At 45.4% G+C, this 72,089-nt stretch overlaps 1 protein-coding gene and 1 long non-coding RNA gene across 3 annotated transcripts; both read left to right on the forward strand.

Moving 5' to 3' along the window:
* Positions 1–29,878: 29,878 nt before the first annotated feature.
* LOC123427490 (probable serine/threonine-protein kinase PBL7) lies at positions 29,879–41,602 on the forward strand. Of its 2 annotated transcripts, none has more exons than XM_045111557.1 (5): positions 29,879–30,494; positions 31,049–31,184; positions 40,201–40,471; positions 40,672–40,804; positions 41,170–41,602. In XM_045111557.1, the coding sequence occupies exons 1-5, from the start codon at positions 30,018–30,020 to the stop codon at positions 41,410–41,412; spliced, it is 1,260 nt and encodes a 419-aa protein (XP_044967492.1). In that variant the 5' UTR covers positions 29,879–30,017; the 3' UTR covers positions 41,413–41,602. The 2 variants fall into 2 exon arrangements, with proteins under 2 accessions (XP_044967492.1, XP_044967500.1); XM_045111565.1 differs by having other exon boundaries at positions 40,213–40,471.
* A 1,813-nt stretch (positions 41,603–43,415) lies between these two features.
* Positions 43,416–44,518, forward strand: LOC123408278. The gene is made up of 2 exons (XR_006612723.1): positions 43,416–44,138; positions 44,289–44,518. It is a non-coding gene; the product is annotated as an uncharacterized LOC123408278 (long non-coding RNA).
* Positions 44,519–72,089: the final 27,571 nt, after the last annotated feature.

Here is a 72,089-nt window from a genome sequence, read left to right on the forward strand (position 1 = left end):
TCCTCAAATTCTCCTGAATTGTGTCTCTTCGTTCATATCTCAATTATTCCGGTGCCGTGTTCTAGTTTTTTCTCTCAGGTGGCTCATGATCTGTTCATTCTCATATGTCTCCATTCATTCTCGTTATCCCCATTCATTCCAATTCTTATTGGTGTCTCCTTCAAGACTTCTTCAGTTGTGCTCCATCTTTCTACTCAATCTTTCTCAAGAAGAATAAGTGGTATGCTAAATCCATTGATTGTCATCAATTTAACTTGATGAAGCATAAGCATAACATAATTCTTATTCTTGTTTCATAGTGATTTCAATTCTTCTTTCTGGAGTGGCTCATGATATCAATTCTTTTCTCAAGTGCTCATATTTTCTTTTCCGGAGCTCCAATTTTTCTTAAGTATCTCTTCGTGAAGCTTCATCTAAGTCATGGAGGGGCTGAGTCTTATTCTTTTCATCCTTCATGTCTTTGCATCATTCTCTTGTACACGGAGGTTTGTCTTGCTGGTTCTTCAAGATTTCATTCATTCTCAATGTGTTCTTCAAGTTTCTTGTTGGAGAACCTCAAGTATTCTTTGTCTTGCATTTCAAAGTGCAATTCATCCTCCTTTATCCTTTGAGGTGGTGTTATAACATTCTTGTTAGTGGAGGAGCCTTGGAAAGAAGTTGTTTCAGGAATTAATTATGTAAACCCACCAAACCCTTTGATCATGAGATATTTTGACCGATGGTTTATTCATTGAGCTATCTTAGATTAGATTACACCTAAATTTTTTTCTGAGGATTGCGGCTATTATGGTGATTATCATTGATCCAAATTCTCAATGTATCCTCTTGGTATAAGAAATTGTGCATATCTTGTTGATCTCAATCAATCCTTGTTTTTGTTAGTGGCTGGTTGTCACCTCATAATTGTTGAGATGATTTTCACAATTCCACTACAAGCTTGTTCTTTTCGTTGTTGTTTTTCCAACAACTACGTTCAATTCTTCTTGTCCGGAGGATCTTCAGTTCAATTGTGATAGTAATTGTCATTTTCTTCTTCATTCTATTCTTCTCAAAGATCTAGTTTCTATTCTCTTGTTCCGGAGTTGTGGTGATGTTGCTCTCTTCAATCTATCATCCTGTTCTATCAAGATCATGTTCTTTCCTTGCTTATCAATTTAGTTAGTTTGTTGTGATTCTTCTCAATATCTTTCCATCTTATCGAATTTATGTCCCTTTTTCCTATCAAAGTGTTGCCGAAATTTTGTGTGAATTCTTGCTTGTTTCTCATATCATCCTTCATCTTGTTGCAACCTTAAAGGATCGTTGGTTTCACTCATTTGTCAAAGAAGCGACTAAGTTTTACCTCTTTCTCTTTCTCTTCCTCCCCCCTTTAATTCTTGGATCTCGGGTCGAGATATCTTCTTAGTGTAGGAGAGTTGTGACAGCCCGTGATCGACGCTCCAGAAGATTCCCCTTTTATTCCGTTGCCGTCGTGTGATTATTGTTTGCCGCACTCATCATTGCATCATTCGCATCATCAGCATTGCATCGGCATTCTGTTGCCGCCAGTTTTCAAAACATGCATCCGTTAGTAGTTGTCGGTTATCTCCGTTTCGGTTGTTGACCATTTTGAGATCAACCACACACGCCCGCGCCCGCGACATTGCTAATATTTTGTTTTTGAAAGTGTGTATAAAATGTTCTCGGATTGGGTCGAAACTTGGTGTGCGGTCTTAATATAGTGTAGGTAGGCAACTTGCCAAAGTTCGTCCCAATCGGAGTTCGTTTGATACCTGAACGGTCGACCGTAGCGGTACCTTCCTAGGGTTATCGTCGGACGTTTTCGGTGTTTTAAAATTCTGTCGTCGGGTGCCTGTTTTCCCTCTCTTCCCCGCCTAGCCTCTCTAACACACCCACCTAACCCTCGGGCGTAACCGGTGTCGTCCGATCGAAACCGGAGGGTCCGAAAACGCCCCAAAACTACAAACCCTAGCTACCCAGGTTATAAAAGGAAGGCTCTCCCCTACCATTTTAGTCTCTCCCTCCGTGCCTCGAAATCCGTGCCGCCCTCAAACCCTAGCACAGCCTCTCCTCCTCCCCGTCGCCAGGCCCGCCGAGGCCTGGATTAGGTCCTCCCGGGCCCATCTGTCGCGCCACCATCCGACTCCTCCCCGACCTCGTGCGCCCGAGGAACCCGCAACTCCTGCCCTCGTGGTGCCTCACCGCCGGCGCAGGCCATCGCCACCGGCCAGCCAGCACCCCCAACCGTGGCACCGCCGCCCGATACGTCTCCAAGGTATCTATAATTTTTGATGGTTTCGTGCTATTATCTTGTCAACTTTGGATGTTTTGTATGCATTTTTTATCTTTTTTGGGACTAACCTATTAACTCACTGCCAAGTGCCAGTTCCTGTTTTTTCCGTGTTTTTGACCCTCTTCATAGAAGAATATTAAACGGAGTCCAAATGGAATAAAACATTCGGAAAGATTTTTTTCCGTAACAGAAGATACGCAGGGAACTTGAGAACCAAGGCAAAGGACTCCGGGGGAGGCCACAAGCCCCCTACCCGCGGCCTAGGGGGCGCCTAGCAGGCTTGTGGCCCCCCTGGCTCCTTTGCCCTACTTCTTCCGCCTATAAATTCCTTAAAAATCTGAAACCACGGGAGAGAGCCACGAAATACTTTTCCGCCGCCGCAAGCTTCTGTCTTCGCAAGATCCCATCTAGGGCACGTTCTGGTGCCCTGTCGGAGGGGGATTCGGACATGGAGGGCTTCTTCATCAACACCATTGCCTGTCCGATGATGCGTGAGTAGTTCACCATAGACCTTCGGGTCCATAGCTAGTAGCTAGATGGCTTCTTCTCTCTCTTGGATCTTCAATACAAAGTTCTCCATGATCTTCATGGAGATCTATCCGATGTAATCTTCTTTTGCGGTGTGTTTGTCGAGATCCGATGAATTGTGGATTTATGATTAGATTATCTATGAATATTATTTGAGTCTCCTCTGATCTCTTATATGCATGATTTCATATCCTTGTAATTCTCTTCGAGTTGTGGGTTTCGTTTGGCCAACTTGATCTATAATTCTTGCAATGGGAGAAGTGCTTGGTTTTGGGTTCATACCGTGCGCTGTCCTCACCCAGTGACAGAAGGGGTAGCGAGGCACGCATCATGTTGTTGCCATCAAGGGTAAAAAGATGGGGTTTATATCTATTGCATGAATTTATCCCTCTACATCATGTCATCTTGCTTAAGGCGTTACTCTGTTTGTTATGAACTCAATACACTAGATGCATGCTGGATAGCGGTCGATGTGTGGAGTAATAGTAGTAAATGCAAAAAGTATCGGTCTACTTGTCTCGGACGTGATGCCTATATGTATGATCATTGCCTTAGATATCATCATGACTTTGCGTGCTTCTATCAATTGCTCGACAGTAATTCGTTCACCCACCTAATACTTGCTATCAGGAGAGAAGCCTCTAGTGAACACTATGGCCCTCGGGTCTACTTCACATCATATTTTCAGCTCTACACTTTTACTTTGTTGCACTTTCCGCCTTCAGATCTCACCTTGCAGTTAACCGTGAAGGGATTGACAACCCCTTTGTAGCGTTGGGTGCACGTTTGCTTGTTTTTGCGCATGTACTTTGGAGACTTGCCTTGATACTCCTACTAGATTGATACCTTGGTTCTCAAACTGAGGGAAATACTTACTGCTACTGTGCTGCATCACTCTTTCCTCTTCGAGAAAAAAACCAACGCAAGCTCAAGCGGTAGCACCGCCCCGACCGCCTCTCCTCCGTGCGACAGCAACCCCGTGTTGTCTCTCTACCGCAGGTCCCCACCATGGCCATGCAACTCCGCCGCTCGCCGTCGTTCTTCGCTAGATCCGGCCGCAAGACCTCCGCCCGCCACCGGGAATAGATAGATCTAGAGCACCCCGTCGCGAATCCGCCCTTCCCTGCCTTCCTCGACGAGCCCCCCCCCCCCCCCCGTGCGTCGCCGCTCGCCTTGCGTTGACCTGCACCGCCATGGACTCCCGCTCGGGAGAGAGACGAGGACGAGATCAGCTTCCTCCCTCGCATGGGTTGGCCAGCACCAGTCACCAGCCGACCCAACCGAGCCAGGCCCAGCCAGCCTCCCGAGCCACATCACCCCAGCGCGGCCTCCTCCGCCTCCAAGGCCCAGCGTGGCCCAACTTCCTTGCCCGACCACCTCATCACCTGGGCCCGAGGCCCACTCAGGTGAGTTGTTCCCCCAAGCCTCTATTTTGCGTCCGAGCGTATTTTTATTATCTTGCGCCACCATATTGAGCCCAATAGTAAGCAAATTCGGCCGTTAGTTTTCTTTAGGTTTCGGTGAATTTATTTAATTTCAGAAAAAACCGCATATTTTCAAATGCGCGTATCTATTAATCCGTGTGTCGGATTGCGACAAGTTATATATGTAACTTGGTAAGAATTTGGCATAGATTAGTATTTTCCAACTCTCATGCATATTTTAACCTCTTTAGTGTGCTGTTTGCATTGGTTTGCGTGTCGACGTGATAGAAACGGTTTAGGTCATATTTATTTAACTGTATTTCTGTTGGAGATGAGCCATATATGTGAATGGGCCAGAATGACATGTAATTTCACGTAAACAATTTGTTTTGCTGTTTAACAAACATAAAATGTGATTAGGATAAATCTAGACAGATTTAGAATTTAACGAGTGGGGTTAGTTCGGAGATGCTATATGTCGTTTCCAGCCTCATTTAAAATGCCTAGATAGGTAGTTTAATTTGTGCTTCACCTCTTGCCAGGTTTAACAACATGTTAATATTGCCGTGTTAATAAATGGGAGTGAACTAAATATTTAAATGTGGAGTTCCGTCAATATGCAACTCGTTGCATATTGAGCTTCACTTAATATGTAGTGTTTGACTGTTGTGAATTGCCATGACATGCCTTGCATATTTGAAACTGATCATGCATCATATGTGAAGTGCATCGTGTCGTGCATGTGCCGTGGTGAATACCGTGTGTTGATTCTTGTTTCCGATTTGCTTCGTCTCGAAAGAGTTCCGCAAGCGTGTCGGAATGTGAGGACCCGTTCGACTACGTCGGTTAGTCTGCTTCACGGAGTCATTCTTTTTCCAAGCTGGATCTCATGCAAGATGATCATTTCCCTATATACCATTACTATCATTGCCATGCTAGTTACATTGTTTCTATCGTTATGTCTCGATGCCTACCACCTGTTTAATATGCCTCTCAACATTGCCATGAAAACCTTCAACCTGGCTACAACCTAGCAAACCACTGATTGGCTATGTTACCGCTTGCTTAACCATTGGACAACGTTGCTAGTTGTAGGTGCAGTAGCTTCCATGTGAAAACATGGGTTCCTTGTTATATCACCCTATTAAATGCTATTTAATTTAATGCACCTATATACTTGGTAAAAGGTGGAAGGCTCGGCCTTTCTAGCCTGGTGTTTTGTTCCACCTTTGCTACCTTAGTTTCGGCTACCGGTGTTATGTTCCATAAATGAGCGCTCCTAACATGCTTGGGGTTGTTATGGGGACCCCCTAGATTCTCGTTTTGGGATAAAGCTCGTCTGACAAGGCCCAACATTGGTACTATATTTACCCAACATAATAATTATGTTAATACTGAAAAACATAGGGCGTCATGAACCCGAGGAGTAATTCAACATAATACAGGGGGGTAGTGTTGATGGTGTTAGTCCCAAAAGGGAAGACTACGGGGCCACCATGAGGAAACACGAGGTTTGGTTTTACTCGTAGCCTTTCCAATCCGGTCGTGTCCTCAGAACGAGATACACGGGTCCTATCGGGTTCGTCTACATGTCGGACGGCCTTGCTGGGATTGTTTTACCTTTCTCGAGCGTCTTGTGCGAGGGATTCCGAGGATGCTTTGGGTTATCTCGAGGTTGAGGTTTTCCAATAGGAACCCGAGGAGATCACGGGTTTCCCTGATCGAGGCCATTCCGTCGCAGCGTTTGGTAGTTTGTGATGGACTAGTTGAAGCACTCCTGCAGCGCTAAATCTTTCGGAAAGCCATGCCCACGGTTATGTGGCAACATGCAAACTTTGTTTAACATCCGGTTCTAGATAACTTGAAGTAAGATTAACTAAAATATGCCAACTGAGTGCGTAACCGTGACTGTCTCTTTCGTGAGCTCCTTCTCCGATTGAGCACATGTCTGACGTAAGTAGGTGTTCAGGATCATTCGTTTGATCATCAGTAGTTCACGTCCGCTATGCGTAGATCATCCCCATCCTTATTCTTGTACTCGTAAGATAGCCACCTCAAATAAATGCTTAGTCGCTTGCTGCAGCCTCATCACTTAACCATACCTCACCCATTAAGCTTTGCTAGTCTTGATACCTTTGGAAATGAGATTGCTGAGTCCCCTGTGGCTCATAGATTACTACAACACCAGTTGCAGGTACATGTAAAGGATTACTTTGATGTGAGCGCGCTGATTGTGCTATTTGGAGTTTCTTCTTCTTCTTCTTCATCGATCTAGGCCAGCAGCCTGGGATAGCAAGGATGGACGTCGTTCTTTTGTCGTTTGTTTTTGTACGTAGATGGACCCTGGTCTTCTTCATGGTGATTGTATGTATTTTACTGATGTGACTCTGATGTAGCTTGTGGTGAGTGTAAGGCAACTCCTTATACTCATCTTTTCAGTACATGTACTTATAACGATATCCATTTTTGCGAAACGACGAGATGCGTTTCTATCCCTGTCGAGGCCCTCGCACCAAAATAAGGATAGGACCGCATCTTGCGCGTTACACAGGGTTGCCCAGGGTTTCCACAAAGGTTTGTTTTATATATTTAGGGGTAATCGTGACGAAGACAACCTTTAAGTCATGGAGTGCGCGCCAAGTCTTTAGAACCTTCGATCTTGGATTTCCTTGGCATGACGTACGTGGCCTATTGGTTGATAATCATGGGGGTCCTCGATTCGGCCCATATGACTGGGAGCCAACGTGGCTAGCACCCATAGTCGAAGAAACCATAAGTAGCCCCTGAACCGCTCTCCAAGTCGAGAACACTCCTCAGTCTATCAGAGTTATTTTCTTCATCGTTGGTCATCGGTCACACAAGTTGGCTCAATAAGTTATCTTGCGGAGTCCCCATAAAGTCTTGGATTCAAGTATCCTTTCCCACATAAGGCTGCCTTAATGATGAATCTTTCCCACGCCCAGATGAGAATGGCGATTCATCCTTGCTTTGACAACCTTGAACAACCCGAACTGCCACCATGTACAGCAAAGTCGTGTTGTCATTTCAGATGTCATCATAACATGTAACACGACCGAGGCTACTATCATTGACATGTCCAATCAATAAAGAGACCGTGTCCCGGATTTGTAGTGCCCCTCGAGAGGATAAGTTACAACCAAAATGGTCTTCCAGATTAGGGTCCTCTTTGAGTCGTAGGATTTCCAAAACGTGAGAATAGCATTTTTTGGGATTGGAGTTGAAAAGGATCGAGATGGACCTAGAGGGGGGTGAATAGGTACAAATCCAAATTTTAATAATTACTTAGCAATTTTAGGATAAAGTGCGGAATATGAGTGTAAGCCTAATAATTGCTATGACAAAGAGTAAGCTATTAGGAGTGAAACAAGGCAAGCGGTAAACAATAATCAAATACAAGTATGTAATAAGGATTAACACAAGTAGAGAGTTAGGGTTAGGAATAATCGAAACTCCGAGAGAGACAAGGATGTATCCCGATGTTCACTTCCTTGAAGGGAAGCTACGTCACCGTTAGAGGGGCGGATGTTACCACGAAGGCACACCAACGCCACGAAGGCTCACCCTATTCTCCCTTTGAGATAACTCCATGAAGGCGTTTCTCAACCACTAGTGGTAAGCCTTGAGGTGGCTTCCAAACCTTCACAGACTTTCCGGGGGATATCACAATGGTTTGATTCCTCTCCGAAGACTCCTACCGCCTAGGAGTCTCCAATCTCCAAGAGTAACAAGATCACGGGGATTGCTCAAAACTTGCTCAAATCACAAATCACTTTGGTGGGAAGGAGGAGAGGGAGACGATCTATCTTTTGATTGGAACAACACTCAAAAGGACTCACAAATGCTCTTGGGATCTAGGATTTGGTGTAGACAAGAGTGAGTGAGAGGAAAGGTGTTCTTGGGTGTATTCTAGCTGTGTTGAACACCCTTTCACGAGGTGGGAGAAGAGTATTTATAGTGTGGAGTGAAATCCAGCCGTTGGAGGTGCAATAAGTCAGACAGGGTCCGGAGGTCCGACACTTGCCGGAAGTCCGGGCGTCCGCGAGGGGCCGGACGTCCGACAGGAGTCGGTCGTCCGAGGCCTGTAGGAACGACTAGAACTCTTCTGAATTTATCAGCGACCCGACGTTCAACAGTGGTCGGTCGTCCGAGGCCTGTAGATGCGCCTAAACTCATTTGAATTCATCAGCGTCCGGACGTCCGGAGTGGACCGGAAATCTGTGTTATACAGCACAATTTCTACTGGTGGTGGCTTCCGAATTTCCGATGGGGGTCGGACGTCCGGCGCTCGGACGTCCGGAGGGAGCCGGATTTCCGAGATATAGAGCACAAATTCTACTGGTGTAGACTTCCGGATTTCCGGAGCTTGGCGGGACGTCTGGCCCTCGGACGTCCGGAGGGAGCCGGATTTCCGAGTTATATGCCTCACAAACTTCTGGTGACGGGCTGCGGATTTCCGAAGCCAGCCGGACGTCCGGCCCTCGGACGTCCGAGGCAATTGGACATGTATTGAATTAAAGACAGAGTGGATAGTATGTGGTGTTTGGTATGATAGTAGAGATGTGGTATGAGCAAGTTTATCGCAAAACATGTGATCCCCTCTTAATAGTGCGGGATCCCTATACTCAATATCAGTAAACTCAAAAGACTACTCTACATCATCTCTTCTTAGTCCCGAGCCTTCTCGAAATATAAATCACCAATCTTTTCAGACAACCTTTGGCACATAAATCTCAATCTACTTAAAGTACTTGCCGTCCTGAGAAACACTCAACAAATATGATTAGTTTCCTATGTATGTGTTGTCATTAACACCAAAAGACGATTAGGGGCATAGCATGCACTTTCAATCTCCCCCTTTTTGGTAGTTGATGACAACATATACATAGGTCTCAAAAAGATTTAACATACATTATAGTCTAGGAGATATTTAGTACGGAGCTCCCCCTTAAGATATGCATGATAAAGAAATCGAAGCTCCAATGGATCAACATGTAAAGATAATAAATCATCATAGAAATAAGGAAGCAAGACATAATAGTCTATGATGATATCATAGCAAGTCACAACCATTACATGAGTTTTTCCATTACATTAAATCTCCAAAGACTAAAAATGACGATAATAAAAACTTAACTACGATACATTACTCCCCCTTTGGCACCAAGTACTAAAAAGGGAGCCATCAACAGCACCAATCAAACTCAAAGCTCATCACCATCATCATCAGCATCATCAGCCAAACCACTGCCCCCGGCCTCGTCAAGGAAATCAGACCGCTCAGGACTAGAAGGGAAGCCAAAATCAGTGGGAGGAGCAGCAGGAGGGGCCTCATCATCACTCACATCAAGAGCGCCCGAGGCTCTCAGACGAGCCTTGAGGGCATTCTTGGAGGAGACTAGGCGGGAAACCACATCATGGGTTTGACCACACTGAAAGGAGACAGCCTTCATCAAAGCAGAATGAGCTTTGCCAAGGAATTTGGCAATGCGACCGAGAGGAGCGGAGCTAGATGAGGGGGTGGCGGCCCATGCAGCAGTGCGGCAAGTGGATGTGGAGGAAGAAGGGGCTTTCTTGGGAGCAAAGTCATCCGCCATGTGAGCGGGAATGACCCACTTGCGATGGGAGTGAGTGACAGCCACAGAGGAATCAGCAATGTGGTTAATAAGTGCCTGGATGAAACGATCGTGAGGAAAGGCTCGCTTGTACTGAAAGCTAGCAAGCCGAATCTCATGCCATAGGAAATGGGGCACATTGATTTTGCTCTTGGGGTTCTCGAACAAGTGATACATGATGTCGATACAATAGCCACTGCAAGAGCCCTTATCACCCAATAGATGGTGCAGATGAGACACTGAAAAATAATGAAGTAAGGTGAGCGCCAGATGGATACCTGGTTAAGGCCCTTCAGGCGCTCATCCGCATCAAGCTCACGGAGTGGCTTGAGAAGATGTCCACACACGTCAATAGTCTTAGGCGCATGGTTAGGATCATCCTTATGTATTTTGAAGCCGGAATTGGGGAAACCCAGTGCGGCAACAAATGTAGCATAAGAAGCTTTGAAGCGAACGTCAGAGGTGATCCAGCTGACAGTGTTGTCGGAGCCAAAATGGCATGTGGCATAGAACTGGTGAATGGCAGCAGCATTATAGTCGCAATGAAAAGCAAACGGGGCGGCAAGCCCCGATGCCTCAATAAGCTCAATGGCACCCGGATATTTCGTCGGGTGCATGCGAATATGCTCAACATCAATAAAAAGATGATTAGATAACCCCTTAGGAACTATGACTGTGGTAAAGATGTCCACCTGGACGTTTGTGCGGAAACGTGAGTCCGTAGAATCACGGCCGACCTCGTATTGATCTATGTCGCGGCGGAAAGTGAGATAGGAAGCTGCGCCAAGTGTGGTGAAATTTGTGATAGCACGACCTAATGTGGCAGGAGGCTCTAGTGAGATGCGGCGAGCTTCACCTGCAGGCTGGGCAGGAGGCGGTGGCGGCATGTAGGATGCCCTGCGAGTCCCGGGCTTTGACGTGGACCTTCGAGTGACGTGTTGAGGAAGTTCCTCGGCGGCAAGCTCCTCCTCGAAGTCGGGGTCAGCACCATCAGACGACGAGGGAGACGGCGAATGCCGGGGCGGAGAACGCCGGGCAGTCCGTTTGAAGGGACGGATTGGCTCATCCGAGTCCGACCCCGTGTTCATAGGGGTGCGAGAGGATGAGCCGGCCACGGTCTTCCGAGCGGTGTGCTTGGTCTTGCCCATGAAGCTCAACACCTACGCGGATGAGAAATCCCCAAATGAGGAACGAACATGGAGATACATGGGAGAGAAAATCAAATCCATCGCGAAAGGAGACGGAGGAGCGACCTGAGGATGGATCCCGCGAAGAATACGGAGGAAGAAGTGCGGGGTCCGCGGAGGAGATCGGCCCGATCTCGAGGTTGGCGGCGCTGGGCAGGAGCTCCTCGAGCAGCTCCTCGAGCTGGCGGCGGCGGCTGGGGGAAAAGGGGGCGCTGGGGGTTAGGGCAAAAGCCCAGCCCCGCGCCCAGCTTTATATAGAGGCCCCGAGGCGTCGGACGTCCGAGAGGCGTCGGACGTCCGGAGGTTGTTCTGGCGTCGGACGACCGACACTGGTCGGACGACCGGAGGAGGTTTTGCTGCCGGACGTCCGCGATTAGCCGGACGTCCGAGAAAGAGGAGAAGGGAGAGGCCAGTTATGGTAATTTTTGTTTTGATGATGATGACTTGCATGGTATCGCAAACAAAATACGAACACTGTTTTCCTAGAAGCATTACATGCATGAAATGACCTGTGCGTACATTGTAAGCTTTAAAACACATTGAATTATGACTCACTCCCCCTAAATATATGCGCACATCAAGACACAACCATAATGTGAGTGTATGTATGTGTGCAAGATTTCAAGATATGTTGTCAAGCTCCAAGATACCAAGTTCACGCCTAAGTTGACAGAACCTAGCTATGCTAAGTGGCTTGGTGAAAATGTCGGCTAACTGCATGTCGGTACCCACATGGGTAATATCAATGTCACCCTTTTGCACATGGTCTCTCAAGAAATGATACCTAATATCAATATGTTTTGTGCGAGGGTGATCAATGGGGTTCACGGAGATCTTTATGGCACTTTCATTATCACAGAGAAGAGGAACGTGTCGATACGTGATACCATAATCCTTTAGTGTTTGCCTCATCCATAGTAATTGAGTAGCACAGCTTGCGGCTGCAATATATTCGGCCTCGGTCGTGGAGAGAGAAACACAGTTCTGCTTCTTCGAGGACCAACTTACCAACGAGCGTCCAAGAAACTGACATGCACCGGAAGTGGATTTCCGTCCCACTTTATCACCGGCCCAATCCGCATCAGAATACCCAATAAGATCAAACTTTGCATCCTTAGGGTACCATAAGCCTAACTTTGGGGTGTGAACAAGGTATCTAAGAATATGCTTAACCGCCGTGTGATGGCTTTCCATAGGGGAAGCTTGAAATCTAGCACATATTCCTACACTTAACATGATGTCCGGTCTAGATGTGCAAAGATAAAGCAGCGAACCAATCATGGAGCGGTAAGTAGATGGGTCAAAAGGAATACCGTTTGAGTCTTCATTTAGAACTACATCGGTGGCCATGGGTGTCTTCATTGGTTTAGCATTTGTCATATCAAATTTCTCAAGAATGTCCTTGAGGTACTTAGTTTGAGACAAGAAAATCCCTTCTTGAAATTGTTGTATTTGAAAACCAAGAAAGAACTTCAGGTCCGTGTTGAGTGACATCTCAAAGGTCTTGGTCATAGAGGCCGCAAACTTCTTGCACAAATGGATGTTAGGAGAACCAAAAATGATGTCATCTACATAGATTTGGCATAAGATCAAATCATCATTTTCCCTCTTAGTAAAAAGGGTGGGATCGATCACCCCCACCACAAAGCTATCATCGAGTAGGAACTTCTTAAGATGATCGTACCAAGCACGGGGTGCTTGTTTAAGACCATAAAGTGCCTTGTGAAGTTTATATACATGGTCTTTGTGATGAGGGTCAACAAACCCAGGTGGTTGTGATACATATACCTCTTCTTGTAGAGGACCGTTAAGAAAAGCACTTTTCACATCCATTTGATGCAAAGTAAAACCATTGAAAGCAGAATAGGCCAATAAAATGCGAATGGACTCAAGATGAGCAACATGGGCGAAAGTTTCACCAAAGTCCAAACCTTCAACTTGGGAGTACCCCTGTGCTACTAACCTTGCCTTGTTGCGTAGGACAGTCCCGTTCTCATCTTCCTTGTTCTTGAAAATCCATTTAGTTCCAATGACATTATGTTCCTCAGTTGGTCGTTCTACCAATGACCATACTTCGTTGCGTGTAAAACTATTTAGCTCCTCTTGCATAGCAAGTAGCCAGTCATTGTCACATAATGCATCCTGAACCCTATGTGGCACGGTACTAGAGACAAACGAAAAGTGAGCACAAAAGTTTGTTAATTGTTTACGAGTCACTGTACCTTCCGACACGCCTGTGAGGATTTGATCAATATCAACACGACCAGCCACACGTGGCATGATGGAGGTCAAGGTTTCACGAGGTTCCACTTCATTTCCATCATCAGTGTCCTCAACATATGGATCATTTATATGCGGAGGAAGATATTCCTCTTCGCGTTGCACCTGTTGAGGTTCATCATCAAGCATTGTTGGGGAACGTAGCATAAATTCAAAAAAATTCCTACGCTTATTCAGATCTTCCTATGGAGAGACCAGCAACGAGAGAGGGGTAAGAGCATCTTCGTACCTTTGAAGATCGCTAAGCGGAAGCGTTGCTAGAACGCGGTTGATGGAGTCGTACTCGCAGCGATTCCGATCTAGTGCCGAACAACGGCACCTCCGCGTTCAACACACGTGCAGCCCGGTGACGTCTCCCGCACCTTGCTCCAGCAAGGAGGAGGGAGAGGTTGGGGAAGAAGACCAGCAACACAACGGCGTGGTGTTGGTGGAGAGACGAGGTCTCCCGGCAGGGCTTCGCCAAGCGCCGGCAGAGAGGAGGAGGAAGAAGTGCAGGGCTGCGCCGAGGGAGAGGGAAAACCGTGTCCTCCAAAGGCCAAAAGTGCCCACTATATATAGGGGAAGGGGAGAGGGGGTGCCACCCCTAGGGTTCCCACCCTAGGGGGTGCGGCAGCCCTCCCAAATGGGGTGTGTGGCGGCCAGGGCAAGGAGGAGGGGTGGCGCACCCCTCTGGTGGGCCTAAGGCCCACCTAAGTTAGGGTTCCCCCCTTCCCCTTTTTTCTGGTGCACATGGGCTGGCTGGGGGTGCACCAGCCCACTTAGGGGCTAGTTCCCTTCCCCACTTAGCCCATCTAGCCTCCCGGGGTCGTCACCCCCCTTCGGTGGTCCCCCGGGACCACCTCCGGTGGTCCCGGTGGTCCCGGTACGTTACCGGTGATGCCCGAAACACTTCCGGTGTCCGAAACCATCCGTCCTATATATCAATCTTTACATCCGGACCATTCCGGAGCTCCTCGTGATGTCCGAGATCTCATCCGGGACTCTGAACAACTTTCGATAACCTCGTACAACAATTCCCTATAACCCTAGCGTCATCGAACCTTAAGTGTGTAGACCCTACGGGTTCGGGAGATAGGCAGACATGACCGAGACACCTCTCTGGTCAATAACCATCAGTGGGGTCTGGATACCCATGGTGGCTCCCACTAGCTCCACGATGATCTCATCGGATGAACCACGATGTCAAGGATTCAATCAATCCCGTATACGATTCCCTTTGTCTGTCGGTATAGAACTTGCCCGAGATTCGATCGTCGGTATACTTATACCTTTTTCAATCTCGTTACCGGTAAGTCTCTTTACTCGTTCCGTAGCACGTCATCGTGTGACTAACTCCTTAGTCACATTGAGCTCATGATGATGTTCTACCGAGTGGGCCCAGAGATACCTCTCCGTCACACGGAGTGACAAATCCCGATCTCAATTCGTGCCAACCCAACAGACACTTTCGAAGGTACCCGTAGTGCACCTTTATAGTCACCCAGTTACGTTGTGACGTTTGATACACCCAAAGCACTCCTACGGTATCCGGGAGTTGCACAATCTCACGGTCGAAGGAAAAGATACTTGACATTAGAAAAGCATTAGCATACGAACAATACGATCTAGTGCTAGGCTTAGGATTGGGTCTTGTCCACCACATCATTCTCCCAATGATGTGATCCCATTATCAATGACATCCAATGTCCATGATCAGGAAACCATGATCATCTATTGACTGACGAGCTAGCCAACTAGAGGCTTGCTAGGGACACATTGTGATCTATTCATTCACACATGTATTACTGTTCCCTGTTAATACAATTATAGCATGAACGATAGACGATTATCATGAACAAGGAAATATGATAATAACCATTTTATTATTGCCTCTAGGGCATATTTCCAACAGTCTCCCACTTGCACTAGAGTCAATAATCTAGTTACATTGTGATGTATCGAACACCCATAGCATTATGGTGCTGGTCATGTTTTGCTCGTGGAAGAGGTTTAGTCAACGAGTCTGCAATATTCAGATCCGTGTGTACTTTACAAATATCTATCACTCCACTCTGGACATGGTCCTGGATGGAGTTGTAGCGGCGCTTGATGTGCTTCGTCTTCCGGTGAAACCTGGGCTCCTTGGCTATGGCAATGGCTCCAGTGTTATCACAGAAGAGTGTCATAGGACCCGACGCGCTTGGAACCACTCCAAGGTCGGTGATGAGCTCCTTCATCCAAATTCCTTCATGAGCCGCTTCTGAAGCAGCTATGTACTCCGCTTCACATGTAGATGCTGCCACGACTTCTTGCTTGGTGCTGCACCAGCTCACTGCCCCACCATTCAACACATATACGTATCCGGTTTGTGACTTAGAGTCATCCGGATCTGTGTCGAAGCTAGCATCGACGTAACCCTTTACGACGAGCTCTTCGTCACCTCCATAAACGAGAAACATTTCCTTAGTCCTTTTCAGGTACTTAAGGATATTCTTGACCGCTGTCCAGTGTTCCGCACCGGGATTACTTTGGTACCTCCCTATCAAGATTATCGCAAGGTTTATATCAGGTCTGGTACACAGCATGGCATACATTAGAGAGCCCACGGCTGAAGCGTAGGGGACAGAACTCATCTTCTCTCTATCTGCTGCCGTGGTCGGCGACTGAGTCTTACTCAATCTCATACCTTGCAAAACTGGCAAGAACCCTTTCTTTGAGTTTTCCATATTGAACTTCTTTAGTATCTTGTCAAGGTATGTACTTTGCGAAAGACCTATGAGGCGTCTCGATCTATCTCTATAGATCTTGATGCCTAATATGTATGCAGCTTCTCCAAGGTCCTTCATTGAAAAACTCTTGTTCAAATAGGCCTTTATGCTCTCCAACATCTCTATATCATTCCCCATCAATAATATGCCATCCACATATAGTACGAGGAAAGCTACAGAGCTTCCACTCACTTTCTTGTACAAACAGGCTTCTCCGTAAACCTGTATGAACCCAAACGCTTTAATCACCTCATTAAAGCGAATGTTCCAACTCCGAGATGCTTGCACCAGCCCATAGATGGAGCGCTGGAGCTTGCATACTTTGTTAGCACCTTTAGGATCGACAAAACCTTCTGGTTGCATCATATACAACTCTTCCTTAAGATTCCCGTTAAGGAACGCTGTTTTGACGTCCATTTGCCAAATTTCATAATCATAAAAGGCGGCAATTGCTAACATGATTCAGACTGATTTCAGCTTCGCTATGGGAGAGAAAGTCTCTTCGTAGTCAATTCCTTGAATTTGTCGAAAACCCTTTGCGACAAGTCGAGCTTTGTAGACGGTTACATTACCGTTTGCATCAGTCTTCTTCTTGAAGATCCATTTATTCTCTATGGCTCGCCGGTCATCGGGCAAGTCCACCAAAGTCCATACTTTGTTCTCATACATGGATCCTATCTCGGATTTCATGGCTTCAAGCCATTTGTTGGAATCTGGGCCCGCCATTGCTTCTTCATAGTTCGAAGGTTCACCGTTGTCTAACAACATGATTTCCATCACAGGGTTGCCGTACCACTCTGGTGCGGAGCGTACCCTTGTGGACCTTCGCGGTTCAGTAGTAACTTGATCCGAAGCTTCATGATCATCATCATTAACTTCCTCTTCAGTCGTGTAGGCACCACAGGAACAACTTCTTGCGTTGCGCTACTTTCCTGTTCGAGAGGGGGTGTAATTACCTCATCAAGTTCTACCTTCCTCCCACTTACTTCTTTCGAGATAAACTCTTTCTCTAGAAAGGATCCGTTCTTGGCAACAAAGGTTTTACCTTCGGATCTAAGATAGAAGGTATACCCAATAGTTTCCTTAGGGTATCCTATGAATACACATTTTTCCGCTTTGGGTTCGAGCTTTTCTGGTTGAAGTTTCTTCACATAAGCATCGCAGCCCCAAACTTTAAGAAACGACAACTTAGGTTTCTTGCCAAACAATAGTTCATACGGTGTCGTCTCAACGGATTTAGACGGTGCCCTATTTAAAGTGAATGCTGCAGTTTCTAATGCGTATCCCCAAAATGATAGCGGTAAGTCGGTGAGAGACATCATAGATCGTACCATATCTAATAAAGTGCGATTACGACGTTCAGACACTCCGTTGCGCTGCAGTGTGCCAGGCGGCGTCAGTTGTGAAACGATTCCACACTTCCTTAGGTGTGTGCCAAACTCGTGACTCAAATATTCTCCTCCACGATCGGATCGCAGACATTTAATTTTTCTGTCACGTTGATTCTCAACCTCACTCTGAAATTCCTTGAACTTTTCAAACGTCTCACATTTGTGCTTCATCAAGTAGATATACCCATACCTACTCAAATCATCGGTGAGAGTGAGAACATAACGATAACCACCGCGAGCTTCAACGTTCATTGGACCACACACATCAGTATGTATTATTTCCAATAAGTCGGTTGCTCTCTCCATTATTCCTGAGAATGGAGTCTTAGTCATCTTGCCCATGTGGCACGGTTCGCATGTGTCAAATGATTCAAAGTCAAGAGACTCTAATAGTCCATCAGTATGGAGCTTCTTCATGCGTTTAACGCCGATATGACCAAGGCGGCAGTGCCACAAGTATGTGGGACTATCATTATCAACTTTGCATCTTTTGGTACTCACACTATGAATATGTGTAACATCACGATCGAGATTCATCAAGAATAAACCATTCACCAGCGGAGCATAACCATAAAACATATCACTCATGTAAATAGAACAACCATTATTCTCTGACTTAAATGAGTAGCCGTCTCGCATTAAGCAAGACCCTGATACAATGTTCATGCTTAAAACTGGTACTAAATAACAATTATTAAGGTTTAAAACTAATCCCGATGGTAGATGTAGAGGTAGCGTGCCGACGGCGATCACATCGACCTTTGAACCATTCCCGACGCGCATCGTCACCTCGTCCTTGGCCAGTCTCCGCTTATTCCGCAGTTCCTGCTTTGAGTTGCAAATGTGAGCAACAACACCGGTATCAAATACCCAGGAGCTACTACGAGCGCTGGTAAGGTACACATCAATAACATGTATATCACATATACCTTTAACGTTGTCGGCCTTCTTGTCCGCTAAGTATTTGGGGCAGTTCCGCTTCCAGTGACCTTTTCCCTTGCAGTAGAAGCACTCAGTCTCAGGCTTGGGTCCGTTCTTTTTCTTCTTCCCGGCATCTGGCTTACCGGGTGCGGCAACAACTTTGCCGTCTTTCTTGAAGTTCTTCTTACCCCTGCCTTTCTTGAAACTAGTGGTCTTGTTGACCATCAACACTTGGTGCTCCTTCTTGATTTCTACTTCTGCAGACTTGAGCATCGAGTACAACTCGGGAATGGTTTTCTCCATCCCTTGCATGTTGTAGTTAAGCACAAAGCCTTTGTAGCTTGGTGGGAGGGACTGGAGGATTCTGTCAATGATAGCATCATCCGGAAGTTCGACTCCAAGTGAAGTCAGCCGACCGTGTAACCCAGACATTTTGAGTATGTGCTCACTGACAGAACTGTTCTCCTCCATCTTACAGCTGAAGAACTTGTCGGAGACTTCATATCTCTCAACACGGGCATGAGCTTGAAAAACTAGCTTCAGCTCTTGGAACATCTCATATGCCCCGTGTTGCTCAAAACGTCTTTGGAGCCCCGTTTCTAAACTGTATAACATGCCACACCTGACCAGAGAGTAGTCATCACTTCGCGCTTGCCAGACGTTTAGAATGTCCTGGGCTGCTACGGGAGCGGGAGGGTCACCTAGCGGCGCATTAAGGACATAAGCCTTTTTACTTGCTTCAAGGATGAGCTTCAGGTTGCGAACCCAGTCCGCATAGTTGCTACCATCATCTTTCAGCTTGTTTTTCTCTAGGAATGCGTTGAAGTTGAGGTTGACGTTGGACATCTACAATATTTATAAAGACAACTTTTAGACTAAGTTCATGACAATTAAGTTCATTTAATCAAATTAAGTATGAACTCCCACTTAAATCGACATCCCTCTAGTCATCTAAGTGATACATGATCCATGTTGACTAACCCGTGTCCAATCATCACGTGAGACGGACTAGTCACCATGGTGAGCAACTTCATGCTGATCGTATTCAACCATACGACTCATGTTCGACCTTTCGGTCTCTTGTATTCGAGGTCATGTCTGTACATGCTAAGCTCGTCGAGTCAACCTAGGTGTTTCGCGTGTGTAAATCTGGCTTACACCCGTTGTATGCGAACGTTAGAATCTATCACACCCGATCATCACGTGGTGCTTCGAGACAACGAACCTTCGCAATGGTGCACACTTAGGGGAATACGTTCTCGAAATTTTAACAGGGATCATCTTATTATGCTACCGTCGTTTTAAGCAATAAGATGTAAAGCATGATAAACATCACAATGCAATCATATAGTGACATGATATGGCCATTATCATCTTTGCTCTTTCGATCTCCATCTTCAGGCATCGCATGATCATCATTGTCACCGGCGTGACACCATGATCTCCATCATCGTGTCTCCATGAAGTCGTCACGCCAACTACTACTATCACTACTACTATGGCTAACCGTTAGCAATGAAGTAAAATAGTAAGCACATGGCGTTGCATCTCATACAATAAATTAAGACAACTCCTATGGCTCCTGCCGGTTGTCATACTCATTGACATGCAAGTCGTGAAACCTATTACAATAACATGATCATCTCATACATCATACATGCAACATCACAACTTTGGCCATATCACATCACATGTCAAACCCTGCAAAAACAAGTTAGACGTCCTCTAATTGTTGTTGCAAGTTTTACGTGGCTGATTTGGGTTTCTAGCAAGAACGCCTTCTTACCTACGTGACAGCCACAACGATGATATGCCAAAGCTATTTACCCTTCATAAGGACCCTTTTCATCAAATCCAATCCGACTAGAGTAGGAGAGACAGACACCCGCTAGCCACCTTTATGCACGATGTGCATGTCTGTCGGTGGAACCAGTCTCACGTAAGCGTACGTGTAAGGTCGGTCCGGGCCGTTTCATCCCACAATACCGTCGGAAAAGAATAAGACTAGTAACGGCAAGCAAATTGACAAACCATCGCCCACAACTTTTGTGTTCTACTCGTGCATAGAATCTGCGCATAGAAAACCTGGCTCGGATGCCACTGTTGGGGAACGTAGCATAAATTCAAAAAATTTCCTACGCTTATTCAGATCTTCCTATGGAGATACCAGCAACGAGAGAGGGGTAAGAGCATCTTCGTACCTTTGAAGATCGCTAAGCGGAAGCGTTGCTAGAACGCGGTTGATGGAGTCGTACTCGCAGCGATTCCGATCTAGTGCCGAACAACGGCACCTCCGCGTTCAACACACGTGCAGCCCGGTGACGTCTCCCGCACCTTGATCCAGCAAGGAGGAGGGAGAGGTTGGGGAAGAAGACCAGCAACACGACGGCGTGGTGTTGGTGGAGAGACGAGGTCTCCCGGCAGGGCTTCGCCAAGCGCCGGCAGAGAGGAGGAGGAAGAAGTGCAGGGTTGCGCCGAGGGAGAGGGAAAACCGTGTCCTCCAAAGGCCAAAAGTGCCCACTATATATAGGGGAAGGGGAGAGGGGGTTCCACACCTAGGGTTCCCACCCTAGGGGGTGCGGCAGCCCTCCCAGATGGGGTGTGTGGCGGCCAGGGCAAGGAGGAGGGGTGGCGCACCCCTCTGGTGGGCCTAAGGCCCACCTAAGTTAGGGTTCCCTCCTTCCCCTTTTTTCTCGTGCACATGGGCTGGGTGGGGGGTGCACCAGCCCACTTAGGGGCTGGTTCCCTTCCCCACTTAGGCCATCTAGCCTCCGGGGGTCGTCACCCCCTTCGGTGGTCCCCCGGGACCACCTCCGGTGGTCCCGGTGGTCCCGGTACGTTACCGGTGATGCCCGAAACACTTCCGGTGTCCGAAACCATCCGTCCTATATATCAATCTTTACCTCCGGACCATTCCGGAGCTCCTCGTGACGTCCGGGATCTCATCCGGGACTCCGAACAACTTTCGATAACCTCGTACAACAATTCTCTATAACCCTAGCGTCATCGAACCTTAAGTGTGTAGACCCTACGGGTTCGGGAGACAGGCAGACATGACCGAGACACCTCTCTGGTCAATAACCATCAGCGGGGTCTGGATACCCATGGTGGCTCCCACTAGCTCCACGATGATCTCATCGGATGAACCACGATGTCAAGGATTCAATCAATCCCGTATACGATTCCCTTTGTCTGTCGGTATAGAACTTGCCCGAGATTCGATCGTCGGTATACCTATACCTTGTTCAATCTCGTTACCGGTAAGTCTCTTTACTCGTTCTGTAGCACGTCATCGTGTGACTAACTCCTTAGTCACATTGAGCTCATGATGATGTTCTACCGAGTGGGCCCAGAGATACCTCTCCGTCACACGGAGTGACAAATCCCGATCTCGATTCGTGTCAACCCAACAGACACTTTCGGAGGTACCCGTAGTGCACCTTTATAGTCACCCAGTTACGTTGTGACGTTTGATACACCCAAAGCACTCCTACGGTATCCGGGAGTTGCACAATCTCACGGTCGAAGGAAAAGATACTTGACATTAGAAAAGCATTAGCATACGAACAATACGATCTAGTGCTAGGCTTAGGATTGGGTCTTGTCCACCACATCATTCTCCCAATGATGTGATCCCATTATCAATGACATCCAATGTCCATGATCAGGAAACCATGATCATCTATTGACTAACGAGCTAGCCAACTAGAGGCTTGCTAGGGACACATTGTGATCTATTCATTCACACATGTATTACTGTTCCCTGTTAATACAATTATAGCATGAACGATAGACGATTATCATGAACAAGGAAATATGATAATAACCATTTTATTATTGCCTCTAGGGCATATTTCCAACAAGCATACCCATACTTTGGTCTACCTCTTGAAGATCAACTTGTTCTTGAGTGTCATGAGGGTGAGAGACATGTTCTCCCACTTGATCCTCAACAACTGGCATGATGTGTGTGAGAATAACTTGTGGAGGTACGGGTAGTGAACTGTCTTGAGGATGCAAGATATTCTCATCATCTTCATCATCATCATGGGGTCTTTGTTCCATAGGCAGAAGTGCACCTACACCCATGTTTAAGATATCTTGTGGGGAGTCTTCTTCACCTGCATCATTTAGATCAACTTGCTCCCCATGGGAGCGGTTAAATTCATCAAACATCACGTCACAGGTTTCTATAACACATCCAGTGGATTTGTTGTAGACTCTGTAGGCGTGAAAGTTTGACCCATAGCCAACAAAAATCCCCTCAGTTGTTTTGGATTGAAATTTCCCTAACCGTTCCCGTTTGTTGAGGATGAAGCATTTGCATCCAAACACACGAAAGTACTTAACATTGGGCTTGTTCCCAGTTAGGAGCTCATATGGAGTTTTCTCCAATATTGATCGGAGGAAGAGCCGGTTTGATGCATGACATGTTGTGTTGACGGCCTCAGCCCAAAAACTATGTGGTGACTTGTATTCATCTAACATGGACCTTGCCATTTCCACAAGTGTCCGGTTCTTCCTCTCTGCCACACCATTTTGTTGAGGGGTGTAAGGTGCGGAGTACTGATGTTCAATCCCTCATCACTAAGAAATTCTTCTAGGGTGTAGTTCTTGAACTCAGAGCCATTATCACTTCTTACTGCCTTGATGTCCTTGTCAAACTTCCGTTGGGCTTGTTTGGCAAAATCAATGAAAGTGACCTTCGTCTCGTCCTTGGACTTGAGAAAGAACACCCATGTATATCTTGAGTAATCATCAACAATGACTAGGCCATACTTTTTCCCTCCAAGACTTGCCCATGAAGGAGGCCCAAACAGATCCACATGAAGGAGCTCTAACGGCTCGAAGTGGATACAATGTTCTTGGGTGGATGTCTTGATTGATGTTGTTTCCCAGCTATGCATGCACTGCACACACGATCTTTCTTAAAAGATACATTTGTTAGTCCAAGAATGTGATTGCCGTTTAAGATATTTTGAAGATTTTTCATGCCAACATGGGCGAGCCGGCGATGCCACAGCCATCCCATGTCGGCCTTGGCCATTAGACAAGTTGTATGGAAAGTGTTCTCTTTCGAGAAATCAACCGTGTAAAGGTTGCCATCCAACTCTCCAACAAAAGCCACTTCAAGAGTGTCTCTCTTACAGACTTTCACATCCGTTAGTCCAAATAGTGTGTCATAACCGACGGAAGCCAACTGGCGAACTGAAAGTAAATGATATTGAAGAGATTGGACAAGCATGACATTTGCAATAGACATGTCATTAGTGATTGCCACCTTGCCCAACCCAATTACCTGCCCTTTCGACCCTCCACCGAATACAATGCTCATGTATGGTCGAATGGCTTGCATGAAGTCATAGAGCAAGTTACTATCTCCGGTCATATGATTGGTGCATCCACTGTCGATCACCCATTTGGCTCCACCGGAGAAAACAGCCTGTAACGAATTAAGACTTGGTTTGAGGTACCCATTTTGTCATGGGGCCTTTCACATTAGTTACAAGAGTCTTAGGGACCCAAATAGCATAGAATCGAAATGCATTACGGGGACCAACGAATTTAGCATAGACCTCTCCTTCCTTTGATTTGCGTAGTACATAGGATGGCGGCATGAATTCGGTTGTCTTGTTGTGAGTAGACGAACCCCTAGTGGCCGATCCACTCACAACCTTACCTTTCGCCGTGTGTCCCTCTGGTACAAATATTTCCTTAAGGGGAGTGGTACACTTGAGAGGATATGCACTTTTCTTGGCAGTGCTTGGGTTGAACTCAAGCCCTTCCTTGGCGAAGCCTCCATCGTGTCGACTTAAGATCTCATTGAGAGTCTTTTGTCCTTGTGCGCATGTCATGAGACCTCTGTCTAGCTGTGCCTTTAACGAACAGTTTTCCTCAAGGATAGATGTCAGTTCACTACTAGGGTTAGTAGTGCAGGTATCAACATTGATAATAGGTGAGGAGTAGGCCTTAGCTAGAGTGTCAAGATAAGTGACCTTAAGTGCCTCAAAGCTCTTTGTAAGAACAGTGAGTTTCTCTTCCCTGTCTTTGAGAGACAAGGATAGACGCTCACAGTCCTTAGAAAGAGAAGCATGAGAGTTCACAAGTCGGTCTTTATCATTTAGTAATTCTCTGCACACATTTTCAGCCTTTTTCAAGGAGGCAAGATCATTAGCATGTTTATCAAGATTTTCACCTACTTTTGAACATAATGCATCATTTTGTGCTTCCTCATACAGGACTTTCTGCTCAAGGAGTTCATTTCTCTCCTTCACCTCAGTGACGAGGGTTTCGAGTTCCTTGATGGTATTGGTGTGCTTACTCACCATTTCCATAAGTATGCGAAACATAGTGAGCTTCTTTCCTTTAAGAGAGCACATAAATTTGTTTATTTTAGCAAACATGGGATGATCTAAATCATTATCCTCATAGTGATCTTCCGCATCAAGATACTCATCAGAAGGGGTAGAGACTAGACTCAAGGAGTTTAACCGTGGGGTTACCTCAACCTTATCATGGGAGCTTTGGTCTTCCCCATCTCCCATGGCAGTCTTTGCCATCAAACACTTGTGAGTGTTGCCCTTGTAGTCCTTCATATAGTTGTAGTGAACAACATCACCACTTTTGTTGACTAGCCTCAAGGTACTCTCTGTATCTTGAGCTACTCCGACAACTCCACCAACATCTTCTGGATCTGATTCTTCTTGTGCAACCATTGCTCTTACATCTGTCCTCTTGAGCTTGGAGTTCATAGGGTTTGGCAACTTCTTCTTTACAAAGGTCTTTGGAAACCTTGGTTTGACTTCTCTCTTCTCATAAGGGCAGTCATTGGAGAAGTGGTTGGTTTCCTCACAGAGTTAGCATTTCCTTACCTTCTTCTTTGGGAATCTTCCATTGAACTTCCCTGCATTGAACTTCTTTACAAAGAGAGCAATGTCCTCAAAAGATGGGCTTTCATCAGAGTCAACGTCATCACCATCTTTGCAGTCATCATCACCCTCTTCTTCTTCACTTTCTTCTTCGTCACACTCATGCTTGGCTTTCAAAGCAAGATTGATCTTTGATGTTGAAGTGCCATGCATGGCTAGGTGCTTTGTTGCATTTGCCTTTGACTCTTCAAATAATTGGAAGGTGGATATGATGTCATCCGGAGTCATTTCTTTGAAAGCATGATGCTGGCTCATGTCCCATACCATTTGATGGTGATACGGAGCAAGAGCGTGAAGTAACTTGTCCACAAGAAATCTCTTGGTCAGATTGAAACCATCTTGCGTCTTGTCACAGTCACATGACTCAATGTCTGCAGCGAGAGTCATGAGCCGTTCTAGTAGTTGCTTGGGAGATTCACCCTTTTCCATACAAAAATTCTGTAATTGCCCCTTGGCAATTTCATATTGAGCAAGCCGAAGAGTGGAGGTACCAGTCTTGGTCCTTATGATGCTGCCCCACAATTCCTTGGCACTTGTGATGTGAATGTAAGGTCTTCGTTGCTTGTCATTCATTCCTTTTCTTATGCACATGATCGCAGTGTCATTGAGATGCTTGTCATAAATTTCTCTGGGCGTGAGGCATCTTGGATCAACAGGATTGTACCCATGCTCGAGGATGTCCAGCATCTCATCATTGGCGTACCTAAGATGATCCTGCATACCAACTCTCCACAAAGCAAAATCGGAATTGTCATCAAGCAAGGGAGGTTTTCCTCCAGGATTGTACTTAGGTTTCTCAATTTGAGATCTAGCATAGAGCCATGGAACACTGGTTTGGTTCCTCTCCGGAGGAGGTTGGCCAAATGAGGTACCGTGCACGTGGGGCCCTGAGGCCCTCGGGGACGTGGTTGTCCCCGTGGTTAGTGATGCTAGTCTCATTTGAATTATGGCCTCAAGAGAAGCATCATGCTCCTCTTTTTGCTTGGCAAGGGCCCATTCCAGGTCCTCAGAGGTGAAAGACTTGACTTCCGCGGAAGTCCCGTCCCTCTGCACTGGAGCTACCGTAGCTGGATCCACGTCCATCTCGCTCTAGGGCGGTTAAGCCACACAAATAGAGCACGAGGCTCTGATACCAATTGAAAAGGATCGAGATGGACCTAGAGGGGGGGGTGAATAGGTACAAATCCAAATTTTAATAATTACTTAGCAATTTTAGGCTAAAGTGCGGAATATGAGTGTAAGCCTAATAATTGCTATGACAAAGAGTAAGCTATTAGGAGTGAAACAAGGCAAGCGGTAAAGAATAATCAAATACAAGTATGTAATAAGGATTAACACAAGTAGAGAGTTAGGGTTAGGAATAACCGAAACTCCGAGAGAGACAAGGATGTATCCCGATGTTCACTTCCTTGGAGGGAAGCTACGTCACCGTTAGAGGGGCGGATGTTACCACGAAGACACACCAACGCCACGAAGGCTCACCCTATTCTCCCTTTGAGATAACTCCACGAAGGCGTTTCTCAACCACTAGTGGTAAGCCTTGAGGTGGCTTCCAAACCTTCACAAACTTTCCGGGGATATCACAATGGTTTGATTCCTCTCCGAAGACTCCTACCGCCTAGGAGTCTCCAACCTCCAAGAGTAACAAGATCACGGGGATTGCTCAAAACTTGCTCAAATCACAAATCACTTTGGTGGGAAGGAGGAGAGGGAGACGATCTATCTTTTGATTGGAACAACACTCAAAAGGACTCACAAATGCTCTTGGGATCTAGGATTTGGTGTAGAAAAGAGTGAGTGAGAGGAAAGGTGTTCTTGGGTGTATTCTAGCTGTGTTGAACACCCTTTCACGAGGTGGGAGAAGAGTATTTATAGTGTGGAGTGAAATCCAGCCGTTGGAGGTGCAATAAGTCACACAGGGTCCGGACGTCCGACACTTGCCGGAAGTTCGGGAGTCACACAGGGACAGGAGTCGGTCGTCCGAGGCCTGTAGGCACGACTAGAACTCTTCTGAATTTATCAGCGACCGGACGTCCGACAGTGGTCGGTCGTCCGAGGCCTGTAGATGCGCCTAAACTCATTTGAATTCATCAGCGTCCGGACGTCCGGAGTGGACCGGAAATCCGTGTTATACAGCACAATTTCTACTGGTGGTGGCTTCCGGATTTCCGATGGGGGTCGGACGTCCGGCGCTCGGACGTTCGGAGGGAGCCGGATTTCCGAGATATAGAGCACAAATTCTACTGGTGTAGACTTCCGGATTTCCGGAGCTTGGCCGGACGTCTGGCCCTCGGACGTCCGGAGGGAGCCGGATTTCCGAGTTATATGCCTCACAAACTCCTGGTGACGGGCTGCGGATTTCCGAAGCCAGCCGGACGTCCGGCCCTCGGACATCCACAGGGAGCCAGATGTCCGAGGCAATTGGACATGTATTGAATTAAAGACAGAGTGGATAGTATGTGGTGTTTGGTATGATAGTAGAGATGTGGTATGAGCAAGTTTATCGCAAAACCTGTGATCCCCTCTTAATAGTGCGGGACCCCTATACTCAATATGAGTAAACTCAAAAGACTACTCTACATCATCTCTTCTTAGTCCCGAGCCTTCTCGAAATATAAATCACCAATCTTTTTAGACAACCTTCGGCACATAAATATCAATCTACTTAAAGTACTTGCCATCCTGAGATACACTCAACAAATATGATTAGTTTCCTATGTATGTGTTGTCATTAACACCAAAAGACGATTAGGGGCATAGCATGCACTTTCAGGAGTGGCATGTCATCTTGAATCCTACATGATTGTATGAGTGTTTGATTGTGTGTAGGAAAAACTAGGATCCTTTCAGAGATGTTTGAGTGGATGAAAAAATTCCTATGAAATCGAGCGCAGATGAATCCTATGAAAAAATTCCTATGATTTACAATCCTATGAATCAAACAACCCACATAGGAAAACATCCTAAGGATCATAATCCTTTAAAGTTCCTTTGAGAATCCTTTGAATCAAAGAAACCTTTAGAGGACAAGCCTTGTCCTTCGTTACTGTTTGAAGAAAAGAAGACATTCCTCTTAAGGCCTCCTTTGGTTTGTACGATTTTGTAGGAATTATAGATGACAAGATTTTCAAAGTATAATTTTGTTTGGAGCCTTTTGGTTTGTATAAATGGATTCCTATTTTTATGTAGGATAAGAACCAACCATTCACATTTTAAAGGAAAAAAACCAACTAATAAGTGCCATACGTGTGGCATGAAGCAAGATGGTCCACACGCCTTTATAAACATCCATCTTGCCACATCAAATAGATAACATCAACGGAATCTTTTTAGTTTCTCGGACTTAAAAATGTTTTAGCTCTTAAATGATAAATCCAATTTGAATCAATTTTCATCATTAAATCCATCTCGACGAGATCTTCAAAACTAGTTCTCATATTGATATGTTTCAACGATATTTTTGGGCAAAAAGTTGCCATGATGTTTACACTGAATTTGCCATAGCGTTTACACTAAAGTTGCCATGACATGTTTCATCTAGTTTCTTCTTCTAGATTTTAAGCTACCATTGTATTTCAACTACTTTTTACGACCATTTTTATTAATTGACCATGAATTTTTTTATTAATTAACCACGACAAATTTAATTCATGAATCATGACAATTTTTAGTAATTCATCATGGCAAATTTAGTTTATAGATCATGGCAATTTTAGTATTTTGACTATGTCAATTATAGTATTTTAGTCATGAAAATTATTTTTTGCATGGACCATGAATTTTTTAATGCATATATCATGACAAATTTAAGAAATTCACCATGACAATTTTATTTTATGGTTCATGATAAATTTGAATCATTGACCATGCATTTTTAAAATAATTGATGACAAATTTCTTTTGAATTATGAACCATGTCAAAATTATTTCATGGATCATGACAAATTTTAGTAATTCATCATGACAAGTTTTGTTTCTTAATTCCCTTTTCTATGATATGTCAACTTTTTTTACTTTGAATGTAGAAGAAAAGTAGTTGAAACATATCATGGCAACTTTAGTGTAAACATCATGCAATTTATGTACAATACATACTACAACTTTTATTCAAAAAAATCATCAAAACATATTGATATGAGATCTAGTTTCGAAGATCTTGTCGTGACGGATTTAATAAAAACGAATTTTCAATCAGATTTTTCATTTAAGAGATAAACCATTTTAAAAAACTAGAAAACCCCAAAAAATTCTCACATACATGTATGCGGTGACGTGGCAATCTGTTGATGCAGAAACGTTCGACCGTTCCTCTTTAGCCCACACCTTTAGCCCACACGTGTGCATTTATCAGGGTCAAAAAATATATTATAGAAATTAAGATGCATGGCATGTCACTTCCTATGATTTTATTATTTTTTGACACTCCTCCATTTTCCCTCTTAGGAGCTCTCCCTCACTGACTATGTGGTCCCACCACTTCCCACCGTGTGAAACCTCGGTGTCCGCGCATAAAGAAAAGGAGAGCTTCCGCCACCACGCAGCTCCACTCCACTGTCTCCATTCCGCTCCGCCACTCCCACCCCCCCCCCCCCCCCCCCAAAACCCTCGCCGGCCTCCCCAAATCACACTCCCCTTCTCCCCAAACCCTCAGACCTAGGGTTCCTTCTGGCGAGCCCCCGCGCTAATGTCGAGCGGCGGCGACGATTACAAGCGCGAGGAGTCGGTGGCGCTCATTGTCATCGTCTCCCTCGCTGCGCTCTCGCTCCTCTCTCTCATCGCCGCCTTTGCCTACTACTGCTACATCACCCGCAAGGTCTCCCGCCGCCTCAACTCGCACCCACTCCCCAAGCGCTCCTCCTCGCCTCCCCCACTGCCCCTGCCGGCTGCCGTGATCCCGCCGCAGGGGAAGGAGAGCCCGTCCAGCAACTCCGCCAGCGACGGGGCCGCGGCTGGGGCGCTGGTGGTCGGCATCGACAGGGGCGTGCAGGTGTTTGGCTACAGGCAACTGCACGCGGCGACGGGCGGCTTCGGCCGGGCGCATATGGTGGGGCAGGGGAGCTTCGGGGCCGTCTACCGCGGGCTGCTCCCCGATGGGAGGAAGGTCGCGGTCAAGCTCATGGACCGCCCCGGGAAGCAGGGCGAGGAGGAGTTTGAGATGGAGGTGAGCTGGTCTGGGCCGTGACGTTGTAGTGGTACGAATTGTGCATTTCGAGTACATAATGCTAATGGTAAATGCTGGTTCTTCAAGTGGCCATTCTACCACGGCCAAGTTTGTCCCGTTTGAATGGAGAAATCACGGTGTTTGCTGAGCGGAAATGGGGTCGCTGTGGGGTTTGTTTTGGCTTGCCCTTTGTGAAAAGAAAAATTGTGAATCATATGGTGGTGAAGGACAGATGTTTTTTAGTTCAGCTAGATTGTTAGGAGATTTTGGGTGTCATTTTTCTGGATGCTTTCAGGCTTTCAGCTATTTGTTGGTTTCTTAGTTGTCTTGGCTTCAAACCAGATTTTGTTTATTGAATCAAACCAAATATATGAGGAGCTTAGTCACGAAGGCTTGAATGTTTGTAGTCTTGACTATATGGCAGGTTGTAATATTCTGAATTTTAGCTAGGGGTTGGTGCTATTTGGCTTACTAAATCCTTATCAACTAATTAGGTGTGTGGCTGGTAAATTTAGAAATTTGTTGATGTTTATTCGGATGTGATCTTTATGTAGGTTGAGCTGTTGAGTCGGCTTCGATCATCTTATTTGTTGGGCTTGATTGGCCATTGCTCAGAGGGTGGACACCGCCTACTGGTGTATGAGTTCATGGCCAATGGGTGTCTCCAGGAGCATCTTTACCCAAATGGAGGTATGACCATCTTTATTACATCAAATATATATGTGCTTGTCCATTTGATGTGCACAGATCATGAAAGGTGTTTGACTTTGTTACTTAAGTCCCACAACATTGAAACATCAGAACATGTATCTTATTTGGGCGGGATCTATATCCCTAGTGTTAGTTTGCATTTTTTTTCCCAGAGCACACATGAGAATTGTGTGTCAATTCATTAAGAGAGAAAAGAGAGTTTAGCTGTTACAACCTGGGTGCCCGTGGGCGAGCCCGGCACCCACAACCTGGGTGCTATTTAGAGAAAAATATATTTAATGCAGTTTGCTGATGTGGTAGTCAACAGGTTTGGATAAGTTGTCCAGGTTGTTCGCCACATGGCATCTGAGTCAGCATGAAACCACCTGAGTCGGGACCGATGTTGTAGAGTTGATGGATTTCATCGTTAGGGATTAAAAATAAACGATATAGGAGTTTAGGGTTGTAAAGTGAGCTTTGGTAAGGGTTGATTGTTGTAAAGTACTCCCTCCGATCCTTGTTAGTCTGCATATAAGTTTTGTTCGAAGTCAAAGTATTGTTACTTTGACCAAATTTATAGAAAAAAGTATCAACATTCACAATACCAAATCAATATTGTTAGATTCATTATGAAATGTAGTTTCATAGTATATATATTTTGTACTGCACATGTTGATAGTTTTTAATATACATTTGGTCAAGGTTTGTAAAGTTTGATTTGAGATAAATCTAATATGCGGAGTAAAAAGGACCGGAGGGAGTAGAATTTTTTCTATTTATTGAGGTTATGGTAATGCTCAATTGCTTTTTCAGTATCATTGTTATCGTTTGATGTTTGAATGTGTGGTAGAGATCATGGAAAGCATTTTTCACATAGTGCTAATGCAGGATAACTTGTTTACAGCTCCATTGAGGCTTTGTGAGGAATAACGTTGGTACATTATTGGGGCTATTTGGTTTTCAGGAACACCAATCCATCATCGCGTTAGTTGGTCTATCATGGTTGATCCCTCAAAATTGGTGGCATGGCCCAATCCCACATTTATAACTAAAGCTATGTAGTTAGATGTGGTACTGGATGGACCAACCATTCCATTCCTCAAACCAAACAAGGGGCTAGGATTTTTTTTAGAAGACTATGGAAGTGTTTATTAGCCCTGGCCTCATCATAGATGCATACAGCCAAACTTATTACGAAGTTTATTACATCATCAAGAAAAATGATCTCAACCAAAAAGGAAGAGACCAAAAGATCCAGATAATAACTCACCAAGCAAGACTACTCTATAAACTAAGAAATCTGATACTGACACGTCACCCAAATCGGGGCATAAATTCCATGGTAATCCACTTGTGGCAAAAGCTGCTAACAGCATGCCATGCAACACTAGCCAACGCACAATCAAAGAAAAGGCGTTGGATAGTTTCTTGTTCATAGCAAAAGGTACATCCTGTGTCACCCTGCTACTCACACTTTATTAGATTATCCTTAGTAAGGACTACGCCTATTTGAGACACACTTTAATTTTAAGAGTCAGTTTGAGACGCCATAACCGTTTTGACCTAAATCTGACTCGCTTATCCATTGAAGCCGAATACATGGAGTACACAGAAAACATCCTGTGGTATGAAAAGTCTTGTCCATGAGTTAATTGAGGCCCTACTACTTTGAGGATGATCTCATTCCAATCATTTAAATGTTGTCCAAAGTGCTTGTCGAAAATCAACCAAAGTATGCTCCACCCCGAAAACAGCGGCTACTGTGGCATCCTTATGATAGACAATATTAAATAAACTTGGGCACATAGCTGATAAGTGCATGTCCCCGATCCATTTATCTCCCCAAAACGTACCGGTTCACCATTGTCTACCTTAAGCAATCCAAATCGCAAAAAAACTTTCTTCACCCTCATTAGACTCTTCCAGAAGTGTCTCCGTTGGCTTGGCTTCAACCGAAGTAAGTGGTTTGTGTCCCAAATATTTGTTTTGCAGTAGCGATTTCCAAACACTGTCCTCTGTTAACAACTTGAATATACATTTACTCAGAAGACACCTAGGATTGCTTGGTCAATTCACCATCCGGTTCCTCAAGCCAAACAGCTTATAATACCTAACTGTCAAACCGAGATAATCATCTACTTAAAGTTTCAGTCTGAAATAAAATCAATCGTATTTTCAGACTAAGAAGAATAAGAAATTAATCACCATTGACTATGAAGAATAAGGTATTTCCAGTTCCCAACATACAGGCTGTCATTTGACGCCCCAAATATAATCGTTGTTTATATCTCTAGGTTGTTGATTTATATGGTAAATGTAATGGACCTCAACAAGGCTGATAGCCGGTAGGTACCTCACAAATCTGAATATATGTACAATTTTATTAGTGTCATGCCTTCTGGAGTGCACATATAACACTTACTGATGAGGTCCCGTATCCCCCAGAAATTATTCATGCGGCTTCTTAACTAAATTGGAGCTATTTACATGTTGCAAGATGAGATTTAAGTGTACTATCTAATATCAGTGCTATTGGCTTGGTATCGTTGTGAAAGAAAACATGCTTACCTTTTGCTGGTGTTAGTTTATTTATTAGTAGAAAAGAGTAGGAACTACTAGTGAAACAAATTTGGGTTTCAAGCCCAACTTCTTTCTTCAAGATAAGAACTTGCTTGTCCTAGCGTGTAGCTTGCATCTTTAATCAGGAAAGAATGGATCGTGTCCTGAATAAAAAACCTTTTCTTAGAAAAATGTGAAGCCGTCTATCTCCTGTTTGGTCTGGGACTGATGCCATTGTGTCAAATGAGCTTTCCAGTTTAGTCATCAAACCATTTAGCATTTTGTATATGGATTTTGTGGAGGTGCCTTTTGAAGGCACATTTTGTATATATTGCATGTTATCAACTTAGGATAATTCTAGATATTACTCCCTCCATTCCTAAATATTAGTCTTTTTAGATATTTCAGTACGAACTACTCCCTCCGTTCCAAAATTCTTCTCTTAAATTTGTCTAGATATGAATGTAGCTAGTCACGTTTTAGTATTTAGATACATCCATTTCTAGACAAACTTAAGACAAGAATTTTGGGATGGAGGGAGTACATACGGAGCAAAATGAGTGAATCTACACTTTAAAATATGGCTATGTACATCCGTATGTAGTCCATAGTGGAATCTCTACAAAGACTTATATTTAGGCACGAAGGGAGTATAATTTAGAAATATACAAGGCGAAATGTACTAGTCCATCCGTTCACAAATATAAAGATGTTATAACTTGCTTCTGAATCGGATGTATATAGACACGTTTTAGTGTGTTTGTTCACTCATTTCAGTCCGTATGTAGTCCATACTGAAATATCCGAAACATCTTATATTTGTGAACGGAGGGAGTACCAGTTACACGCACAGATGCACCACAGTCCCTGATTCGCCACTGAATAGTTTCCTGTTCCTTCCTTGCCACCAGATTTATATTTTCTCCTCCATGCCATCAATGGTGACCATGTTGCCCCCATGCCATGGTACTTATTTATGCACCCTAAACCTCAAGGTCACAATGGTCAGATTTGTAGAAGTTAATCATGTTGTTTCTTTAGGATTAGGAAAGAAAGCCAAACCGAGTCCTAGTAGTATTAGGATTCCTAGTCCTAGTCTATTTCCATAGTCCCTTGTGGACGTGTATAAAAGACACCCTAGGGGTGTTGATTGTAACACCAGAAAAACAAAAAGCAATACAAAGCAAAGGCTCGACACGGGCCTTTAGCCATCAAATCCATCGATCAGTTTTATTCGTGTCGCTAGTTACGCAAGTTCCGTCAAGTAGCCGACCGAAGCAAGAATCGCGTAGGCACGCCTGTACAACTGCATACGCACGTTCAAAAGCCAACAATTGGTATCCGAGCCTCGACGATCTACGATCTACGATGACGGACAGCGACGCTGAGTCGGTCAAGTCCGGCAGCGGCGGTGCTAAGGCGAACAAGAACGGCGACAAGGTGAAGAAGGGCGTCAAGTCAGCAACCAGTGGTGGAGGAACGAGCGGTGCCAACGTCCAGGCGCATCGCAACATCCCCATCCAGTACCCGATGCTCACCGACGCCAACTACGGCGTGTGGGCGCTGAAGATGAAGATTATTCTCCGAACCCTTCGAGTGTGGCAGGCAATCACGGACGACGACGTCGATGACGAGTCCGACGAAGGTGCCATGGCCGCCATAGCCCAATCCGTGCCGGATTCCGTGCTGATGACATTGGCGGAGTTCGAGACGGCAAGAGAGGCGTGGAACGCACTCAAGGAGATGAGGATCGGAGAAGATCGCGTCACCAAGGCACGGGCACAAGTGCTGAAGCGCCAATTTCACAAGTTGCAGATGGAGGAAACTGAATCGGTGAATGACTACGCCATGCGTCTTACTACTTTGGTGGGAGAGATCCGCGCGCTTGGTGCAAAGCTTGATGAGACCGAGATCGTGGAGAAGTTTTTCAGTTCAGTCACTGATAAATTCACGTACATCATCGGCACGCTCGAGCAACTTTACGACATCGACGACATGACCATAACGGAGGCGATCGGACGATTGCGGACATGGGAAGAGAATGCTCGTGGCTGTCGGAAAGGCAAAGGAGGAGGTAGCGACCAACTCATGTACTCGCGCGCAGATTGGGAGGCCCCAAGTAGCAAAGGAAGGCGTGACGGTGGCGAAGGCTCAAGCAACACGAAGGGCGATGGACAAACCGGAAAAGGCAAAGGAAAAGGCAAACCACAAGGTCGTGGTAAGGCGGGCCAATCTAAAGAGCAGAAACCACGGAACTTGGACTTGTCCGAGGTCAAGTGCTATAACTGCAATAAGATGGGTCACTTTGCGAAGGATTGTCCAAAGCCTAACAAGCAGGAGATCAAGGCAAATTTGGCAAAGCAGGAAGACGAAGGTCCAGGTCTTCTGATGGCCGAAGTTTGTGATCTCAACTTCTCGCTGAAACGGTGGTTGTGAAACCAAGCCGGAAGGTGCTACTTCATGAGGAAAAAGTGAGACCAAAGTTATCCGGTGATCAGAACGTGTCGTGGTATCTCGACACGGGTGCCAGTAACCACATGACGGGGTGCAAGGAGAAATTTCTCGAGCTGGAATACGATGTTGAAGGCTCGGTCAAGTTCGGTGATGGTTCAGCTGTGGAGATTTGCGGGCAAGGATCTGTCCTCTTTGAGGGTCTCACAGGCGAACATCGCATACTCACCGTAGTGTACTACATCCCACGGCTGCGCAACAACATCATCTCTATTGGGAAGCTTGACGAGAATGGATGCAAGGTGAATATAGAGAGCGGAGTGATGACGATCTTCGACAACCTCCGAAACGTGCTAGCTCGTGTTAATCGCACACGGAATAGGCTCTATATCCTCAACCTTGATCAATCTCAACCGGAGTGTTGGCTTGCCAAGAGTGATGATGATTCGTGGTTATGGCATGCTAGATTTGGACACGTTAACTTCTACGCCTTGAAGAAGATGTCAAAGATGGAGATGGTATCCGGGATGCCAGTTATCGACCATGTTGATCGAGTATGTGACGGGTGCTTGGTTGGAAAACAGCACCGCAGGCCATTCCCTGCTCAGTCTACCTATCGTGCAAGTGATGCACTCGAGCTGCTCCATGGTGATCTATGTGGCCCTATCACCCCGGCAACTCACGCTGGAAAGAAGTATTTCTTCCTTGTGGTAGACGACTACTCGAGATATATGTGGGTCATTCTCCTACGATCTAAAGATGAGGCGTTTGAAGCGTTCAAGAAGTTGAAGGCTGCAACGGAGATGGAACACAAGCTGAAGGTTTGCGCTCTACGGATAGATCGCGGCGGAGAGTTTACGTCGAATGAGTTCAACGACTACTGCGAGAAGATTGGCATAAAGAGGTTCCTCATGGCACCTTACACGCCGCAGCAGAATGGGGTCGTTGAAAGGCGCAATCGAACCGTTGTTGACATGGCAAGGAGTTTACTCAAGAGCAAGAACCTGCCGGGGACTTTTTGGGGAGAAGCTGTCTCGACGGCGGTCTATCTTCTCAACCGGGCTCCAACGAAGGCGGTGATCGGCAAGACTCCGTATGAAGCAATTTATGGACGTAAGCCGAATGTGTCTCATCTACGGATATTCGGGTGCGTGGCACATGTGAAGACGGCGAAGCCGCACCTCTCAAAGCTTGCCGATCGTAGCACCAAGATGGTGTTCATCGGATACGAGAGCAGTTCTGGCACCAAGGCATACCGTTTCTACGATCCACAAACCAAGCGTCTACGGATTTCACGCGACGTCGTGTTTGAAGAAAACCAAGCGTGGAATTGGAGCGCCGCAACTGACGATGCTCCAAACAGTAACATATTTGCAGTTGAATTTCCAACTGATGATGATGCAGGGGAGAATGTCCAGGTGGTTGGCAAGACACCCAACCAAGGTGACCACAATGGTAGTGATCATCATGGTGCCGACACCGACGACGACGCGCATAGGTCGCAAGGAGATAGCGACAACGCCGCGCACGACACAGGCGGAGATCTCGACGACAACATCGACAACGAGGCGCATAGTGACGACGACAATCAAGATGATGGTCACGGTCACGACGACTACGCCGACGACACGTATGTCGATGACACACCAGGGTCTCAGCCGTCTTCCTCAAGTGCATCAACACCGACACAATTTGTGTCGCCTCCTTCGCAAGCCACAACGGACTCCTCAGGGCCTCGTCGCTACAAGACCCTCAAGAAAGTCTACAAGTACACAAAGCCAGTTACACTCGAGTACTCCGGACTATGTCTTTTCGGAGTTGAGGAGCCGGCGAACTTCGTAGAGGCGAGCAAAAGCCGTAGTTGGACGCACGCCATGGATGAGGAGATGAAGGCGATTGAGAGCAATGGCACGTGGACTTTGGTAACCCGTCCTCCAAACCAAAAGGCGATAGGTTTGAAGTGGGTTTACAAGTTAAAGAAGGACACACAAGGTGCCATTGTGAAGTACAAGGCAAGACTCGTTGCAAAGGGCTACGTACAACGTCAAGGAGTTGACTATGATGAGGTGTTTGCACCGATTGCTCGAATCGAGACGGTGAGAGTGCTCCTAGCTTTGGCAGCACAAGAGGATTGGAAGGTTCATCATATGGATGTTAAATTCGCTTTCCTCAACGGCGATCTCACAGAAGAAGTGTACGTGGAACAACCCCTCGGCTACGAGAAGAAAGGCGAAGAAGGGAAAGTTTACAAGCTCAAGAAGGCACTTTACGGGTTGAAGCAAGCGCCAAGAGCTTGGAACTCAAAGTTAGACCGAAGTCTGGTCTCGCTCGGGTTCAAGAGATGTCCCCTCGAGTACACAGTCTATACAAAGAACTCCAAAGGCTCAAACCTGCTAGTTGGAGTTTATGTTGACGATCTGATTATCACCGGAGATAGCGTACAAGAAATTGAATGTTTCAAGGCGCAAATGAAGAACAAGTTCAGCATGAGTGATCTGGGATTACTAAGCTATTACTTGGGCATCGAAGTGAAGCAAAGCTCCGGAGAGATTTCCCTATGTCAATCGGCTTAAGCGGTCAAGTTATTGGACAAGTGTGGCATGTCAGATTGGTACGCGACACAAGTTCCAATGGACCAACGTCACAAGTTGAGCAAGCGTAGCTCAAATCCGCCGGTGGACACCACAATGTATCGAAGCGTTGTGGGTAGCCTAAGATACTTGGTGCATACCCGATCTGACTTGGCTTATTCAGTCGGGATCGTGAGTCGTTTCATGGAGAATCCGACAACCGAACACATGAGCGCGGTCAATCAAATTCTACGCTATGTGAAAGGCACAATTAATCTTGGTTGCACGTACAGAAAGGGAAAGGAAGGATTGATCCTTCGTGGATATTCAGATAGTGACATGGCAGGTGATGTTGATGACCGAAAGAGCACAAAGGGCATGGTTTTCTACCTTGGCCCGAACCCGATTAGCTGGAATTCTCAGAAGCAAAAGGTGGTGGCACTGTCTTCATGCGAGGCAGAATACATAGCGGCAATCACGGCGGCTTGTCAAGCAGTGTGGCTGAGAAGACTCCTAGCTATTCTTGCAAAGCGGGAGGTGCAGAAGGTGTCATTAAAGATTGACAACCAAGCTGCAATCTCATTGTGCAAAAATCCGGTTCATCACGAAAGGAGCAAGCACATAGATACCCGGTTCCACCATATCCGGGAGTGCATTGAAGAAGGGTTGATCGAGGTTCAACATGTGAACACGAAAGACCAACTTGCCGATATTTTCACCAAGTCCCTCGGTCGACAGAAGTTCATCGAGATGAGGAGGAAAGTCGGAGTGCAAGAAGTGAAGTCAAGCAACAAGATTAAGGAGGTGAATGTAGAAGTTAATCATGTTGTTTCTTTAGGATTAGAAAAGAAAGCCAAACCGAGTCCTAGTAGTATTAGGATTCCTAGTCCTAGTCTATTTCCATAGTCCCTTGTGGACGTGTATAAAAGACACCCTGGGGGTGTTGATTGTAACACCAGAAAAACGAAAAGCAATACAAAGCAAAGGCTCGACACGGGCCTTTAGCCATCAAATCCATCGATCAGTTTTATTCGTGTCGCTAGTTACGCAAGTTCCGTCAAGTAGCCGACCGAAGCAAGAATCGCGTAGGCACGCCTGTACAACTGTATACACACGTTCAAAAGCCAACAAGATTGATGTCACAAAATAGAAGGAAGGATTGAAATGAAAACTGGTGGCCTGGAATTGGAGTGAACAAAGGGCTTGTTCGTTGGTAATCAGGAGCTTGAGAGTTATTCATGGCATAGAAGGATCTTTCTATATATCGTACAGTCTTGCTTTGTTAGTATGGTTGACACTGTTTTATGCATGCGGCTAGTTGGCATTTCCTGAAATGTCATTTTTCATGATTGGTATGGAAATGCTAATGTAGCATATAAAGTGTTAATGTCACTATTCATTAAGCCTGTTCTAATTGTTGACTGACAATGTTAAAGTTATCAATGTAGGTTCCAGTGGCGGTATATCAAAATTGGACTGGTCGACAAGAATGAGAATAGCTCTTGAAGCAGCAAAAGGTCTGGAGTATCTCCATGAGCGCGTTACTCCACCTGTTATACACAGGGACTTCAAGAGCAGTAACATTCTCTTGGACAAGGACTTCCATGCAAGAGTCTCAGACTTTGGTTTGGCCAAGCTTGGATCTGATAGAGCTGGTGGTCATGTGTCAACTCGAGTTTTAGGCACACAAGGCTATGTCGCACCAGAGTAAGACTAGATACCTTCGATTTGCTTCAGAAAAGAAATTACTCTGATTGGCAGTCCTTATGTTAACTCTTTTTCTCTCAAGCATGCAAAGTCCATCGTGCAAGAACTTAAATTTGATACTGACATGCGCAATCCCTTTTTCGTGTTTTACTCGACCAACTATTATGTCTAATACTGTGCACGTCCTGTGAAATCTGTAGATATGCATTAACTGGGCATTTGACAACCAAATCAGATGTGTACAGTTACGGGGTTGTGCTTCTGGAATTGCTTACCGGCAGGGTACCAGTTGATATGAAGAGGTCTCCTGGAGAAGGTGTTTTAGTTAACTGGGTAAGCAACTAAGCATAACATAAGCTGAAAGATTGAGTTTCTGATTGTTGTGGTCTTAAGTTCAATTTTGTTTCTGCAATGTTGAAGGATAATGTTAATTGAATAATGTATAGAACTATAGATACTATAGTCTACATAAATGGAAGTGTATTCCTCTACAAATATGTACGTGCACTCTGATTGTGCAATTTCAGCTGTGCTATGATTTTCATGCGCTTGTTAGTCATGACATTACTTGTCTTAATTTGGATCCATCTTCCTCTTATTGTTCTTGTTCTTGGTAGTAAAAGGTCATGGTTTCATGAATTTTTCTTCATATCTGGACTTTGCATACACCTAACCCTTCACTTGTTGCATTGATGCAGGCATTACCTATGCTCACTGATCGAGAAAAAGTTGTGCAGATCCTGGATCCATCACTGGAAGGTCAATATTCATTGAAAGATGCTGTTCAAGTGGCCGCTATTGCTGCCATGTGCGTCCAACCAGAGGCTGACTATAGGCCACTGATGGCTGATGTCGTCCAATCGTTGGTTCCACTTGTCAAGAATCGTTCTGTTCCCAAACCGTCCAACCCAAATGCCCAAGCATCAAGGCCACTCGACTAAGAAACCGACTGTGATGGCTATTCTTCTGGGATTTCTATCTAGAAACTAAAAGTGGACAAAAGTGGTTGCTGAGATGATGGGATCTGTATGCATCTTACATAACAATATCTTCCACTACTGGTGGCGTTCTCGGTTTGGAAGGTGCCTGGTAAGCCGGTAGGTTTATGATTTAAGCATGGATTCAGTCTGATGGCCCCGGAAACTAGTTTTGAGTTTGAAGGGAAGTTCTCAAGTCATGTGCCAGTAATGATGATGTTAGGTGGTGGGAAGTTCATCATTACGTCGCAGTGTTGTTATGAGCTGGCGAAATTTCCGTGTGATGTTTATTTCTATTTTATTTTGGCTTGACAAGTATGTTAGGTGGTCTCAGAAGCATGTTGCTCAAGGTCTAAACTCCTAGGCTAAGAACACTCATCTCGGTGATGCCGCGTAGAAGTGCTTTCGCTGTGTTCTGTATGTGTAATGTATAGTAGGTTTCTGGAACTCATACTAAGGACGCGCTTGATTCCCCCCGTCAAGCTTAACTAGCTAGGTCCGCGTGGGAAGAATTTAGCATATTTGGTTGGTTGGATTGTATCAAAAAAGCTGGCCAGCATGAAGCGAAACGACCGAATTGGCCATTGTTTCATAGCTAGGCCCAAGCGATGTAACCTGAGGCATGTGGGCGTAGGCGTCGCACGCGTGGAGGCGGCCTGGAGGCGTCGTTGTTTCTCTAAGCCGTGGCATGAATTATCCTCATCGTTCTCTCTCCCCTTTTCTCACTCACAACGGCAAGGGCTTCCTTTTTTGGATAAGGAGTAGATTTTATTAACTTAAAACAATGGGCAGTACTGGGCGTCGGTGCGAACGCTCGTGCCGGTCGTAGTGCGGCCGTCAGATCTCTTGATGCAACAAATTTTGGTTATGATACAGCAACTTTCGTCCACGGTTGCAACAAAAATATGGTGGTAACAAAAAAAAATCTACGTGATTGTAGCAAGAAAACGATGCTGATGATGCGTGGTAGCAAAATAAAATAAGGGTTGTAGCAAAACAACTCGATGAATTCGGGTTGCAACTCTGACGAACGTGTATGCAACTTTTTTAGTAAACAGTTGCATCAAAAATGGATACCGGTTGTAGCAAAAATTAACACGGTTGTAGCAAAAGTCAAACGCCGGTTGTAGCAAAAATTCGACAAACTCGAGTTGCAACCAAGCATGGATGTAGCTTTTTGAATGGACAAATTATAGCAAAATGACAAATGTTTGTATCAAATTTACACATGGTTGTAGCAAATATAATAAAAAGATATTGCATACCCCTGCCAGCGAGCCGCGTAGGCCGCGCGCGGCCGGCCTGCCGGCTGAAAGCGTTTACCTAAAACAAAACATCAAAACGATACAAACATAATAAATATATACTCAGCTTTTGCATAACTAAGACACACACAGTTAATACCAACATACACAAATAATCACACTGACAAATAACACAGTCTTATAAGACCCAAGCTATGCCTTGATGAAGTAAAAAGAAAAAACCCTCTAAAGTTATCAAAATAATGATCAACAAATTACAGCAGTAACTATATCCCTCCCAATCATTTTTAACATCACAAGTATATCGAAAAAGGTTTTCAACAGTAAGGCCTTTAGGAAGAAGACGAACTCAGGTGTCATCGGTTTAATTTATTAAATATCGGATCATGAGTTTTCATCCTGAAAATCAAGCGGCTCCCTAGTGTCGAGCATCGGATTCATCACCGCGCCGGCAGGACATGAGGCGCATGTGTAGCATCGTTGGATCACCTTGCACGTTCGGTGTGTCCTACTCTCGCGTGGCCGGGATAGGTTGCAGCGCGGCAGCTGCTCGCAATCCCCGTGGCGCACACCAAAACCTTGCTGTCCTGTTCAAATGGCTAGAGAGAAATCTGTGAAGGAGGTCGCTTTACAGTACTTTTCATTATCATATACGGAGTATATGACTGACTATTTAGTGCTCTTAAAGTCTCAAAGTCGATCTTGCTCAGAGGAACTTTAATTTCTACTATCATGTACTACCTCTGTTCTGAAATAGTTGTCGCCAAAGAAAACCAGTTCAAGTTCTGTTACACTACGTTTTTTTGCACTTTTCCGTTTTACCCTCGCGTCGACCACACTCCCCGCCGCTCACTCCTCGCTCTCTCTTCTCCCCGTCGCCTCACTTCTGGCACCTTACCCACCTCGCGATAACCACCACGTCGCTTACCGTCTCTCCCCATCCGCCACCATCTTTCTCCCGCCTCCACTCACACCCTTGTCCACTCGCATCCTGCTCCACTCACACCCCGCATATGAGGTCAAAGCTTGGAGTTTTGCTCCGACAGCGAGCTTCCGGGCGACGGAGGTGCTCGATCTGCGTGCATAGCTACTTGATCTACGGGCGCTTGCTCTCGATCCGGCGACAGAGGTTGGTCCTAGATGGCGATGAGGATGCCCTGGCCGTCACGACCAAGGAGGCGTGACACTGTGCGGGAGATGGAGACGAGGCCGTTGCGGTGGTGGGGTTGGACTTCGTGGCCTGAGATGAGGGGGCCATTGGCGTCACGGTGGAGGCAGTGTGGCGCCGTAGCGGCCAAGGGCTAGTCTGCCTTTCCTGCCGCTGGAGGGAGACAACAACAGGGGACCGGAGAGGAGGAGGCGCACGCGTCCGGGACGGTGTCCGTTGTGTTCTCTAGCCGTACGTTGACGCTGGTGTCCACTACGGTAAGTGCACGACTATATGGTCCTTCGTCACTCTTGTCAATCTCCTCTACATAGCATCAAACCACTTTAGTACTAACTTTGGATCTTAAGATCAAACCAAGCAAACTTTGAGTAATTTATGCACTGGCTAATTTGTCAACTTGAGGACAGCGGAGGGGTGGAGAAGCCCTGGGTGCTCGTCGAAAAGGGCAATTGGCCGGATCCGGAGCTCCGGTGCTGGGAGGTGGAGGCACGAGGAGGGCGCCGCGGTGCGTTGGTGTTGTTGTCCAGTGCACGGAAGAGCACAAGCGGTGCATCGAGCAGCTAAGATGCGGTCCTATCCTTATTTTAGTGCGAGGGACTCGACGGGGATAGAAACACGTCTCGTCGTTTCGCAAGAATGGATATCATTACAAGTACATGTATTGAAAAGATGAGTATAATAAGTTGGCTTATACTCGCCACAAGCTACATCAGAGTCACATCAGTACAATACATACAATCATCATGAAGCAGAGCAGGTTCGTCTATGGACGAAAAGAAACGATAAAAGAACGACGTCCATCCTTCCTATCCCAGGTTGCCGGCCTGGAACCCATCCTAGATCGAAACTCCAAATAGCATAATCAGCGAGCTCACGTCAAAGTAACTCTTTACCTGTACCTGCAACTGGTGTTGTAGTAATCTGTGAGCCACATAGGACTCAACAATCTCATTTCCAAAGGTATCAAGACTAGCAAAGCTTAATGGGTGAGGTAAGGTTGAGTGGTGAGGCTGCAACAAGCAACTAAGCATTTATTTGAGATGGCTAACTTACAAGTACAAGAATAAAAGAGGGTGATGATCTACGCATGGCGGACGTGAACTACTGATGATGAAATGAATGATCTTGAACACCTACTCACGTCAAACATAACCCCATCGGATACAGAACTCACGAGAAGAGACAGTCACGGTTACGCACACATTTGGGATATTTTAATTAAGTTTACTTCAAGTAATCTAGAACCAGGTGTTAAAAAAAGTTTTCACGTTGCATCGTAAACGCGAGCATGACTTTCTGAAAGATTTAACCCTGGAGGGGTGCTCCAACTAGTGCATCACAAACTACCACACGCTGCGACAGAATAATCTTGATAAGGGAAAACCTGTGATATCCTCGGGTTCCTATTGAAAAACCTCAACCTCGAGATAGCCTAAAATGTCCTCGTAATCCCTCGCACAAGACACTCGAGAAAGGTAAAACAAGTCCAGCAAGGCCGCCCGGCGTTTCGACGATCCCGATAGGAGCCGCGTATCTCGTTCTCAGGACACGACGGATGAGCTACGCATACAGTGGCCTGATAGACATCACCCGAGTTGCCCTCGCACAGTGTTCTGTTTTGGACCAACACCATCAACACTGACCCTCCCTATATTATGTTGAATTACTCCTCGGGTTCATGACGCCCTATGTTTTTCAATATTGACATAATTATTATGTTGGGAAAATATAGTATCAATGTTGGGCCTTGCCAGACAAGCTTTATCCCAAACAAAAGTCAAGGGGGTCCCCATAACAACCCCAAGCATGTTAGGAGTGCTCATTTATGAAACATAACACCGGTAGCCAAAACTAAGGCGACAAAGGTGCAACAAAACACCAGGCTAGAAGGCCAAGCCTTCCACCTTTTACCAAGTATATAGGTGCATGAAGTTAATTAGCAATAATATGGTGATATAACTAGGAACCCATGTTTTCACATGGAAGCAACTGCACCTGCAACTAGCAACACTAACAAATGGTTAAGCAAGCGGTAACATAGACAATAAGTGGTTTGCTAGGTTGTAGAACAGTTGAAGGTTTCATGGCAAGGTTGAGAGGCTGACATTTAGTAGGTGGTAGGCAATGAGACATAACGAAAGAAATGAGACAATCAACATGACATTGATAGTAATGGTATCTAGGGAAATGGTCATCTTGCATGTGATCCCGCTTGGGAGAAGAGCGACATCGTGAAGTAGACGAACCGACGTAGTCGAACGGGTCCTCACATTCCGACATGCTTGCGGAACTCTATCGAGACGAAGCAAACCGGAAAAAAGAATCAACACACGATATTCACCAACACTTGCACGATATGATGCACACCCTAATATGATGCATGATCGGTTTCAAATATGCAAGGCAGGGCATGGCAATTCACAACGGTCGAACGCTACACATTAAGTGAGTTGCATATTGACGAAACTCCACATTCAAATATTTAGTTCACTCTCGTTTAGGTACACGACAATATTAAATGTTGTTTAAACATGACAAAGGGGAAGCACAATTAAACAACCTATCTAGGCATTTTAAATGAGGTCGGAAACGACATATAGCGTCTCCGAACTAACCCCACACGTTAACTTCTAAATATGTCCAGATTTGTCCTAATCACATTTTATGTTTGTTAAACGACAAAACAAGGTGGTTCACGTGATTATACTCATTGTTCTAGTCCATTTACATATATGTCTCATGTCCAACAGAGCTACAGTTAATTAACTACGACCTAAACCGTTTCTAAAACATCGACACACAAACCAACGCAAACAACACACTAAACAATTTTTAATATGCATGAGAGTTGGAAAATATTATTCGACGCAAAATTCTACACGTTTTACATATCTAACTTATTTCGACCCGACGCACGGTTTAAAAACTACGAGCGTTTTAAAAATATATGTTTTTCTGGAATGAATAAATTCTCAATCCTAAAAAAACTAAATGGCCCGAAATCTGATATAGGCCTAAACAGAGAGATGACGCAAGTTAAATAAATCTCACCCGGGGCGCAATATAGGGGGGCTGCAGGGCTCACCTCTGGCCTTGGCCAGGTGGAGAGGCGTTGGCTGGGTGTGTTGTGGAGGCCGTCCGGGGCGGGTAGCCAGCTCGAGGTCGAGGCCCACCACGGCCAGTGCAAGCGGACAACGCCACTGCTCGTCCTCAACCTCTTCCCAGCAGAAACAGGCGAGCCAGACATGGTGGCGCGAAGCCGACACGGTCCTCCGATGAGGTTGGCGGCGGGGCAGCCGGATCTGGCACCGGAGGTGGCCCACGACGCGAAGGGCGGCGCGCAAGCTAGGGGACGGGGCGAGCAGGGCTCGGGCGGATGGTGGAGCTCTGGTGCGGCGACTTGGCGACATGGTCGAGTCGGCGCCGTTGCTGCACGTGTAGAAGACGACGGCGATGGAACCCGAGGCCAAGCTCGAGCCATGGCTGTGATAGCCTGGCTTATTAGGGATGATAGACTACTCATATCAATAAGGAATTCCTTGTTTTTCGGGAGCCCATTCGAATAGAACTCTCAGGTTAAGCGTGCTCAGCTTGAAGTTGATCCCGGGTGCGCATGAGTGAGGACAAAGTGCGCAGAAAAGACTAGTATTGATATGTGGTGCCAGTCTAGATCCCGCCAAGAGTAACGACCGCCGACGGGTGTGTCTCGGGTGTTACAAGTTTGGTATCAGAGCCGACCCTCGCGGTTACACGGATGTTTGCGGACAGGTGTGCGGTCATGTTGTTCATGACGTTTGTGACCCGTCGTGGCATACGGCATGGTACATGTACTGGACTAGATGCACAGACGTTTGTGCCAAGAGGGAATGTTCCTGTGGCCCGACGAGGACGTGGTTCCTCTGAGTGGTGGTGTATGTGATAGCCTGGCTCATTAGGGATGATAGACTACTCATATCAATAAGGAATTCCTTCTTATATGTGATAGCCTGGCTTATTAGGGATGATAGACTACTCATATCAATAAGGAATTTCTTCTTTTTCGGGAGCCCATTCGAACAGAACTCTCAGGTTAAGCGCGCTCAACTTGGAGTAGTTCTAGGATGGGTGAAAGACCGGGAAGTTGATCTCGGGTGCGCATGAGTGAGGACAAAGTGTGCAGAAAAGACTAATATTGATATGTGGGGCCAGTCTAGATCCCGCCAGGAGTAACGACCGCCGGCGGGTGTGTTTGGGGTGTTACAAGTTTGGTATCAGAGCCGACACTCGCGGTTACACGGATGTTTGCGGACAGGTGTGCGGTCATGTTGTTCATGACGTTTGTGACCCGTCGTGGCACATGGCATGGTACCGGACTGGATGCACAGACGTTTGTGCCAAGAGGGAACGCTCGTGTGGCCCGACGAGGACGTCACTTCCTCTGAGTGGTGGTGTATGTGATAGCCTGGCTTATTAGGGATGATAGACTACTCCTGGATGGGTGACCGACCGGGAAGTTGATCCCGGGTGCACATGAGTGAGGACAAAGTGCGTAGAAAAGACTAGTATTGATATGTGGGGACAGTCTAGATCCCGCCAGGAGTAATGACCGCCAGCGGGTGTGTCCGAGGCGTTACAATGGCGTGGTGCTCCTAAAGACAGAAAGAGAGACTTAAGAGAGGGAGAGAGAGGAAACGAATAAGGAAGGAGAGAAGGGAGACAGAGGACAGGAAGGAGAGGAAGGGAAGGATGGTAGAGAAGAGGAGGATGGCGACTGGGTTGACCTGGGCTTCTCCGGTGGCGGGGCTCACCGACGAGGCTACCGGCGACCGTACGGGCGCGCGGATGAGGCTCACGAAGTCCACGGGGATGACGGGGAATCTGTGGCTGGCTCGGGTGGATTTTGGATCCGGAGCGATCCCGAGAGGAAGGAGGTTGGACGGGTGGCGGCGCGGTGATGGGACAAGGTCCTCGATTTTAGGGTTAGGCAGGGTTGATCTATAAATAGGAAAAGGGACTAGCCCAGGTGATACGTATCCAACGTATCTATAATTTTTGATGGTTCCATACTATTATCTTCTCAAACTTTGGATGTTTTGTATGCCTTTTATATTTTTTTTGGGATTAACTTATTAACTCAGTGTCAAGTGCGAGTTCCTGTTTTTTCTGTGTTTTTGACCCTTTTCAGAGGAGGATTTTAAATGGTGTCCAAACAGAATAAAACTTCCAAAAAGATTTTTTTGGGAACAGAAGATACGCACGGGACGTGAGAACCAAGGCAGAGGCCACCAGGGGACTCCACAAGCCCCCTAGGCGCGGCCAGGGGGGCCGCACCTAGCAGGCTTGTGGGCCCCCTGTGGCTCGTCTACCCTACCTCTTCCGCCTATAAATTCCCAAAAATCCAAAACTGCACGAGAGATCCACAAAAATACTTTTCCGCCGCCGCAAGCTTGTGTCTCTGCAAGATCCCATCTGGGGCACGTTCTGGTGCCCTGTCGGAGGGGGATTCGGATACGGAGGGCTTCTTCATCAACACCATGACCTCTCCGATGATGCGTGAGTGGTTCACCATAGACCTTCGGGTCCATAGCTAGTAGCTAGATGGCTTCTTCTCTCTCTTGGATCTTCAATACAAAGTTCTCCATGATCTTCATGGAGATCTATCCGATGTAATCTTCTTTTGCGGTGTGTTTGTCGAGATCCGATGAATTGTGGATTTATGATCAGATTAGAATCTTATTTGAGTTACATCTGATCTCTTATATGCATGATTTCATATTTTTGTAATTCTCTTCGAGTTGTGGGTTTTGTTTTGCCAACTTGATCTATGATTCTTGCAATGGGAGAAGTGCTTGGTTTTGGGTACATACCGTGCGGTGACCTCACCCAGTGACAGAAGGGGTAGCGAGGCACGCATCGTGTTGTTGCCATCAAGGGTAAAAAGATGGGGTTTACATCATTGGTTTGAGTTGATCCCTCTACATCATGTCAACTTGCTTAAGGCGTTACTGTGTTTGTCATGAACTCAATACACTAGATGCATGCTGGATAGCGGTCGATGTGTGGAGTAATAGTAGTAGATGTAGAAAGTATCAGTCTACTTGTCTCGGACATGAGGCCTATATGTTTGATCATTGCCTTAGATATCGTCATGACTTTGCGCGGTTCTATAAATTGCTCGACAGTAATTTGTTCACCCACCGTAATATTTGCTATTTTGAGAGAAGCCTCTAGTGAACACTATGGCCCCCGGGTCTACTTCACATCAAATTTTCAGCCTTACACTTTTTACTTCGTTGCACTTTCCGCCTTCAGATCTCACTTTGCAATCAATCTTGAAGGGATTGACAACCCCTTTATAGCATTGGGTGCAAGCTCGTTTGTGTTTGCGCAGGTACTCTAGACACTTGGCTTGATTCTCCTACTGGATTGATACCTCGGTTCTCAAACTGAGGGAAATACTTACTGCTCCTGTGCTGCATCACCCTTTCCTCTTCAAGGTAAAACCAATACAAGCTCAAGAGGCAGCACCAGGACCCTCCGTTTTTAATCGGACGGTCGGGAAAATAGGTTAGGAGAGACCAATTGACAAACCGATGACGGTTTGGGGTATTACGGGGTTGATCCGGACCCAACGGTTACGGCCGCCGGGTTCGGGTTCCGGGAGGTTTTTGGACTAGGTTGCGCACAAGATCGGTGCACTGTGCAGAGGGGCTAGGCGGAGATGAGAGGGAAAACAGGCAACCCCGCGACAGAGTTTAAAGCAATGAAAGACATCCGACGATGGGCCAGCTATAGTGCCGCTATAGGTATAACGGTTCGGGTATCAAACGAACTCCGATTGAGGCGAAATTTGGCAGACGACCTACCTACACTAGAACAGGACCGCACGCCTAGTTTCAGCCTAATCCGAGAATGTTTTATACATACTTTAAACACAAGATCTAAACGATGCCGCGGGCGCGTGCGTGTGAGGTTGGTGTCGAAATGGTCAACGACGAAAATGGAAAGAACCGACAACTACTAACGGATGCAAGTTTTGAAAATTGACGGCAACAACATGCCGATGCAATGCAGATGATCCGAATGATGCGATGACGAGTGCAATTACCAAATAAATCACACGACGGCAACAGAATAAAAGGGGAATTTTCTGGAGCGTGGGTCTCGGGCTGTCACAACTCTCCTACACTAACAAGAGATCTCGTCCCAAGATCTAAGAATGAAAAAGGGAAGAGGATGAGAAAGCAAGAGGTAAAACTTAGTCGCTTCTTTAACAAATGAGTGAAACCAACAATCCTTGAAGGTTGCAAAGAGATGAAGAATGATATGAAGAAACAAGCAAGAATTCAAACAATATTTCGGCAGCATTTCGGTAGGAATTTGATGACAACATTTGATAAGATGGATAGATCTTGAGAAGATTCATAACAAACTAACTAAATTGAATAAGCAAGGAGAGAACATGACCTTGATAGAAAAAGATGATAGATTGAAGACAACAACATCACCACAACTCCGGAACAAGAGAATAGAAACTAGATCTTTGAGAAGAATATAATGAAGAAGAAAATGACAACTACTATCACAATTGAATTAGACAAGAAGCCTTGCAAGAAGAATTGAACGGAGTTGTTGGAAAACCAACAAAGAAAAGAACAAGTTGTACTAGACTTATGAAAACCATCTCAAATAATGAGGTGTCAACCTGCCACTAAGAGAAACAGAGATTGATTGGATGCAACAAGAAATACAAACCTTCTTACACCAAGAGGAAACACTGAAAACTTGGATCGACGAAATCACCATAATAGCAACAATCCTTAGATAAAGCTTTAGGTGAAATCTAAACCAAGATAGCTCAATGAAGAAACAATGGATTAAAATATCTCATGATCAAACGATTTGGTGGGTTTAAATATCTCATTCTTGAAACAACTCTCTTTGAGACTCCTCCACTAACAAGAATGCTATAATACCATCTCAAAGGATAAATAAGGAAGAATTGCTCTTTGAAATGAAAGATAAAGAATACTTGAGGTACTACCACAAGAATCTTGAAGAACACCTTGAGGATGAAGAGATCATGATCCGCCTAACAGAAAACTTCAACAAGGCACCAGAACAATTGAGAGACGAACGAAGAAACAACAATTGAGAAGAATTTGAGAATGAAAGCTGAAAGCTGAGAACAGAGAAATCTTCTGAAATGATGGCCTTCGGAGGATCGAGAATGAAACGAATCTGAAATGCACCAGATAGCAAGAAAGGGATTTCTTATGATCGAGAACAATTCAAGATGATGACACAAAGGTGAAATGATGAATCTTCAAGAGAATGGACAAATATTGAGAGAAACACTCCTTCGGTCTTCCAAGCTGAAAAAGATGGCAAGAAGCACCATCAAGAATTACCGAGACACGCTGGAATAATGAAGAATGAAAGGTTGAACCAAAGATGAGAATTGATTTTGAAGCAATCTTGGAGAAGGAATATGACTGATGAAATTCATACTTACATCATAATTGAAAAGAATAAGAGATCTCCGGGAAAAGATTAGAAGAGCCAGGTAATATCCTGGGAAACCTGTGGGTTATGGGCCCACTAAAGAAAAACACCGTTGAATGGATTGCTTAGGAAGAGATATATTGCACGTGAACAGATGAGAACTTGATGAGGTTGGGAACCTCGAAATAATTGAATGGATTGAGAACAAGAAACTTCTGAGATATCTTCAACACTCCGGATAGAAAAGAGATTGATGAATAAACAAGAGAGACTTGGATAAGAATTTACACACATTGAACGGATGAAAATGATATGATGAACACTGATAAGTTGAATTGAATCCATCTAAAAAAGGAATAGAAAGAAAAATGATGAACTCAGAACCCGTGAGAATCTTCACAAAGAATCGCCGGAAACAATATGGAAGAAAAGAGAGCGAAAGCATTGATGAAAACAAAGGCACTTGGATGATAGTTAAATCATTGGAGAAAAGGGGTGGGAGGGTGGGAAAAGAAAGACAACTTAGGACAGATGAGATGAACTCCAGAAACAAATGAGAGATTGATCTTCCAAAATTGGAGAGGATAAAATTCACTTGAAGAGAAGCAGACCGGTTGAAAAGAATTGATGTGACGACTCCGTTTGAAAATAATTGATAAGAAAACTTGATTGAGAAAAATAATTAATTAGCATTCCCGTAGAATATGAGAACAACTCTTGAAAAGGATATGAATTCACCACTTGACATCGAAGCAACTCGAATTACCTTACTCCAAGAAAACAAGGATGAGGCTTGCAAATTAGCCAGAACAAACATATGACAGAGATTCCGCTCGATATTTTCGTGGATAGGATCGCACGGGCTCGATCCTACAATAGCCATCATGTACAAGGCAGTGCACACGACATACGAATCGTCCCCGAGTCGTAGCAAGCTACAAGGACTCTTTAAGACACAATGAGAACCGCTATAAGATGATTGTGAACAAACGAATCCATTAGATGTCGAACCTCAACCTCACATCATGCATATGTTGGAAGATTGTCCTATAAGTAACTACTTGAATACCCACCTACGAACTTCCAAAATTTTCCGGTCATGCAATCGGGTCCACGGATACAAGGAGTAAAATCCATCACTCGAATCCTAGCAATAACACTACTCGTCCAGTGTATCACATCCATCAAGACATAACAAGAGATCTCGGAAACTCATCTATCTCACATCCTCGAAAACACAATGATACTAAGTATGGCGGTACCCCCGAACTCTCTGCACCAGTACTGATGATGCCGTGCTTATCTCGCCACTACTAGTATTGAAGCAATTTCGAACATCCTCCGTCCTGAGATACTAAGAAATCTGAATGATAACGATGTGCTCAAGAATTCCCCGGAGCTCAACTCCCCGGAATAAAATCAACACAGCAGGAGGCACCAAGTCAGAACTCCGTCACATCGGCATCATATAGATTCTAAAAATATCCGCGTGATCCTAATTTTTTTTGAGTGAGAAGAGGAGTAGAATTAAAGTTATTACGCGAGGATTCCTCACCAGAGCATAGAAGAGGAGGAAAAGAATCCTACTCTCCGATATATAACTAGACTCAAAGTAGTTTTCACTAGATTCGACTCAGCCAAGTTCGATCAATCAAGGGGTTCCTAGGTCGGTACTGCTCTGATACCAACTTGTAACACCCAAGATGCGGTCCTATACTTATTTTGGTACGAGGGCCTCGATAGGGATAGAAACACATCTGATCGTTTCGCAAGAATGGATATCGTTACAAGTACATGTATTGAAAACATGAGTATAATAAGTTGGCTTACACTCGCCACAAGCTACATCAGTGTCACATTAGTACAATACATACAATCATCATGAAGAAGAGGAGGGTCCATCTACGGACGAAAAAAAATGATAAAAGAATGACGTCCATCCTTGCTATCCCAGGCTGCCGGCCTGGAACCCATCCTAGATCGAAGAAGAAGAAGAAGAAACTCCAAATGGCACAATCAGCATGCTCACGTCAAAGTAACTCTTTACCTGTACCCGCAACTGGTGTTGTAGTAATATGTGAGACACAGAGGACTCAACAATCTCATTTCCAAAGGTATCAAGACTAGCAAAGCTTAATGGGTGAGGTAAGGTTAAGTGGTGAGGCTGCAACAAGCGACTAAGCATTTATTTGAGGTGGCCAACTTACGAGTACAAGAATAAAAGAGGGTGATGATCTTCGCACAGTGGACGTGAACTACTGATGATCAAATGAATGATTCTGAACACCTACTTACGTCAAACATAACCCCACCATGTCCTCTTATGGATGCAAAACTCATGAGAAGAGACAGTCACGGTTACGCACACATTTGGCTTATTTTAATTAAGTTTACTTCAAGTAATCTAGAACCGGGTGTTAAACAAAGTTTCCACGTTGCCACATAACCGCGGGTATGGATTTACGAAAGATTTAACCATGCAGGGGTGGTCCAACTAGTCCATCACAAACTACCAAACTCTGCGACGGAATAAGCTCGATCAGGGAAAACCCGTGATCTCCTTGGGTTCCTATTGGAAAACCTCAACCTCGAGATATCCCAAAGCATCCTCGGAATCCCTCGCACAAGACGCTCAAGAAAGGTAAAACAAGTCCAGCAAGGCCGCCCGGCGTGTCAATGATCCCGATAGGAGCCGCATATCTCGTTATCAGGACACGTGAGATGAGCTACGCGTACAGTGGCGTGATAGACATCACCCGAGTTGCCCCGAGTTGGCCGCACAGAGTGCTATGTTTTGGACCAGCACCATCATCACTCACCCTCCCTGTATTATGTTGAATTACTCCTCGGGTTCATGAGGCCCTATGTTTTTCAATATTAATAGAATTATTACGTTGGGCAAATATAGTACCAATGTTGGGCCTTGCCAGACAAGCTTTATCCCAAAAGGAAAGTCAAGGGGGTCCCCATAACAACCCCAAGCATGTTAGGAGCACTCATTTATGGAACATAACACCGGTAGCCGAAACTAAGGCGACAAAGGTGGAAAAAACACCAGGCTAGAAGGCCAAGCCTTCCACGTTTTACCAAGTATATAGGTGCATTAAATTAATTAGCAATAATATGGTGATATAACTAGGAACCCATGTTTTCACATGGAAGGAACTACACGTGCAACTAGCAACGCTAACAAATGGTTAAGAAAGCGGTAACATAGCCAATCAGTGGTTTGCTAGGTTGTAGAACAGTTGAAGGTTTCGTGGCAAGGTTGAGAGGCTGACATTTAGTAGGTGGTAGGCAACAAGACATAACGAAAGAAACGAGACAACTAGCATGACATTGATAGTAATGGTATCTAGGGAAATGGTCATCTTGCCTGTGATCTCGCTTGGGAGAAGAGCAACTCCGTGAAGCAGACGAACTGACGTAGTAGAACGGGTCCTCACATTTCGACACGCTTGCGGAACTCTATCGAGACAAAGTAAACCGTAAACAAGAATCAACACACGATATTCACCACGCACATGCACGATATGATGCACACCTAATATGATGCATGATCGGTTTCAAATATGCAAGGCAGGGCATGGCAATTCACAATAGTCAAACGCTACACATTAAGTGAAACTCAATATGCAACGAGTTTCATATGGACAAAAATCCACATTCAAATATTTAGTTCACTCTCGTTTAGGTACACGATAATAGTAAATGCTGTTTAAACATGGCAAGGGGGAAGCACAATTAAACTGCCTATCTAGGCATTTTAAGTGAGGGCGGAAACGACATATAGCGTCTCCGAACTGACCCCACACGTTAACTTCTAAATATGTCCCGATTTGTCCTAATCACATTTTATGTTTGTTAAACGACAAAAAGTGGTTCACGTGATTGTACTTGTCGTTCTAGTCCATTTAAATATATGGCTCATCTCCAATGGAGCTACGGTTAATTAACTACGACCTAAACGTTTCTAACACGTCGACACACAAACTAATGCAAACTGCATGCTAAACAATTTTTAATATGCATGAGAGTTGGAAAAATATTATTCTCCGTGAAATTCTACACGTTTCACATATCTAACTTATTCCGATCTGACGCAAAGTTTAAAAACTACGGGCATATAAAAAATATGTGTTTTTCTGGAATGAATAAATTCGCAATCCTAAAAAAACTAAATGGGCCGAAATCTGCTACACGCCTAAACACAGGCATGACGCAAGTTAATTAGATCTTGCCCAGGGTGCGATATAGGGGGGCTGCGAGGCTCACCTCGGGCCTTGGCCCAGTGGAGAGGCGCTCGTTGGGCCTGTTGAGGAGGCCGACCAGGGCGAGTGGGCCTGCCCAGGGTCAAGGCTCACCATGGCCAGCGCAATCGGGCGACGCCACTGCTCATCCTCCTCCTCTCCCCGACAGAAACGGGCGAGGCAGGCATGGCGACGTGAGGCCGGCAGGGTCCTCCTCCGAGGATGGCGGCGGACGGGGGGGGGGGGGGGTCTGGTCACGGGAGGCGGTGGGGCAACTGGATCTGGTGCTAGAGGTGGCCGGCAACGCGAAGGGCAGCGCGCAGGCGACGAGATGGGTGCGAGCGGTGCTCGGGCTGATGGTGGAGCTCCGGTGCGGCGGCTTGGCGACATGGCCGAGTCGCCGCTGTTGCTGCACCTCCAGAAGACAAAGACGATGGAACCTGATGCCAAGCTCGAGCCATGGCGTGGTGCTCCTGAAGACAAAAAGAGAGACTTGAGACAGAGAGAGGAAACGAAGAAGGAAGGAGAGAAGGGAGAGGGAGAATAGGAAGGAGTAGAAGGGAAGGAAGGAAGAGAGGAGTAGGAGGGCGACGGGGTTGACCTGGGCGTCTCCGTTGGCGGGGCTCATCGACGCGGCCGCCGGTGGTCGTACGGGTGCGCGGACGAGGCTCACGAAGTCCACGGGGAGGACGGAGAATCTATGGCTGGCTCGGGTGGATTTTGGATCGGGAGCAATCCCGAGAGGAAGGAGGTTGGACGGGTGGCGGCGCGGTGATGGGACAAGGTCCTCGATTTTAGGGTTAGGTAAGGTTGATCTATAAATAGGAAAAGGGACTAGCCCAGGACCCTTCGTTTTTAACCGGACGGTCGGGAAAATAGGTTAGGGGAGACGAGTTGACAAACTAATGACGGTTTGGGGGTATTACGAGGTTGATCGGGACCCAACGGTTACGGCCGCCGAGTTCGTGTTCCGAGAGGTTTTCAGACTAGGTTGCATGCAGGGTCGCTGCACTGTGCAGAGGGTCTAGGCGGAGATGAGAGGGAAAACAGGCAACCCGACGAGAGAGTTTAAAGCAACGAAAGACGTCCCACGATGGGCCGGCTATAGTGCCGCTATAGGTTTAACGGTTCGGGTATCAAACGAACTCCGATTGCGACGAAATTTGATAGGCGACCTACCTACACTAGAACAGGACCGCACGCCAAGTTTTAATCAAATCCGAGAAGGATTTATATACACTTTAAAACACAAGATCTAAACGATGCCGCGGGCGCGTGCGTGTGAGGTTGGTCTCGAAACGGGCAACGACGAAAACGGAAAGAACCGACAACTACTAACGGATGCAAGTTTTGAAAATTGACGGCAACGGCTTGCCGATGCAATGCAGATGATGTGAATGATGCGATGACGAGTCTAACTACCAAATAAATCACACAACACAACGAAATAAAAGGGGAATCTTCTAGAGCGTCGGTCTTTTGCTGTCATAGAGCAGGAGTCACATGCGTTGGAGGCTGTGTTGCTACAACGGACAGGAGTTCCCGACGGCTGGAGGGGGTTTGTGGATGTACACAACGCGGGTTGGGCAGGAGCCGCGGGCGAAGCCTGTCAAAGACGACGATCCACTTGATGGAATTATGGACAATTTCTAATAAGGGTATTTTTTTGTAGATTTTTCCCTTTTCACCTGGTTGGAGAATCTCCCGAGCGACGACTATTCTGGAACACGGGAGTATTGATTTCATTACCGAACTACATACAAATGTATATAGACATATTTTAAAATATAGATTTGCTTATTTTATTTTGTATGTGTACCATAGTGAAATCTTTAAAAAGATATATTTAGGACCGGAAGGAGTACTACGTGGTAAAGAAAAAGTGCTTCTAAAAGGCATCATGATGTATCTGTTCCCAACACCAATCTATTTCTTTGTGTTGTTGCAACGACCTATAGTTGGTGATTTATTTATGTAGTCTTTCGCCTTTTTGACGGGAGGTTCACATGATTAACGTGTTGACCATCTAACTGGTTGACGAACCAATATTTACAGTTCAGCCTACAAGTAGTATATCACGAAGAGCAACCAACGGTTGGTCAGTGTTCTGACCGGTGAGACCTGAATAATTATTCAAAGAAAATGACTCGTACGCTGACGAGAGACCGGTTTCATCGACGGACATGCAACTTGTTGCATAAAGATGACTGGCGGGCGTGTGTTTCTTCAACTTTAGTTGAATCGGATTTGACCGAGGCGGTCCTTGGAGAAGGTTAACTAGCAATTTGCATATCACCGTTGTGGCTTTGCGTAAGTAAGATGCGATCATACTAGATATCCATAGCAGCCACGTAAAACATGCAACAACAAATTAGATGACGTCTAACTTGTTTTTCCAGGGTATGCTTGTGATGTGATATGGCCAATGACATGATATGATATATTGGATGTATGATATGATCATGTTGTAATAGTTAAATATCGACTTGCATGTTGATGCTACGATAGCCGGCAGGAGCCATAGGGTTGTCTTTAAATTTATTTTGGGCTTGCACATGCTCTTGCTATATCGTTAGGCAATAGCTTTAGTAGTAACAACATAGATAGCGTGACAACCTCGATGGCAGCACAATGACGGAGATCATGGTGTGGCGCGGGTGACGATGAAGATCATGCTGGTGCTTTGGTGATGGAGATCAAGAAGCACAAGTTCATGGCAATATCATGTCACTTTTCGATTTGCATGTGATGTTAATCCTTTAATGCACCTTATTTTGCTTAGGACGACGGTAGCATTATAAGGTGACCCCTCACTAAAATTTCAAGATAAAATTATGTTCTCCCCGACTGTGCACCGTTGCGACAATTTGTCGTTTTGATGCACCACGTGATGACCGGGTGTGATATACTCAACGTTCACATACAACGGGTGCAAAAGAGTTGCACATGCGAAACACTCGGGTTAAACTTGACGAGCCTAGCATGTACAGACGTGGCCTCGGAACACAAGAGACCAAATGGTCAGCATGAATCATATAGTTGATATGGTCAACATGGAGATGTTCACCATTGAAACTAATCTCAACTCACGTGATGATCAGACTTGAGTTAGTGGATTTGGATCATATGACACTCGAATGACTAGGGGGATGTCTATTTGAGTGGGAGTATATTAGTAATATGATTAGCTAAACTAAATTGTCTTGAACATAGTCTAAGTAATCTTTACAGAATTTTATGTTGTAGATCAATGGCTCGCACAGTAGCAACCCTGAATTTTAATACGTTCCTAGAGAAAGCTAAGATGAAACATGATGGAAGCAACTTTGTTGACTAGGCTCGTAATCTTAGGCTTATCCTCACGGCTGGCCAAAAGCAATATGTCCTTGATGCTGCGCTAGGTGATGCACCACCTGCTACGACGACCCAAGATGTTTTGAACGCTTGGCAGTCCCGTAAGGATGACTACTCATTGGTTCAATGTGCATATTTGTATGGCTTAGAACAGGGACTTCAAAGAGGTTTTGAACGTCATGGAGCATATGAGATGTTCCAGGATTTGAAGTTTATCTTTTAGAAGAATGCCCAGATCGAGAAGTATGAGACCTCTGTTAAGTTCTATGCTTGCAAAATGGAGGAGAACAGGTCTGTGAGTGAACATATACTCAGAATGTGTGGGTACTCTCACCGTCTAGCTGAGCTGGGTATTGAATTCCCGCAAGAGGCTATCACTGACAGAGTTCTTCAATCACTGCCACCTAGCTATAAGAGCTTCGTGTTGAACTATAACATGCAAGGGATGAATAAGTCACCCGCCGAGCTGTTTGCGATGCTGAAATTCGTAGAGTCAGAAATCCAGAAAGAGCATCAAGTGTTGATGGTCAATAAGACCACCAGTTTCAAGAAAAACGACAAAGGAAAGAAGGGTAACTCCAAGAAGAGTGGCAAACCTGTTGCCCCTCCGATGAAGAAACCCAAGGCTGGACCTAAGCCGTAAACTGAGTGTTATTATTGCAAGGTAATTGGTCACTAGAAGCGAAATTGCCCCAAGTATCTAGCCGATAAGAAGGCGGCCAACACCAAACAAGGTATATTTGATATACATGTTATAGATGTGTACCTCACCAGCTCTCGTAGTAGTGCATGGGTATTTGATACCGGTTCTGTTGCTCACATTTGCAACTCGAAACTGGAAGTGCGGAATAAACAAAGGCTGGCGAAAGAGTTAGCGACGGGATCTTGTATTACGGAACGAGTAAAGAGACTTTCCGGTAACGAGATTGAAATAGGTATGTTGATACCGATGATCGAATCTCGGGCAAGTAACATACCGAAGGACAAAGGGAATGGTATACGGGATTGTGTGAATCCTTGACATAGAGGTTCAACCGATAAGATATTCATAGAATAGGTAGGATCCAATATGACGTCCATGACCCGCTATTTTATATTGACGGGAGAGTGTATCAGTCAAGTGTGCATAGTTCTCGAACCCGCAAGGTCTGCACACTTAAGGTTCGATGACATTTCGGTATAGTTGAGTTATAGGTGTTGGTGACCGAAGGTTGTTGGGAGTCCCATATAGAATAGGTAGGATCCAATATGACGTCACGAGGAGCTCCAGAATGGTCCAGAGGTAAAGATTGATATATAGGAAGTCCTGTTTTGGTCACCAGAAAGGTTTCGGGCTCATCGGTAGTGTACCGAGAGTGCCGGGAGAGTGCCGAGGGACCACCAAGAGGGGTGTGACAACCCAAGAGCCTTGTGGGCTATGAGAATAGGTGTACCAGCCTCTTGTGGGCTGGCCAAAGCCTCTCTCAAAGGCTATGCGTCTAGGAGAAGAGATAAAAGGGTAAAGGACTTTTAAAAGGAAGGGAAGGAGTAGTCCTCCCAAAGTAGTCCACCTTCCCACAAGGAAGGTGGACTCGTCCTTTGGTTCGGCAGACCCCTCTCCTTGGAGGAGGGGCCAAGGCAGCCTCCTCTCCTCTCCTCCTATATATGCTAGAGGTTTTGAGGGCTTTTGAGATACAACAATCAGCCACGTGCTGCCCTCTCTCTAGATCCGTTTCTCCTCTAGTCTAGTTTTCAGCGGTGCTTAGGTGAAGCCCTGCTGGACTAGCTCCACCACCATCGCCGTGACACTGTCGTTCTACCGGAGAACTCATCAACCTGTCCTCCCCCTCTTGCTAGACCAAGAAGGCGGAGATCATCGTCGAGCTATACGTGTGCTGAACATGGAGGTGTCGTTCGTTGGACGCTAGATCGGGACGGATCGTGGGACGGCGGCCATTTGGACCGCGAAGACGTTCCACTATATCAACCGCATTTCTTAAAGCTTCCCGCTTAGCGATCTATAAGGGTATGTGGATCCGGTCTCCCTCTCGTAGATGATCATCACCATGATAAGTCTTCGTGTGCGTAGGAATATTTTTGTTTCCCATGCAATGTTCCCCAACACTAGCCAACACAACCAAAAGTACGAACTTGTGGAAAGGGCTAGTGCATTCCACATATACTGTAACGGCTGCGGTGGCCCTCGTCTCTCATCCTTAGTTCAGACTTTTGGTTGTGTTGGCTAGTGCATGGAGCTTAACATGGTATCAGAGCTAAGGTCTTGAGTTCAAGTCCTGGTTTTCACGATTTATTAAAAATTGCTGGTAGCCCCCCTTTGTGTCCACGTAGAGGACTCTTGAGTCATACGTGAGTTTCGCTCGCCGTTACTCTCTTCTGATTGCACCTGTTGACTTGTCTTCCCCGTTACAAGTGAAAGGGGGTGTTACAGTATATGTGGATTGCACTAGCCCTTTCCATAAGTTCGAACTTTTGGTTGCGTTGGCTAGTGCATGAAGCTTAACACAATCACCCTCGATTTTATCCTCCATATGACGGGGTTAAAGCAACCGAGTACCGTGTCATATCTTGACATACTTAAGATGAGGAAACAAAAAACCGACGCTATTGTTTCAGATCATACTTTTTCTGTATCTAAATAATTGTAGTTGAAAGAACTAGTCTAATTCTTTTTAACTATTTTTTAAAGGGCTTTATTACTTAAAAGGTTTAAGCATTACACCCGGCCTATGCATAGCGAAGATGCACACAACCAAAGTTCACAAGAACGGTAACCAAAAAAAAAAAGCAACAGACATAATATGATCCTGTAGACGTAAATCATCGTTGCCTATGGAGGCCCAATCCGAAGATCACCATGCCACCCTTGTGGGATAAAAATATCCCTCGCCACCTTCTCCAGTTGTCCAGAAGAGACCATAAAAAGGTCTCGAAACTTCGGCCGTTGTAAGTTTAGACCACAGACAGAGAATACGTGTGCATCGGAATAGAACCTGCAAGCGAGAGTAATTTTTATCATTGAAAACCTTGTCATTTCTACTCAGCCAAAGAAACCATATAGCGGCAAGTGCTCCTACCCGAAGAATGATTATGAACTTAGTATGAATCCCGGGAACCATTTGCCAAAAACATTGGCAACGAAAGTGGATGGATACAAGTTGGAAGCCATTTGGATAGCCGACTAGATAGAACGTACGAACTGGCAATCAAAGAATAAGTGTTTTATTGTCTCTTCTTGAGGACAAAATACACACTTCGTGCTTCCTTGCTAGTTGCGTTTGACGAGGTTATTTTTAGTTAGAATTACAAGTTTGCGAAGGTACCACTCAAAAATCTTTAATTTCAATGGTACCTTCATGTGCCAATTTTTTTTGTTATTATTGACTAGGATGTCGGACAGAACCATCACCCTATACATGGAATCCACGAAGAATTTACCATTCCCACATAGATTCCAACGGAACTCATCTGTACCTTGTGACAGCCGTACCGACACTAAGCGGCCTGACAAGGTATTCGAGGACTAGAGCCTCGTACAGATTAAGTCTCGTGTGAACGTCACATTTGGAGGGGAGACTTGCATAACAGACGCAAGTGTAGCACCTTTGTGGTGCACAATACAATATAAGGCCGGATATTGCTCACGGAGGGTGGTATTTCCTAACCACTTATCCTCACAGAATCTAATTTCCGATCCATCCTTAATGTTAAATACAACAAAGCAAAAGAAATGTTTCTTAGTCGCCATTAGGCCGGCCCAAAAATGTGAATCCGCAGGTTTCCAGATGACTTGTGATAATGGTTTGGTGCCCATGTATTTTGGTTTAAGGAGAGTTTGCCAGGCGTCATCTTCTGTAAGTAACTTGAAAAGCCACTTACCCAAGAGGGGTGAGTTCTTAACCTGCAGGTCATGAATACCCAATCCTCCCTGGTCTTTTGGACGCAAACGACATTCCATTTAGTCAGTCGATATTTCTTTTTGTCACTATCCCCTTTCCAAAAAAACCTAGATAAAAAATAATCCAATCTTTGCAAGAGTCCTTTGGGTAGCTGAAATAAAGATATCATATACAATAACATATTAGTAAGTATTGAGTTTATGAATACCAATCTTCCTCCTAGAGATAGTAGTTTTTCTTTCCAACCTGCTATTATTTTTTGCAGACGTTCTTCAACGTGCTTCCACTCTGCATTAGTTAATATCCTATAATGTATTGGAATGCCCAAATACTTAATAGGAAATTGCCCTTGCTCGCATACGAATAACTCAGCATATTGAGCAGCTCCGTCCTGGGCCTCTCTGAAGCAAAACAATTCACTTTTGTGGAAGTTAATTTTCAGCCCAGATAATTGCTCAAAATCTAACAATATTAATTTCAGATTCGCCGCTTTATCTAGGTCATGTTCCATAAACAGAATCACATCGTCTGCACATTGAAGGATTGATAGTCCTCCATCCACTAGATGTGGGACCACCCTCTCAATCTGACCATCTTGTTTAGCCCAGTCAATCATGATCGCCAACATATCTGCTACTAAATTTAATAATATGGGAGATATTGAGTCCCCATTTCTTAACCCCTTTTTCGTTTCGAAGTAGCGTCCTATGTCATCATTGACTTTTACTGCGACGCTACCTCGAGAAGCAAAACTCTAGATCAAGGCACACCACTCTTTTGAGAACCCTTTCATTCTCAGAGTCTATTGTGGGAACGACCAATTAACCTTATCATAGGCTTTTTCAAAGTCTATCTTGAAGATTAGACCACTAAATTTTTAGTGTGCATCTCATGTACGGTTTTGTCTAGAACAATGACCCCATCCAGGATATTCCTACCTTGCATAAAAGATGTTTGAGTAGGTTTAACCACATGACCAACCACCTAATTTAACCTAATGGTTGCCACTTCTGTAAAGATTTTGAAACTAACATTTAGGAGACAAATAGGTCTGTATTGTTGGATCCTTTCTGCCTCTGAAATTTTAGGTAACAAAATGATTCCCCCAAATTTTAGACGGAACAATTCTAGTTGTCCGGTATGCAAGCATCCTAATAAGTCTAGAAGATCCGACTTAATAACTTCCCATAAGTTCTGGTAAAACTCAGCAGGGCACCCATCTGGACCCGGTGCATTATTATTCTCCATTTGAAAGACTCCTTTTCTGATCTCCTCTTAAGTGAAGGGAGCATTTAGAAAGGAGTTCTCCTCAACTGGTACTTGGGGGATATCCTTTGTTCGTGACTCATCCATGGAAATATTTCCTTCTTGTGGAGCACCGAACATACCTTTATAATATTTAGTAATATATGCCTTTAGTTTCTCTTGTCCTTCGATCCGGCCTTCCTCCTGATTGAGGGAATGCATATGCTTTTTCCTAGATGTGCCATTTTCCACATTATGGAAATATCTCATGTTGGAATCCCCTTTCAGCAGGCTTAGTGCCTTAGATCTCTGGTACCATTTGAGTTCTTCCTCACGCAACATACATGCTAGTTTCACGTTAGATTGGCTTTTAAGTTCAATCTCCTGCGATGATAGAACACACACTTCTGCTTGTCGGTCAAGCTCGTCAATGATGGAGCATAGACGTTCTTTTTCTTTGTAAGAATACCCACAGTATGGCATGCCCAACCTCGAAGATAGATGCGGAGATTATGCATTTTATTATTCCATCTTCGAATAGGCTAGTCACCACAAACCGGTATGGACCAAACCTTTTTAACTAACTCATCAAACCCATCACGTTCCTACCACCCCAACTCGAATTTGAAGGGGTGTTGCGTAGATGGTTTCAATGCGCGGGTAGATAAAAGGATGGGGGCATGGTCTGATAATGCCTCTATACGTTCTAGAGCGCATATTGTTACCAATGGGAATTTTTCCTCACAATCGGTACTCGTTAGTACCCGATCGAGTTTTTCGTATGTAGGATCGGGAAGGCTATTCGCCCAAGTGAATTTCCTACCCATCATGTGTACCTCTCTTATATCTAGGCTATCAATGACAACACTGAATAAAAAAGACCAATGGTTATCAAACCTCGCTTTATTTTTCTCATGTGGGAACCTTAGCATATTGAAATCCCCACCTATTAGAATAGGGTGTGGATTATTATTAGACAAGTTAACCAGTTCGCGAAGTGAAAGGATCGATATGGTTGACTAGAAGGGGGGGGGGTGAATAGGCAACTAACAAATTTTAAAATTTTCTTTAAAAAAATTAGGTTTAGCAAGAAATAGGTTGTCTAAATATGTAACTAGGTGAGCAACCTATATGATGCTAACAATAACAATAACAAGAAATAAGTAAATACAAGTAAAGGTAATAAATAATCACAAGTGGAACCGATGAAGACGAGGATGTGTTCCCAAAGTTCCTTCCCTTTGAGGGGAAGTACGTCTCCGTTGGAGTGGTGTGGAGGCACAATGCTCCCCAAGATGCCACTAAGGCCACCATATTCTCCTCACGCCCTCACACAATGCGAAGTGTCGTGATTCCACTAAGTGGTGCCCTTGAAGGTGGCAACCGTACCTTTACAACAAGGTTGGGGCTCTGTGCACAACTCAATTGGAGGCTCCCAACAAAATCACATAGCTTCACCATAATGGAATGTGGCTCCGAGGTGACCTCTTCCGTCTAGGGTGCTCAAACACCCAAGAGTAACAAAATCCACACAAGAACTTGGGGGAATCAATTTTCCTTTGGTGGAAGTGTAGATCTAGGTCTCCTCCTTCAATCCCTAGCAAGACAACAAGTTTTGGTGACTAGGGAGAGAGATCAGGCAAGAACACTTGAGTGCATCAATGTTGGAGAGAGAGAGAGAGAGGTAAGAGATAAGAGGGAGGAGGAAGAAACCCCTCCTTATATAGCCCCCCCAATTTCTAACCATTACAACCACTTTTTACACTCGACAGTACAACCGGTTGCGAGGGTGGTACAACCGGTCTTCATAAATTAGTGGAACAACCGGCCAACCACCGCCTAACAACTGGGCCAAACACAGAGAGTTGGCCCTGAGATTCCACCAGCCACGACCACTTGGCGTGGCTAAGTCCCAAGCGGTACAACCGCTTGGAACACCGGTAGTATCGACTATATTTAATATAGCGGTACAACCGGGCCACCACCGCCCAACAACTTTAGTGAAACAGAGCCGTGATCGGTTGTGGACCGGTGCCGGGCCGGTACAACCGCCCAGGTGTTGAGCGGTACAACCGCCCATGGCAGTGGTACAACTGGTCAGTTAAAAAAACAGGTGAAAGGATCGATATGGTTGACTAGGGGGGGGGGGGTGAATAGGAAACTACCAATTTTTAGCTTGTCTTAACAAATTAGCGTTAGCAACAAAAGGTTCTCTATGTGAACAACTAGGTGAGCAACCTATATGATGCTAACCACAAGGATAACAAGTGCAAGAAAAGAATACACCACAACAATAACAAGTACAAAGTAAAGGTAAGAGATAACCGCAAGTAGAACCAGTGGAGACGAGGATGTGTTACCGAAGTTCCTTCCCTTTGACAGGAAGTACGTCTCCGTTGGAGCGGTGTGGAGGAACAATGCTCCCCAAGAAGCCACTAGGGCCAACGTATTCTCTCACACCCTCACACAATGCGAGATGCCGTGATTCCACTATTGGTGCCCTTGAAGGCGGCGACCGGACGTTTACAAACAAGGTTGGGGCTATCTCCACACAAAGATTGGAGGCTCCCAACAAGATCACAAAGCTTCACCACAATGGAATGTGGCACCAAGGTGACATCAACCGTCTAGGGTGCTCAAACACCGAAGAGTAACAAGATCCGCAAGGGATTAGTGGGGGGAATCAAATATCTCCTGGTGGAAGTGTAGATCAAGGCCCTCTCAAGCAATCCCTAGGAAATCAACAAGTTTGATTGGCTATGGAGAGAGATCGGGCAAGAATAAGCTTTTGGAGCAACAATGGAGCTTGAGGAGGTAAGAGGTGAGCTTCTCAGGGAAGAAGACACCTATATATAATGGGGGGGGGGTACAATCCAACCATTACCCACCCACCAACTGCATTAGTCAAGCGGTACTACCTCTCTCGGAGCGGTACTACCGCTCTCAAGCTCACCAACCACGGTAGTAAGAAAATACTACCATTCCTACTACTGTGGGGGAAAGGATGCGCCAAAAGTTTGACAGAGCGGTAGTAAAAAACTACTACCGCCCCGAGGGCGGTAGTACCGCTCATGGAGCGGTAGTAAAAAATTACTACCGCCCCTAGAGCGGTACTACCACTAGCACCAGCGGTACTACCGCTAGCCCTTTTGCATATGCATGAAAGACAGGGTTGGAGCTCCATTGTAGCAAGGGAAAGGTGGTGCACTATATATGTACGTGATGATTCCACCAAACCTTTCCGACGTGGACCCCCTCTTAATAGTACGGCTTTCCTATGACTCAAATCCACCAAAGAGAAACATAGAAAGAAACCGCCTTCGAGAGACTCCGAGGGGGAACGAATCGTCTTGTGCCTAGACATTAATTATCTGAAATGCTCAATGCACACGATTAGTCCGCACAGGCATTGTCATCAATCACTAAAACCACTTAGGGAGAAATATGCCCTAACAATCTCCCCCCTTTTTGGTGGATTGATGACAATACAAGATTTGCACAAAAAGGATATATAGAAAGTATATGCAAACCCAAAATCTACAAACTAGATATAGGCTCCCCCTGGATGTGTGCATACCTACACACAACCAAAGAAAAGCACCCCTAGATTTTATAGACGAGTCAATCCTTACAACATAATAGAATAAACATTATGCATGGAAGCAAGGCATAGCATGTGAGCATGAAGATAAGGGCACAAGATAATAAGACTCACAATCTACCAATAAACTAGGTAATAATGAGACAAAAGATAGGGAAAAGATATCATATGTCTCACTCCATATGATAAAGTATGACGTCTCATAGTTTCACACATAAAGCAAAGACAACCAGCAAAGCAACTAAAGTTCAACAAATAAAGCAACCACGAAAATGAGAAAATGCGCAAATCCTACACTCTCTCCCCCTTTGGTATTGGGACACCAAAAAGGAAGAGAGGACACCTACGACACAAGTGGTAGCTCGAACTAGAGAGAACTCAGCCATCAGCCTTCGGTCTCCTCGTGAACATACTCCTCATCTATCTCGTCTTCGGTCTCCTCCTCAGAGTTCTTGTCAGACACATCCCACTCGAGATTGTTCTTTTGCATCCACTCAGTCTCCGGGGTGATGTCACGATCAGACCCACTGGAGATGTGCACGTTGAGCTTCCTCATAATCAGCTTGTCGCGCTGACGGCTCTCCTTCTGAGCGACATGCGTACTGTACTGCCCCTTCGCCTGCATGCAGAAAAGGTCTTCATCCTGTCTGTGAGCTTCTTGTCACATGATGGCTCGGCTGAGGAAGGCACACATGACTCAGGAACGACCTCATCCTCATAAGCACCTCATCCTCATCAGAATCCCTAGTGGCAGTAGCAGGCGTAGTTGTGGTGTTGGCCCATTTGTTCTTCTGTCTCAGCTTGATCGGCTCATGGCGAATCCACATAGGAGCATGTAACTCAATAGCTGGAAAGGCCTTAGCCCATGTCATCTTGATTAGGAAAAATAGATAAGGGTCGTAGATTGGGACCTTGCGGTTGAAGATTGCTGAGTGAAGCTCACTCGACATGACGTGGGAGACATCCAGAGGTCCAGAGGAGCGATTCTGCCCCTTCTGACACATGATAAGCATATCTACCAGATATGAGTTGACCTGGTCCTTGTTGACAACTCGAGGAAACAGTGTGTTGCGAAATATGCGGTGCATGACGTCCAGAAAAGGGTTCATAACATGGGAGACCTCACCAGATGGGGATTCCTTCACAATATAGTACGACAACAACTTCTCCTTAGCTAGAGCAGTAGACTTAGTGTGTGGGTGCAAGCCAACTGGGTGCTCAAGCCCTTCATCCTGAACATGCAGAAGGTCCATGAACTCCTTCCACATAGTAGACAGTAGCTCCCCGTTTGTCATCCAGGTCATCGTGCGGGCGTCATCAGTGTGAAAATGGACAGTAGCAAAGAAATGGGCCACTACCTCAGGATTAAAATCAAGCTGAAAAGTGATGAGCTCCTCAATCTGAAGCTGTTCCACCATGGTTAGAGCATCACAAAAGTATGCCGGGTCTTTATTCAGATGGCTCATATCAATCCACTGCACATGAACATACATATTCTTCTTCGTTTTGATGACGTCTTCATAAATAAGAAACTGATCCTTAGTCCAGAACATGTCACCTCTGGGGAACTGAACCCTATTGTTGTCATAGGGGTTGACCCTTCGATGAAGCTAAAACTCTGCAAGCGGCATGTCATCCCAATCAACACTGGTCTTGTTCTTCTGAGAAGTCTTCTTAAAATTGCGATTGGGAGCTTGAGAACCCTTGGGGACATCGGAAGAGCGAGGTCGCTTGGAACTAGCATCCCGAGGTGGGTTAGAGCGCCTGGAGCAACCACCTATGACACGCAAAAGCAAACACAACACAAAGACACAAGAAGTCAAGGCAAAGATCAACACACACCAGAAAATCCCAGAAAAAATAGCTCGAAGGGTAAGACAGGAGTGCTCATGGGATGGCGGTAGTAAAATTTTACTACCGCTCTGACAGCGGTAGTACCGCCGTGACAGCGGTAGTACCGCTGCTTGAGCGGTAGTAAAATTTTACTACCGCCGTGAGAACGGTAGTATCGCTACAGAGCGGTAGTATCACTACAGAGCAGTTGTAACGCTCCACGAGGAGCGGTAGTATCGCATGGGGAACAAAGTGCCAGATCTGACCATGGAACTGTCAGATCGAGTACTACCGGAGACCCAAACACACAAATGTCACCCTACACATGAAAGATCTACCAACCAAGAACTCCCCAATCCTCCTAGCATGAGGATATGGTGCCATGATCTGAAGAACGAATACACATGCCCCTAACCCTAGATTCAACAAAAACAAGACACAAACAAAGGGAACGAGGGGTAGTACCGAGGTCCATGGCACGAGGGAGAGGATCCCACCAAACGGAATCGGAGAAGGGTGGCTAGAGAAGGAGATCCGGCGAGTCCCTTGGGCAAGAACTTTTGAGAGGAGAGAGAGCAGAAGAAGAAGGCCACAAGATGAATGGGTAGGGGGGAGAAAAGAACTTCCTCCTCCCTAAAATAACCCCGTGTAGTCCCGGCAGCACGGTAGTACCAGAGCCATCGCGGTAGTACTGCTTGGCCAGCGGTAGTACCGCTGAGCGGTAGTACCTCTCGCCGAGCGGTAGTAAAAATTTACTTCCGTGCTAGGGGCGGTAGTACCGTGCCCGTGTTGACAAAAACACTTGGAAACTTTGCTCCACTCTCTTCGATAATAAAAAGACTTTGAACTTTTCGAGTGAAGAAGGAAAAACACAGAAAACCCAAAAGAAGATAATAAGAGAAACATACGCACTAGAACATAGAGCCAAATCTTCTGACGAAGAGAGGGCGATGGCCGAAGCAACCAATGTTTGAGACAAATGGTATCACACCACGAAGAATTATCCTTGGGTTCATGACCACCACTCGTCTTTGAAGCACAAGTGCCATCAACAATGTCTAATGTGAAAGACTTGATCAATATTATGCATAATGGGGGAGGGAAAGTTCACTGAGAGAACAACACCCCCCTATGTCCATGCCTACACCTAGAGCCAAATATAATAACGAGTAAGGTGTGGTGTGGCTAGTTTCAATCTACATTACTTGAATCAATAATATTTAGCTCATGTCTTAACTCGCAAAACCTTGCTTCTTCTAGAGGTTTAGTGAAAATATCTACAAGTTGCTCTTGAATGTTGATGAAGAGGACCTCAATATTTCCTTGCTTGATATGATCTCGAATGAAATGATGACGTATATCAATATGCTTGGTCTTGCTATGTTGCACCGGATTAAGAGATATCTTGATGGCACTCTCATTTTCACATAGAAGAGGCACTTTGTGTAACACCCTGTTTTTAACTCTCTTGACTGATTTGACTTTTCCCAAAAATTAGGACCAATTTTTTTTGTGAATGCTTGTGATGCTTGAAGTGACTGTTGT

Source organism: Hordeum vulgare, chromosome 1H, assembly GCF_904849725.1.
Source record: "Hordeum vulgare subsp. vulgare chromosome 1H, MorexV3_pseudomolecules_assembly, whole genome shotgun sequence".
Lineage (NCBI taxonomy): Eukaryota > Viridiplantae > Streptophyta > Magnoliopsida > Poales > Poaceae > Hordeum > Hordeum vulgare.

What these genes read in the sequence shown, in the direction of transcription:
- LOC123427490 (XM_045111557.1), top strand. Translation starts at nt 30,018, where the DNA reads ATGTCGAGCGGCGGCGACGATTACAAGCGCGAGGAGTCGGTGGCGCTC. An exon ending in GCATCTTTACCCAAATGGAG is followed by an intron (nt 31,185 to 40,200) that starts GTATGACCATCT and finishes ACAATGTTAAAG; the next exon opens with TTATCAATGTAGGTTCCAGT. An exon ending in CAAGGCTATGTCGCACCAGA is followed by an intron (nt 40,472 to 40,671) that starts GTAAGACTAGAT and finishes TGAAATCTGTAG; the next exon opens with ATATGCATTAACTGGGCATT.